Raw genomic sequence first — 71,673 nt, forward strand, 5'->3', positions numbered from 1 at the left:
AAAATACTAGCAGGTCCCCCGCCTACACAATGCCAGTGACAGACGTGGTACAACAAAGCACACAGCACCTCCTGAGAAGCCGACTTGCCAAAAAGAAAAAGGTAAGGAACCTGAATCTAGCCAGGCCTCTAGATGTAACCATCCCTTACAGGGCATAAGGAGGTGCCTTAGTTCGGGACCCACCAGGAAAAGGGCCTGAGACAAGGATTTGGCTGGAGGTGGCTTGTTTGGCAGATGGTCTCAGGAAGAAGTGAAGGAATGAAGAACGTAAAACCTGGGAGAAAAGACAATGAAGTCTGTGTGTTAATAATAGAGGGTGGAGGACTTCCCTGATGGCGCAGTGGTTGAGAGTCCGCCTGACGATGCAGGGGACATGGGTTCGTGCCCCGGTCCGGGAAGATCCCACATGCCGTGGAGCGGTTGAGCCCGTGAGCCATGGCCGCTGAGCCTGCGCGTCCGGAGCCTGTGCTCTGCAACGGGAGAGGCCACAGCAGTGAGAGGCCCGTGTACCGCAAAACAAAAAAACAAAAACAGAAACAAAACAAAACAAAAAATAAAAAGGGTGGTTACCTTCTATTAATTAATAACAAAGAACCAATGAAAGATGGATAAATGGGGACCCTCTGAGGAATTATCTAGAACATGCCTCAAAATAATCCTACCAGAGGGTGGGGAATTTATCTGTCACTGGTTAAGGGTTCCCAGAAATGTTAATTCTCCCCCTTGACCTCCCCTCCTCCACACGATGTTTGGGAGAAACCCAAGAGGCAGATAAGCAGAGTAATGGCTGCAGTGTTTCGTGTGGGACAACAATTATCATCATTTAAGCTTCACTGAAACCAGGTGGGTCCAAGCCACGTGGCCCAGTGCATCACAAGCATCTGCTACCCCGGGATAGGGGAAAGTGCCCAGTGTCACGAGGTGCGTGCAATCAGCCACACCCAAAACGTGGGTGACGTCTGCAGGACCCACGACCTGGCTTCTACAAATAAACAGTCTTTTAAAAATAAATAAATAAAAAGAGAGCAACTTAGAGATTAAAACAGACATGGGGACGTACCAATCCAATGCCACACATACTCTTTTAAGAATCCTCGAATTCCCTGGCGGTCCAGAGGTTAGGTCTCGGCGCTTTCACTGCCGACAGCGTGGGTTCAATCCCTAGTCGGGGAACTAAAATCTCCCAGCCATGCGGCACAGTCAAAAAAAAAAAAAAAAAAATAGAATCCTCATTTGAACAAAGCAACTGCAAAAAACCTCTTTTGATACAAGGAAAATTGAGTCGGTTCTCAGTGTTAAGATGATATTAAGAGATTATTGTTAATTTTGTTAGTGGCAAAAATGGCACGTAGTTGAGTTTTTTTTTTTCGTATAAAGTCCTTTCCTTTTCAAAATCTATACTAAAGTCTCTATGGTTGAAATTACATGATGACTGAGGTTTGCTGTAAAATACTCTAGCAAAAAGTGTTGGTGGGAGTGTGGATGAAACAAGAATAGCAACATGATAATTGTTGAAGCTGGGTGATCAGTACATAGTGGTTAATATGCAATTCTCCCGAGTTTTGTGTAAAGAAAATGTCTATAAACTAGTGTTAAATTTGGAAAGAAAGAAAGAAAGAAAGCGGTAATAGGCTCAGGGAAGCATTGATCTATCCACTGCTCATTTACGGAGTAGCTTTTCTGCATGTCCAAAGTAACTGGAACGATCTCTACCCTGTATGAGTTTAAGAAAGCAAAGTACTCAAACAATGCATGCACATTCAGTAGTTCAGTGACAGCACTGGACAACTACAGGTGGTCACTTCACAGCAGTGATTAATTCACTTCTACACAAGTAATTGTGAAATAATAATAAATAGATATATTAGTCTCTGTTCCCAGTTCCTGGCATAGAGCTCCTAAGTCCCTTAGAATTTCCTGGAGCATCTTTTGTTCTAATGAGATGGCTCCGGGATAGCTTCAGGAAGGGGGTGCTCACCAGAAAGACCCAGCTATGGTTAGAAACTTTCAGCCCTACCCCCTATCCTCCATGGAGGAGACAGGGACAAGGACTGAGCTAATAAATGATCATTCCTACATGGGGAGCGTCCATAAAAATCCCTAAACTATGGGATTCAGAGAGCTTCCAGGTTGGTGAACGCATCTATGTGTTGAGGGGGTGATGCGTCCCAGCTCCACAGGGATAGAAGCTCCTGCACTTGGGACCCTTCCAGACCTTCTCGTATGTACCGCTTCTTCTATCTGTTCATCTGTGTCCTTTATTATATAATAAATCACGTAAGTGTCTCTCTGAGTTCTGTGAGCTGTTACAGCACATTATTGAACCTAAAGGGGGCTTGCGGGGACCCCCAGCTTGTAGCAAAGTCACACGGAAGTGGGGCTACCTTGCCGTTGACCTCTGAAGTGGGAGCAGTCTTGTGATATTGAGCCCTTAACTTCTGGGATCAGCGCTACCTGCAGGAAGTTAGTGTCAGAATTGAACTGCAGGACCCCGACTTGGTGTCCAGAGAGGTGGAGAATTTGTTGGTGACACATTTGGGGTCAGAAGTGTGGATGTGACTGTGGGTAGAGGGAAGAAGGGTTTCTTCTTTTAGTAATATTAACAGGAAGTCCTTCAGCAACTCTGGATTGAGTTGCTTTTCCCGCCACCGGGAAAAGACAGACAAGTTATGGGACGCCACCCCTTCCCCCAGCTGGAATCCCATAACTGCCTGCACTAAAACTTTCCTTCTAAAGCCCTGTTTGAAAAAAGTCCTATCTGATTTCTGATTTTTAAGGTATCTGTACGTTCAATTAGCTAATAAACTCAAACAGTATTATTTAGTGTTTTGAGAACTCCTAGAAAAAGCAGAACTGGGTGGTTAGGGGTTGAACAGAGAAAGAGCAGGTGGTGTTTTGGAAAAGCTTCACCAAGGAGGGGCTGTCAGAAGCACGCTTAGTGGCACCTCAGCAAAAAAGCTTTTAAAAAGGGAAGTCACTGAGCACCCACTGTGGCTCTGACGGCCTTGTTAGCCTCTCTGCGTTCTGTCTAGGAACAGAAGGAGAAGGGGAAGTGAGGAAGAGGGTGAGTTCAGGGGAAGGGGCTGGGGTGTGTGTGAGGGGTGCCTGCCCCTTTTCATAATCTGTATGAAAAGTCTGTTCTGTTCTGTTCTTGGGTGAACTCCTTAGTCTATAGAACTCTGAAAAACAAAGTGTTTCACAGACACCCAATACAAGCAAGGAAAACATCTCCCATTGTCTTTTCAGTGATGTGCTCTTAAAAGGAAAACTGATATCCAACAAAGATGGGCCCCAAGCGCTGAATCTATATGAAAGAACAAATGCTTAAAAAAAAAAAAAGGCTTTGTAAGCAGAATACAAAATTGTATGTTCACTGTGATTATCAATGAGTATAAAATATGCAGCAACATAGACAAAGGCTGGAAGGCAAATGTGAAAATTAAATCAGTCCTGTGGCCAAGGGGTGGTTTATTTTTCTTTCTTAAAAATGTATTTAATATTTTTATCATATGTGCAATAACAAAAGACTTTGCTATCGTGTAAAGAAGTTCATGATGTGAGATACAAAAGCTGTTCACACAATAGTATAACCCAAGATGCAGCTGCTGGAGTCCCTGGGAGTATTGCTGCTTGGTTGACCATGTTTGACCTTGACCGGTCCTAGTAATGGTCACCATAGAGATAGACAGGAAGAGAGAGGGGAGGGAGAAGCCTCTTCACTGGGCAGTTTTGCCGACCGCTTGTTATTGTAACATTTTGAATGCAGACTGTTCCCTACGTCTCCATTTTTGCAGGGACTCCTCTTCAGAGCAGAATCAATTAAACTCTACAGAGTTCACTGAGCACCAACTAAGTGCTGGGCCCCAGAGGCACAAAGAATAGTAGGACAGGGTCTCTGCCCTGTGAGACCTCACACCCAGTTCAATCCTTGGCAGTTTTTGGAGGCTGTGGAGTGCAAAGTCACATGGTCTTCACACACCCCGCTCCTCCCACAGCCTTCCCCTTTGGGCCCCCCTAAAGGGAAGACTTCCAGAATTAGAGGCCCCCTCTCTGCATCTTGTCCACTGCACCTAGCAACCAGGCAATGCCAGGCACATGGTAGGCGCTCATTATATATTGGGTTGGCCAAAAAGTTCGTTTGGGTTTTCCCATAAGATCTTACTTTCCCGAACAAACCCAAACTTTTCGGCCAACCCAATATTTATTGAACAAATTTCAGCCCTGCCTCAAAGCTGACACCCGCTGACTGGCTGCATGACCTTGGGGAAGTCTCCTGGACCCCGCCGTGCATCACCCTCATTACAGCTCGATGATGAGGTTGTGGGATCTGGGGTCTTATCCTTGTATTGCCAAGCCTGGAAGGATGAGTTGCTGTTCCAGGGACTCAGCTGAGGCCTGCTGAATTGACTCATCCTTGGAGGAGGCTCAGCTCCTTGGTGGGCTTCTGTGACACTGTCTCACCTACTCAGCGCCTTACAGGTTACACGGGGACTGTTCAAAGAAGCCACTGCAGGAGCTTCGCCATGAATCCAAACTGCTCTGGCTGCCTCCCTTCCCTTGTTCCTGTGTTTGTTCTCAGAACGTGCCTCCCTCCTGGGTGGACCACAGAATGATAAGAAGGCTGTCTCAGGGTCCCGAGGGAGAGCTGTCTTCCCAGGACATGGCCAGAGGGCAGCTGGCCATCAGGAAGCCTCTTTCAGAGAGAGATATTGATGATCAACTCTAGTCTCTCTGTCTCTTAGAAGACAAACAGAAAATTTCAGACCTAAGCTACTCCAAAATTTAAAAAACACAGAGCCCAGAATGTACCTCCTAAGTTGTCTCCAAGTCTTGCTGAGTAATTCTCCAGGCATTTTTCCCCCCACTAGATGCAGAGAACTATTAGGAAATAAGGCTTGTATATTTTATTCTTATCCCTGGACTGTATCATCAGCTTCTGGAGAACAGGCACTGTGTTTTACTTACAACATTCCTGGCACTGGCCATAGCACTAATGCTCAGTGTTTGCTGAATGTATTGAGCGCCCACAGTGAACTGTGTACTGTGCAGAAAGGAAGAGTGGGTGGCTGGACAGGAGGATGGGAGGATGGGTGAGTGGGTGAATGGATGGATGTTTGGGTGGATGGATGGTTGGATGGTTGGATGGATGGATGGATAGGTGGATGGGTGGATGGGTGGATGGGTGGATGGATGGATGGGTGGATGGGTGGATGGAAGGTGGATGGCTAGTAAGGCACCGTGTCAGGAAACAGATGCACAAATTGGGAAATCAAAGGAAAGTTTAATTAAGAACTATTTACAAAGTGGTGGGTAAGGGTTTAGGGCAATCAACAAAAGATGGATGCAGTTCCAGGGCAAAGGGAAAAAATGATTACCAGAACCTAGAGAGAGTAGCTGACAGGAGAGGAAGATGTGAGAGAGCTGACAGTAGAGGGAAATAGCCAAAAAAGGGAGCAGGCAAGAGACCTTGATCTCAGCTCCTCCTGATATGTTCTGGGTTGAATTATGTCCTCCTAAAAGATGTGTTGAAATCCTATCCCCCAGCACCTCAGAATGTGAACTTATTTGGAAATAAGGTCGTTGCAGATGTAATTAATTAAGATGATGTCATACTGGATTAGGATGAGCCCTTAATCCAGTATGACTGGTGTCTTTATAAGAAGGGAGAATGCCACATGAAGACAAAGACACACAGGGAGAAGATGGCCATGTGACAACAGAGGCAGAGATTGGAATGATGCATGTAGAAGCCAAGGAACATGTAGTGGAAAGAAAGAGAGAGAGAGAGAGAGAGAGAGAGGAAGGAAGAAAGAAAGAAAAAGAAAGAAAGGAAAGAGAGAGAGAGAGAAAGAAAGAAAGGAAGGAAGGAAAGAGAGAGAGAAAGGAAGGAAGGAAGGAAAAAGAAAGAAGGAAGGAAGGAAGGAAGGAAGGAAAGAAAGAAAAGAAAGAAAAGGAAAGAAAGGAAGGAAGAAAGAAAGAAAGAAAGGAAGGAAGGAAGAAAGAAAGAAAGAAAGGAAGGAAGGAAAGAAGGAAAGAAAAAAGGGCTGGAGAATTACTCAGCAGCAGGCCTAGTCAGTTTTAGAGATGAGGAAGTTTAGGTTTGTAAGGAGTACCTATGCAAGGTCCCCCAGGCAGTAGGTGGCAGAGCCAGAGCCAGAAACTCCTGTGGGCACAATCTACACCCCATCGTTCCCCAGCGTGGCACCCTGGGCCCAGGCTGAGTATGGAAGATAGAATGTTCTCTCCCACGCATGCCACTGGCATGCTGGGTACAAGTGAGGCCAGCACCAAGAGGCTGCCATCCACAGATGTCTGGTGTCCCCGTAAGTGTGATGGGTGGAGAGGAGGGCCTCCCATAAAGCCCTCTCCAGAGCTATGCAGGCCTCCAGCCCAGGCCTCCTTGGGGCGAGGAAAGTAGCCCTCCAAGCAGCGTCTCCAGTCACTGCTGGACCCGGCAGGGAAGGAAAGCCAGGGTGCATTTCACACTCTCAACACAGCTCAATCCGAGCCACATCTCAAGTGTTCACGTGGTTAGCGGCTACCATACTGGACATTGCCCCTCCATACCCATTTCAAAAGTAAGGCTCAGAAGAGCAGGGAGCTTTCTCAAAGTCACACAGCTAGGAACTGGTAGAGTTGAGATTTGCATTTTGTCTGTCTGACACCAAACCTGGGCATTGCCTGCTGCCCCGCACAACTAGGATGCCTAAAAGTCAACATCTGAGACCAGTGCCAAGCATCCCACATAGGCTGGGCAGAGGTGCCCACTGACTTCTAGTTAAAAAGGTGGCTCCTGGACTTGCCTGGTGACGCAGTGGTTAAGAATCCGCCTGCCAATGCAGGGGACACGGGTTCAAGCGCTGGTCTGGGAAGGTCCCACATGCCGCTGAGCAACTAAGCCTGTGCACCACAGCTACTGAGCCTGCGCTCTAGAGCCCGTGAGCCACAACTACTGAGCCCACGTGCCACAACTACTGAAGCATGCGAGCCTAGAGCCCAGGCTCTGCAACAAGAGAAGCCACTGCAATGAGAAGCCCACGCACCGCAACGAAGAGTAGCCCCTGCTCGCCGCAACTAGAGAAAGCCTGTGTGCAGCAACAAAGACCGAACGCAGCAAAAATAAATAAATAAAATAAAATTATAGGAAAAAAAGAATTTCTGAGTTTAATTGTCTGCAATGAATACTTTTTGCTCTAAAAGATTCCTGACATTAATATTTATTGAATACCTACTATGTGCTGGGAGAGAGACAAACACTGTCCCTGCCCTTAAGTTAGGGAAATATCAAAGCATGTAGTGAACAGCAAACCTCTTTTTCAAGACACTAAAAGATGTAAGGACCTGAAAAGTAAACTGTATAGGGTGATATAGAACCTCAAGCCTCAGCCAAAGTACCTTCAGATCTGTGATGTTTAATCTCAAAGAGCAATTTTTTTTAAAGCACCTTAAAGGATTTTCCATCAACAAATATTTGATTCTGTAATCAATTGGTCAATTAGGTACATGTCCAGCCCTGTGGATCTTGCCAACAAAGCAAGTGATCTAAAACTAGACACCATGAAAAGGAAAGCACGTGTCTCCCTCAGGCAGAGAGAGCCTAGCCCGGTGGGAACAGACAAGGCTAAAGCCATTTCCTACTGGTGTGAGTTTCAAAGCTGCCTCCGACTCACGTCTTATCCATTGTCTCACCTGCCAGTCTCTTCTCAATCAGCAGAGTTCACACTGGCCCCTGCTTTGTCCTGGATGCAGCCCTGCACCTACTCACGCACCGGCTATGCAGCCGGCACAGAGCTCAGGGTGTCCCGCTGGTCCCTGGGGCCTGGCCACCCAGGGGAAAGCCTCATCACCCAAGGCTCTAGATAAGATTCTGTGGCCAGAACACACCTTTCAAAGGGGCACCAGGGGCTTCCCTGGTGGCGCAGTGGTCGAGAGTCCGCCTGCCGATGCAGGGGACGCGGGTTCGTGCCCTGGTCCGGGAAGATCCCCCATGCCGCGGAGCGGCTGGGCCTGTGAGCCATGGCCGCTGAGCCTGTGCTTCCAGAGCCTGTGCTCCGCAACGGGAGAGGCCACAACAGTGAGAGGCCCGCGTACAGCAAAAAAAAAAAAAAAAAAGAATGGGAGATAGACGGCTGTGGTCCAAAAGAGGGTAGAGCGAAGAGGGCATGACTCCTGCACCTCCTGCGCTCCCACACCCGGCAGGAGATGAAACATCTCAGCTGCTAAGGAAGACTTGGGCAGGGTGACTGGAACCAGAGCAAGTTGGGAGAAGAAATGAGAAGCAGGGAGGATGAGGCTGGCAGAAACATCACGTGCCATGTTTTTCCTGCAGAAAAGCTGAGGCTGAGTCTTCAGGGAGGGAGAGAGACCATGCAGGGAGGAGGCCAGTGCTTCCTTTTAGAACCACGAGGAATGAACAATTCCATCTCCCTCCAAGAACTCCTGCAAAGCGCAGGGTTTCAGCCCTGAAAGAGACCTCCGAGGTGGTAATGCTGACCATCGTCATCACCATCAAGACCACAGCAATAGCCGCAGAAACCGAGCACTTACTGTAGGGCAGACACTGCTGTGCTTTGTACAGATCAGCTCAGTTAATCACCAACCACTTTACTAAAGAGGACACAGAGATGCAAAGAGGTTAAGTAAATTGCCCAGGGCCACGCTGCTGGTGAATGGCAGAACCGGGCTGGGATCCAGGTTTTCTGAGATCCACTCCAGACCCTATGAGTAGTCAGCTGTCCTTTGAAGGCAAGCGTCAGATCATTTTTCCTAGCACAGCAACTGTTCTGAATTGCCACCGCACATTTAATGATCACAAACTCCTCTTGTAAATTATTTCTCTTTAAGAAAATCGATCATAGCGTGCAATGATCAAATCCATCCCAAAGTCACCTCACACATCCTACAGTAATGATGTGGGGCTGTGCTTTGCCATCTACATAGGCTGTAATTTTGAAATATTTGTGAGCCAGTAGGGTCAGAGGGATATTTAAAAATCAGTTTTGTAGGATTGTAAATCCTCTCTCTCTTCCTCACACAGGAAGGGGCGTGGAGGTCAACATAGAGAAAATAAAATAGAATAAGATGCCTAGGAGTAATCGACTCCAACAGCTAATCAATATCTCTGACATGTCTTCCCTGTCTGTGTGCCACTATCGCCATTGCCCCGATTCAGCCTTCTCAGTTCTTCTGGAGTTTTCTGCCACCGCTTCCTACCTTAAGTCTTCTAAGCCATCCTTCATACTGTAGGCAGAGGGATCCTTCTAATTCCATTAGGTCATTGTCTTGCTTAAATGTATCTGATGATACAGACAGAAAGCAGATGGTGGTTGCCAGAGTGGGGGTAGGGGGAGGGGGAATGTGTAGTTGTAGTTTAACAGGCACAGAGTTTCAGTCTGGGAAGATCAGAAAGTTCTGGAGGGCTTCCCTGGTGGTGCAGTGGTTGAGAATCCGCCTGCCAATACAGGGGACACGAGTTTGATCCCTGGTCCGGGAAGACCCACATGCCTCGGAGCAACTAAGCCCGTGAGCCACAACTACTGAGCCTGCGTGCTGCAACTACTGAAGCCCGTGCACCTAGAGCCCATACTCCTCAACAAGAGAAGCCACCGCAATGAGAAGCCCGTGCACCACAACAAAGAGTAGCCCCCGCTCGCCACAACTAGAGAAAGCCCACGCGCAACAACGAAGACCCAATGCAGTCAAAAATAAATAAATAAAATAAATTTATATAAAAAAAAACAGTCCACAAGTTCTGGAGATGGATAGTGGCAACTGGTGCACAATGATGTGAATGTGCCTGATGCCATTGAAACTTATGTTGCAAAATGGTTTAAATGGTCAATTTTATGTTACATATATAAATTACCAGAAAAATAAATAAATAAAAATAAAGATGATTCCTGGTGTCTCAGGATACAATACCCCTTCCTCAGAAAGATATTCAAGGATCCTCAGAATGTGGTTCCACTCTTCATTAGAAACCATATCGCCCTGCTTTCCGTGCCTGGGCCACACACATGCCACATCCCACCCATTCTGTTTCCCAAACACATCACAGCTTTTCACGATTCCTTGCCCCTGTCTATGCCTCTCTCTGGAGGGCACTACTTCCTCCCACCCCACAACGGCTGAGAACATCTTAATCTTTAAGACCCATTTAAACCAGGTCAGAAGCCTTCACACCCCCGCACCTGCACCAGCAATGACCTTCTTCTCTAAAGCACAGGCCCTGTCTTTGTCCCCTCGGTCTCCGCAGGGCCTCACAGACACTCAATAAATGTTTGTTAACTATTAGATGAATGAGATTTTTGTCTCCATCCTGGGGGAGATTTACAAGACATATATAAATGAAGCAATTCATTTCTAAAAAGTATGATGCAATCTAGAGGTGAAATAACATCTTGGACCAGAGAGAGATCTTTGTGGATCTGGGAGGAGGTCCAGTTTGAATGGAGACAGGCCTTCCAGGTAGGGGTGTCAATGACAGCAAAGCACCCTCCCTCTTTTTTCCAGAGAGAGTAAGATGAGACCCACGTTAAGGATTTCCTCAGGCTCCAACTTTCACATGCCCCTTTCCCCCCACCACAATGGCTTTTGCTTTTTTCCACCATGCAGACCCGAAGTTCAAGTATAATTGCAAGGGACGTGGGCTATTTTGGGGCTGCCCAGCATCTGAAGCCCCTCCCTTTGAGGAATTCCTCACTTTATGAATCCTATTTGGGGGGGGATGGAGGCTTATACACCTTTTTGGAAGGTGTATATTCCAGATACCCACCTCCTAGCTTGTCTTGCCACAAGATATGGCACTGAACTCAGGCCTGGCCAGACACCCCCGACTCGGATTTTGAATCTAGAGCAAGTGACCCAAAGAAGCAGGGGTTGTGGAGAATTCTTTCTGGGGGCAGTGGCAAAGCTTCTTTGGATTTCCATGAGGGTGGAGCCAATGCAGGGTCCAGGGTCCAGTGCCCATGGAGTCAGAGCAGTAGGGACTCGTGTCTGGGCTCCAGTGGAGGAAGCAACAGGAATCCCTCTGGTCGAGGTCTGCAGTGGGATTTTGGCCATGTTTCGGACTGCACACTCTCTCCAGTGCCCACCCATCTTGGAGGCCTGGTTCGCCAGCCTTCCTCACAATTGGTAAGAAGTAATGGTCTTATATTTAAGTCAACTAGAGTCAGTGTGTGTTACTTACAAATAAGGACTCATGTAGAAAGTAACCTTGACCAAGCTGGTCTTCAGGAAGGGGAAGGAAACACACGTTTTCTGAGCACCTACTAGCACCTACTAGCTAACGTGGCTAAACGTGCTTTTATGTGTGGATCCTCTGAGGACCCTGAGGACCTCTGAGAGTGCAATGGGGCTGCCACATCCCCGCCCCCTCATCATCATGTCCAGGCTGAGTTTCAGCATCAGCGCCCTAATCCCTAACCCTTCAGGGGCTGCCTGTGTGGCTAAAACTTTCTTCCGAAGACTCCAGACTGCCTACTTTGGTCCGGAGAGCTAAGTTCTTGTTTCACCGACTTCCTGTATGTTTTTTCATGTCTCTTGTTCTAAATCCATTGGCTCAGGAGCGACAGGCTGCTGCCTTTTCCCCTTTATTTCAGGAAGCTTGCCCGACAGCTGTAGCAGCTGCTGCTACCGCATTCTGTTTGAACACATTTTGGCAATTCGGCTGCTGTACGATCCTTCAAAGGGGTCCCGGGCTCATCAGTCTGACTGGCATGTCTCTGAGTTTCAGAACCGGGAGCAGGGAGAGTGGCTGGGGATCATTTGCTCATTAACATTGATTAGAGCCCTGGCAAACCGTCCAGGCACCTCACGGTGTATTAAAAGCCGAGCAGGGCAGCATCCGCTCCTTCCTTCCAGGGGCGGCTTTTGATGGAACAAGGTTTTATGTATTTTGTTTAGACGTACGATGCCCCCAAATTTCTTACCTGGGCTTATCCTGGTTTAAGGAAATCCGGAAGAGAAACTGTCCAAATGAATCAAGGGGTTATTCATATTCAAAAGGGTCTTTCCTCTGCAAAGTTTCCTTCACTGGTTTCTCTTAATCAGCAGGCCTTCTGGTGCCATGGGGAGTTTGTTTACAGAGCTGGACAGGACTGAAGGGAAGGAGGACCATCAGGGACTGCCTGGGGCTTCCAGCCCCTCCCAGCTGGAGCGATGCGTGCCTCCAGCTGGCGGCCAGACTCCAGCCAGAGCCTGAAGCCACCCTGTGCCGCAGCCCCCGTTCACCCTGTCCGGTGGCCAACGTGCACTCGCCCGCGACTCCTCCTTCCCTCCCTTGTTAATTTGTCCATTCAGTTGTCCACTTCTTGGTACCCAGTGTATGCACCCAGCACTCTGCCAGGCACTGGGGCTACCTGGGCAAGTCACAGAGACATAGCCCCGCCTTCCTGGTGCTTCAGCCCAGTGGGAAGGTAAGGTGCCATGCTTCCTGCTTGCGGAGTGCAGGGCGGGGGGAGCTCACCTAGCTGGGAGGAGAGAGGAGCCCAAGGACAGCCCCGAGAAGCTGTCATTCCTGCAGGCTCAGGACATGAGAAGTTAGCCAGCTGAAGATGTGAGGAAAGAGGGGATGGCAGGGGCAAAGCTCCGAAGAGGCTGGAGCGCAGGAGGAGGAGAGGGCCAACAGATCAGACAGGGGAGGCGCTGGGGTGAGATCACGGGGGGCTTATGGGTCACCTGAAGGATTCTGAGTTGATTCTGTTTATCTAACAAACACATATATAGCGCTGTTCAAAGCACCTTCCCAATATTAACTCACTGAATCCTCATAACAACCCATGAGGTAGGTACCATTATTGTCATCATCCCCATTTTACTAGTGGAGAAAGTCAGGCACCGCGCACTCAGCTAACCTGCCAGGGTCACCTACCTAGTGAGTACTGGGGCCAGGCCATCTGGCTTCCGAGTCCAACCACTGTGTTGAGCTGCAGTTAAATGAAGCTGAAGGGTTTTAAGCAGGAAAGTAAAGCAAAGGTGAGACTTGCGTTTTTTACAGGATCAGCCCTGCCGAAGGGGCCAGGAGGTTCATATATCCAGTCTCCCCAGTGCGGCCTGCACTTGCTAAGCTGCCCGTGTGGCTGCGCTGGTTCTGATGGGATGGGGTAAAGAGGCACACAAGGGTCCACCTCCGAGCTACAGATGCTGAGCCCCCCTCGGGTGGTCTGCATTCTGGCATTCTGTCCAGAGCCCCCTTCTCGGGGTTCAGCCCTGTCCAAAGCTGACTTCCGCACAAAGGGGAGCTGCTATGGCCTTCCTGCGCTTCCAGAGGCCTCCACTGGGGCGGCAGAAAAGTGGGTGTGCAGACCATCGTCATCTCGGTGGCTCTCCCCTTCTACCATGATCCCTTTCTCCCTGTAGCCTTCTGATGCCTGACGTCTTCTGCAGCAGTCCTGGCCAACACTCACATCTCCCTGCTCTCCACTCCCATAGCACTTATTGTGAGAGCCACACAATCAGTCCTGTGTGCATTGTTCTGCGACTGTTTTGTGTTCATTCATCCATTCAACTGTCCTGAATTGTCTGCAGATGAGTCATAATTTGAGAGATGGCTGAAGATTTGTTGCTTTCTGTACCAAAACTTCTTTAAAAAATCCAAACACTCTGGATATATGTGCATATATATGTATACACACATACACATGTAGTATATAACAGACTTCAGTGACAGCAATAAAAAAATGAGAACATAATGAACATTTTTTGTGATAATTGAGGCACCTTTCTATGTACCTAGCCCTGCCTGAGACGTACGGGTCGTGTGCCCTTCCACTAAGAGGGGCCAGCCTCTTGGGCTTTCTCATTCACTTCTTGTAGGTTTGTTGACTCCACCTGTCAACTGATTGCCTGGCACAGACCTTCCACGTAGACTAGATCCCAGGTCAGGCCATGGGGACAGGCCCGGGCTGGCCCCAGAGCCCCCTGCACTTCCTCTCCTCTGAGTCATCTGGTGAGAAGGTGGAGTGGATTTCAGAGGAACTCCCAGGAGAAATTCTACTCCTGTTTTCTGAATAGTTACTTCTAAACCGCTGTGGCTTGGAAGTCAGGTTGCTGAGCATCTGAGAACTGAAAAGCCAGGGAGACGTTCCCGCCTCTCCCCTGAGCTTCAGGTTAGGTGCCCCACCTCCATGCTCTCCATCAGGCTCCTGGTAGGCACTGTGTCTTAATTGTTTTTGGAATCCCCTAGGGCAGTGTCTGGAACATGGCAGACCCTTCAATATTTTGTTGAATGAACTAATAGGAAATTGAGCTGAGGCAGGGGTTGGGAGCTCCTTAGAGGGCCTCACACACTCCTCCACATGTGAGCATCAGTGCTGGACTTCAGGACGTTTTTCTGATGCTCAGAGACCTTCAGGGCCAGCTTCGAGGTTCTTAGCGTGCTCGTCACAGCAGATGCAATTCCGTGCTAAGGGAGCACCTGTGAAATGTACAGCTCTGCTTTCTACAATTTCCTCTGTGAATTTACTGCGATTCTAGTGATTTTATATATGGTTGGATACAAAGGAAGCACCCAGTGCACATAATTGCTGGTATTGGAAATGTCCCCCTTGATGGCCCAGATCCACTCTCAAAACGAACCCTCACTGAATGTCTTCTATGAGTCAGAGTCACTAGGGATATGGAAAGCAGATGAAACTCTGCCCCCTGGAAGGTCACAGTCTAATGGGGGAGCTGGGAGAGGAGAGGAGAGACAGACATGTAATTAATAAAAGGGAACAGATAAAAGATGAGGAGGTACCCTCTCCCTGCACAGGCGCTGAGAGTAAAACAGAGACTTCCATATGAAAATAAAATCAGCAGCTGATTCACCAGCAGATATATACTTAGCCACCCACGAGCCTCAGATAACTAAACATTGTTCCCAGACCAGCAAACGCTGGAGTTTTCATCTTCCATCGCAGGTAGTGTAGAGTCTTGTTTATTGTTGTAGAAGAAGATTGAAATTAGACAGACTTGTTTTTGAATCTTAACTCCGTAGCTTACCAATTTAGACTGGTAATTTAACCTCCCTGGGCATCAGTTTACTCATCTGTACACCTTTGTTGAGAGGACACTAAGGATACAGATCAAAGAAGAAAACCCTAACCCTCAAGAAGCTCACAGTCTGGCAAGGGAGAGAGGTGAAACATATGTCACCGACACACACTTAAAGCTAGTAAAAGATACCAGATTTTTTGTTGAATGACAGTATTAGTCAAGATTCTCCAGAGAAACAGAATAAGATATGTACATATAGGTATATATTATAAGATAATAATAAGATAGATATATAGAGAGATTTATTATAAGGAATTAGCAAGTCCAAAATTGGCAGGGTGGGCTTGCAGGGTGGGGATCTAGGAGAAACTATATTTCTGTTTGAGTCTGAAGGCTTGCTGTTATAGACCCAGGGAGCGTTGATGTTGCAGATGAAGTCCAAGGCCGTCTGCTGGAGAATTGTCTCTTGCTCCAGGGAGACAATTCTTCTTGTCCTATTCAGGCCTTCAACTGATTGGAGGTGGCCCACCCACATTATAGAGGGCAATCTGCTTACTCAAAGTCCACCAAATTAACTGTTAATCTCTCCCCAGAACACCCTCACAGAAACATCTGGAATAACGTTTGATCACCAAGTTGACACATAAAATTAACCATTGTACTGAACAAAGTGAAGAATGTAATCTCATGCATGTAAAAACACATGCATATGTCCAAATGAAAAAAGCTATATCTAGAAGGAGGTCACCAAAATGCCAGCAGTGGTCCCCTTGCAGAGGCAGCCTCTCAGGTTCTTTTTTACTCTCCTTTTGTATATTTATGTATTGTTTCATTTTTTAATATAATGTGTGCTATTACATTTTTACTCAACATTATCATCATCACTATTATCATTACAAAAGCAATCAAGCTTTTAAAAAAATACCCTACTGGGCTTCCCTGGTGGCACAGTGGTTGAGAATCCAGTTCGATCCCTGATCCGGGACGATCCTACATGCCACGGAGCAACTAAGCCCGTGCACCACAACTACTGAGCCCTCGTGCTGCAACTACTGAAGCCCGCGCTCCTAGAGCCCATGCTCTGCAACAAGAGAAGCCACCACAATGAGAAGCCCATGCACCACAATGAAGACCCAATGCAGCAAAATAAATAAATAAAATAAATAAATTTATATATATATAAAAATACCCTACTAGCATAGAGGAAATGCTGGAGAAATGTCAGAATGCTTAAGCCTTTCCCCAGAAGCCTGGTGGACCAAAAGCTGGTTCACAATGCCTGAAATTCTACCAGTGAACTTTTTGTTGTTGTTGTTTTTGGCCGGGCCTCATGGCTTGTGGGATCTTAGTTCCCCCACCAGGGATTGAATCCGGGCCCATAGCAGTGAAAGCGCTGAGTCCTAACCACTGGACTGCCAGGGAATTCCCCTACCAGTGAACTTTTATTCTTCCACTGTAAGAGCTTTCTTTCTCTTAAAATGCAAATCGTGGCAGAAGGAATATTGCTGGAAGACTTATCTGTTTTTTAATGATGGAATGATTTGATTAGATTTTTTTCCTGAGAACACACAGTGAGAGTTGGAAGACATTGTGTAGCCGACAGGTGTCCAGGAGGTGCCAGAAATGGGACACCCACGAGCACAGAGGGATGCCTCCAGATGGCAAGAATAAACCTCGCCAGCTGCAGGTCTGATGGGAGACTGAGTTCTACAGGCCTGACCCCGGCCCTAAGCCAGGAAATGTGTAGGAAGACCTTGCCTGACCAGACTCCTTTGATTTCCCCACCTGTCCTGGCTCTACATGAGGCTCATTTAGCCCCTCCAGGTGGAGTGGAGAATGGGGGCAACTCTTCAACTACCCCTTCGACAGAAGTATTGATAATGATTATATGGAAATTTGCAGTGAAAACTCCCACTCAAATGTTTGTTTGTCAATGAAATATCTGCCATATGGCAAGAGAGGAAGAAGTTCCTCTCCAATGACCCACCGCTCTTGGCAAATAAACCACTGAAACAATTTATCAGAGTAAACTCAACCAGAAGGACTCATTCATTCTGAAATGTACACTGAATGTAGCCATTCTGCAGACCATTAACTCTGCTAATTACAACAGTGATTCAAGAGATAAACCTTCACTAACTTTTTTTTTTTTTTTTTTTTTTTTTTTTGCTGTACGTGGGCCTCTCGCTCTGTGGCCTCTCCCATTGCGGAGCACAGGCTCCGGATGCGCAGGCCCAGCGGCCATGGCTCACGGGCCCAGCCGCTCCGCGGCATGTGGGATTTTCCCGGACCGGGGCACAAACCCATGTTCCTTGCATCGGCAGGCGGACTCTCAACCACTGCGCCACCAGGGAAGTCCCCTTCACTAACTTTTTATGAGGCTCTGAGGCTCCTTGCAGCGTGACAGGCATCTCCCTCCCTCCCCCTGATTCTACCACCAAGCAGAGGGAAAAAGGGGAAAAAAAAACCCTAATATTTACTGAACACTTGCTATACGCCCAGCATTTTCCTATGGGATAGCTCCATGATCCCTTTGGGGTAGGGATTATTTTTACAGGTTAGCAAACTGAGGTTCAGAGAAGATCACGGTGTTCAAGGTCAAACTGCAAATAAAGAGCAGAGCTGGGACTGAGGATCTCCTGGCTTCAAGCTCAGCATGCTCCCTCCTGCTCTTCTCCGGAAGCTTCCTCTCACCAAGTAATTTAGAAAAAATAACAAGAACATCAAACAGATAAAGAACTCAGTGCTTTCTTTCTTAGCTGTCTGGTCCCTAGAGTTCTTCCCAGCACATTGAATGTGGATTCTTAACACATTTCATATTTACCGGGATGAAACTCCTAGAGAACAGAGACTGGTGTGATCTTTCCTGGAGTCCCTACAGCATCAAGCAAAGGTCTGGCAGAGCCGTTACATGGATGGGCTTTGGCACCCAGACTGCGTGTATCGGTGTACATCGAGGCTCTGCCACTCACTAGCTGTTTGACTCTGTGCACAATCGAAGGACTGTGCCTCAATTTCCTTATCTGTGAAATGGAGAAGGTGATCAGAATAGTACCTACTTCATAGTGGCATTAAGCAGAATAAATGAGTTAATACTTGCAAGAGACTTAAAATGGTGTTTGACACGCGTAATCACTTAGTAAGTGTTAGCTCTTTGTGTGTCCAGGGGCTTCAAGTCCCCAGAGCTTTTTTAAAAAGTTTTAAAAATAAATTCATTTATTTATTATTTATTTTTGGCTGTGTTGGGTCTTCGTTGCTACACGCCGGCTTTCTCTAGTTGTGGCGAGCGGGGGCTACTCTTCGTTGCAGTGTGCAGCTTCTCATTGCTGTGGCTTCTCTTGCTGCGGAGCACGGGCTCTAGGCACTCAGGCTTCAGTAGTTGTGGCACTCGGGCTCAGTAGTTGTGGCTCAAGGGCTCTAGAGCTCAGGCTCAGTAGTTGTGGCACACGGGCCTAGTTGCTCCGTGGCATGTGGGATCTTCCCAGACCAGGGCTCAAACCCATGTCCCCTGCATTGGCAGGCGGATTCTTAACCACTGCACCACCAGGGAAGTCCCAGTCCCCAGAGCTTTAATTTTCTCCAACTGAGTTCTTTCAGGCGCCGATGACTTTAGATTTAACTAATCCCTCTGGTCCCTCATAAAATATAATTTCATAGTGTGCCATCGCTTCCGAGCAGTTTTTACCCATGATTCCAGATGTAACTATATGAGTTGGTGCTCCATAAATATCTGATGATTGGATGAAAGCAGAAGTTATAGAGACCGAGTTACAGGCAGCAGCAAAATCTTGCCCAAGGTCACCTGGGGAGATGGCAGTACAGCCCAGACTTTCTGACAAAGAATTAGTGTTCTTGCCCCTACCCTCCCTCCCTACCACAAAGGTTCTGTCCCCTGACCGTTCTGCTCAGGGGTCTCCATCCCCCACCCACCTGCGCTGGTTTCTCCTCTTGCCTGAGCTGTCTCTAATTTCAGTAAGCTTGAAATTCACTGGTCATACAGAAAGCATTTTATCTGCCCTTGCACATGCAAATTCTTTCCATTGGGATTTCTTAGTGTCTGGCTCCACCCCAGCCCACACGGCCATAAACACTCATGTGTCTACAGCCCGGCCCCAGGGATTCCAGAAATAACAGCAGGGACCTCCATTAGAACGCTGGAACATAGTAAGGCATTTCTGCATTAAGACACAAGCCCTTTCCAGCCCAGGCCTCTCCTGTCCGTCAAAGCACAAAGCAACCTTTACAAGTCAGGATAGGGAGGGGCAGCTGGGAGGGAGTGTAGATTTCTGGAAAGTCCGCACCTTCTCCTGCCGTCTCTCTGCTCTCAGATCTTCCATTCTAGAGAGTCTCCAGATCTGCTCCAGGCTCCACTTAGAATCTGAAATTGTTTCTTGGCTGTGGCGTTCTTTGCCTTCAACGATCTATTCTCCCTTGAACTTGCCGGAACTGGAATCACGGCAGAGTGAGCCCATATGGCACAAAGGCCACTTTCCAGACACCCAAGACAGCCACCTGATTTGGAGTCAGGCACTGGGGAAGTGCCAGGAAAGAAGGGAGTGGCTGGAGGGGAGTGCCCAGTTTAAGGAGAGAGGAAAAGTCTAGCCATGACCCTCAATAAAAGGCATCTAGGGCGATCATTCCCGTTTCAGAAGGATGTTCATGAGTAGAAAGTCAGAAGTCAACATCTAGGGAGAGAAGTTTAGCTTTTCAAGTGTCCTCTCAAAAATAATGCCAGAAGAGACTTCCCCGGTGGTGCAGTGGTTAAGAATCCGCCTGTCAATGCAGGGGACACGGTTTGGAGCCCTGGTCCGGGAAGATCCCACATGCCACGGAGCAACTAGGCCCGTGCGCCACAACTACTGAGCCTGCGCTCTAGAGTCTGTGAGCCACAACTACTGAGTCCGTGTGCCACAACTACTGAAGTCCACGAGCCTAGAGCCCGTGCTCTGCCACAAGAGAAGCCACCGCAATGAGAAGCCCGCACACTGCAATGAAGAATAGCCCCCGCTCGCCGTAACTAGAGGAAGCCTGTGCGCAGCAACGAAGACCCAACGCAGACAAAAATAAATAAATTTATTAAAAAATAATAATACCAGAAGATAAAAATAGCGTGTACGCATAAGACGACAATGATGTAAAAAATACGTATTTAGATGCATGACCTAGAAAGGCTGGAAAGAAATATAAAAACAGTTGCTTTTTCGGGGGGCGGGGGGAGGATTAAATGGGTGTTTTTCTCGAAATTATCCTTAAGGTCATTTCCCATTTTAAAGAAAATCATAATATCTGGCATTGCCAGAGACACCTGCCTGGACTTTTTTGGGTATTTTCCAAGGGAATTTCAGGTTTTAGGTGCCCGTCTGAAACCGAATTTATCTTGTAAAATGCATGCTTATGCCACTTTCTCCAGCAACTAATTCCTCTTTAATGGGGATGGGATTATTTCTAATTCGCGGTCCCCATCGCAACGTCATTAAAGGCTGAGTTCAGTGTATTGAGCTCCAAACCTTTGTCACTTATAGGAAGGTGGAGGAAAGGCAGGCGCTTGTGCAACAAAACAGCCGATGGTGTCACCCTCCCAGGCCGGACCTTACCAGAGCCGAGAGCCGCAGCTGCATTAGCCCACAAGATGTTATGCACCATCTGCAACGGTGCTGCAGCAGGAGACCCGGCCACCGCAGGGGAGGTCATGCGAGCCTCCTGCTCCCGTGCCGCGCCCACGAGTGCCGGGGGTGGCGGGGAGGTTGAGGGGAGTCGGTAACAGCATCGCCATGGCAACAGTGACGTCCTTGTACCCTGGATCTAATTGGAGGAAACCCCGTGGCCGAAGCCGCAGCCTGCCGGCCAACCGAACTTGCCCAAGCCGACCCACCCTCCTAGCCTCCGCTTCCTCTCCCGCCCCGCCTTCTTCGCCCCCTTCCGCGCGCTCAGTCCTCATTGGCTAGGGGCGGGGAGGAAGGCGGGACTCTAGGGGACAGCTCAGCGCGCCATTGGGCGGGGGGAGCGAGGGCCGCCGCGCTGCGGCCCGCCTCCCGGCTCGGAGGTAGGCTGAGACGGGAGGGTCCTCGGCTAAAGCCAAAGGCGGATCAAAGTGGTGGGAGTCGCGCCGCGGCCGCGGAGACGTGAAGGTGAGCGCCAGGGTCGCCCCCGGCCCTCCTCGGGTCGGGCCGGGCCCGAGAGTCCGGCGGGAGGCCAGCCCCGGGGAGCGGCTGGCCTCGACGCCGCTCTCCTCAGGGACGGCTCCGGCGGGAAGGAAGGTGCGGGCCAACGGCCGCTTCCATCTTGGGCCGGGCGGGCGCGGGAGCGGCCCTTCCTCCTCCTCCCCTTACTCCTCCTCCTCCTCCCCCCGCCGCGGGCCGCCTCGGCTGGCGCCCCCGGGCCTCCCGGGCACCCCGCGGGGAGCGTGGGCGGGGGAGGGAAATTCAACGGGGCCGCGCGTGCGGACACAGACAAAGGGGGCGGCGGGCGGGCGGGCTGCCGGGGCGGCGGGTGCATTGTCTGACGGCGCCGCCCCCGCCTTCTGCCCGCGACCCCGCCCCGCCCGCCCGCCCGCAGGCCCTCCGCACTCCTCCTCGGCATCCGGGTCGGTGCTCGCCCTCGCTGTCCTGTCCCCGGCCCCATGGAGAAGACGGAGCTGATCCAGAAGGCCAAGCTGGCCGAGCAGGCCGAGCGCTACGACGACATGGCCACCTGCATGAAGGCCGTGACGGAGCAGGGCGCCGAGCTGTCCAACGAGGAGCGCAACCTGCTCTCGGTGGCCTACAAGAACGTGGTCGGAGGCCGCAGGTCCGCCTGGAGGGTCATCTCGAGCATCGAGCAGAAGACCGACACCTCCGACAAGAAGCTGCAGCTGATTAAGGACTATCGGGAGAAAGTGGAGTCTGAACTGCGGTCCATCTGCACCACGGTCCTGGTGAGTCCGCGACCGTCCGGGCGGCGGGCGCCGAGGCGCCTTTGTGTGAGGCTTTCCGTGGGGAGTTTCCCGGGAACGGGAACGGGAACGAAGTGGGGGCCGGGGCCTGCCTGACGCCCTGCCGACGCGTAGAGGGCTTGAGGAGGTTAGCCTTGCCCTCCTTAACGCGTTATTTCAGTTCTTGAGATGAAGAAGCTGCTTTTTCTTTTTTTTTTTCTCCTTTCTTTTTTTTTTTTCCTGTGGTAAGTATATCTTTCCTAGGTGCTGCGTTGCTCCTCCACCAGATAAGTTTAAACATGAGAGTAGGTTTGTAGAAGGCTGAAAATCGTTTTCCAGCGTCCTGAGGCGATCTGGGAACCCTTTAAACGTATTGAATCAGTTCGTAGGCTTCAGGCTTCCGTTGAAAGAAGGGGCGGGCGCCTTTTCCATAAAGATCACGTATGTAAGTCGGTTTTCCTCCCAAATCCAGCAATGGAAATCTACTTCGAAAATCTGAATAGGTATCTCGTTTTTCAAGTAAGAGTATCTGTTGATTTTTTTCCTTGTTAAAAGCGGGGAAGGGGGAGAGTTTGGTAAATGTGAAAAAGGCACAGCTAAATCAAAGGAATAAAATGTCCTGGGAAATTTCGGTGCTTGATACCATTTCTTCGCTGTTACATAGCTACACGTGAACCCCGAGGTGTTGAAATGAATTCGTATCTGGTGTGGAGTAAGCGAGGAAAGCTTTCCAGGTTTTGAACTGTCCAGTCTTAGCTAGGGTGGCTTTGGGTGGAGTAGGGTGACTGCTGTATCCACGCTTATTGGTGAGAGAGAGCATTTTTAGCTTTGTCATCGTATGGATTTTTTGATCAGTAAGATAAGTTTTTAAAATGTCGATACCAGCATTATATCCTGAGGTGTTTTGAAGTGTTTTAATACTGCAAAGAGTCATTTCTACTAATAAAATATGAAATAGCCGATGCGGTTGCCTCTTTTAAGTGCCACTTTTCCAAGGGGCCTACTGATTTTTGATGTGTTTGTTCCACGTTGTGTTTTAGGTGGGCTTTGAAAGACAAACATGCTAGGTTGGTGATTTTTCAAGAGGGAATAGAGGAGGAAATGCCTCTTGCTCTCCCAGCCTTTTCTTCCTTGCCCCTGAGATTCGTGGGGCAGGAAAGTTTTTTCCTTTCACCTATTTTTCCAGTACAAATAACAAGTGATCTGAACGAAATCATGGCTGATGGAGATAACTGGTAAAGGGGCGAAGGAAGCAGTGCAGAGCAGGTGTACGAGGTGGAGAAAACTTTGAGATTATTTGCTTTATGTAGGCGAGATTTTATGTTCATCCATGTCTTAGGTTCCACTCCCTGCCTAGCATAGAGGAGACACTTAGGCTTTTTGAACTGAATTGCTTGTATTCAAAAAATTTGCCAACTTGAAAGTGATGGTAGACTTCAGTGGCATATGGTAATGGTTATTGACAACATCCACTCTGTCATCGAGGAAGACTATAAGAACTCCATATGTTAAGGAGAAGCTCTTCTATACATGTTTTACTTTGGGACACTCTCACAGCATATTTCAATCTCTTTGTTCTATTATTGTTTTGCAATTTGTTACTTACCCTGCAGCAATTCAGAATTACCACAGAATTTTTCCTGTTCTCTAGCAAGTTAGCTGGGAATATTTGTTTTATTTTGTGGCTCTTATAAATTTTAGTTTCTCTAATGGCATAAGTAGAGGAGACTTTGCTTAGTTGATAAGTGACTTGAAATAGAGACCAAATAGATCATTTCAGTAGGAGAGAACCCCTGAAATTGGGACAGGTTTTGTTTGTTTGTTCGTTCTGTTTTCTTCATATATACTAAGTGAAATAGAAGAGTTGATTCATCAGACACCAAGGAATAAATAAAATATTTTTATTAATGAAATGGCTTAAAAGACTAATGGTGACTTAACGGCCAACCTCCGAAAAAAGTCCTGAGGAAAGCCCATTGTCAAGTTGGCCGCTGTATTTGAGAGCATGTGCAAGGCACTGTGCTAAAGCAGCATGGGGAAGAGCAATGCTGAAAATGGTAGATTTTGTCCTCCAGTAATTTATAATAAGGAGTGCATATGAGAAATACCTAAATGTAAATAATATATAATTCCCGTAAGATGGTTATGAATAAAATGCTATGTAGTTTAAAGGAAACAGAAACCTCAGGAAAAGCTTTACAAGGAGTGGCTTTTGGAACGAGCATTGAGGGAGGGGGATCAAGGGGAAGGGAGTGTCAATATATTCCAAGCAGAAGAAGTATACAGGATGGGCCTTATTCATGGAAGAAGGTTTCTGTATGAAGAAGAGCAGAATATGTGCAGAGCTGGTGCAGGAGAAAAGCCTGTAAAAGAAGATAGGAACTATATAAGAGAATGTCAGAGGGAATTAGGAACTATATAAGAGAATGTCAGAGGGAATTTTTCTCATTTGATTGACAGTGGGAAGACTGAAGATTTTTGAATGAGGTGCAGGTGGCAGTGTCTAGAATTCATGGTTTGGGTGCTGATTTCCGGTTTGTAGTCTGAACTGATAGATAAGGAAGTGCTAGACAAGTGAACAAGAATTTGAGAATCGGTAACTTAGCGATTTCATCAGGAGTCTATCAGGTGATGGGGAAAGAAGAATGAACTCTCAAGTTGCTGAACATGAGTGCCAAAATTAGGTCTTCTCTCTTTTTCCCCCCCTTTGGTGAACAGGAAGGAGAATTTAGTGTGGAGGAAGTGGATGACACTGACTTGTTATAGAAGGCTAATAAAAGAGGAACGTGGAGGGCTAGGCAAAATTTTGGTTTTAAATAGCAGAGATTCTCAGCCTCATCTTTCTATTTCATAGAGTAGGTTCAGGGTGGAATTATTTGGACTATTTACTCGAAACGAACATGGCAGACAACTCTCAACCCTGTTGACAATCACTGTACTGAGAGAGGTTATTGAATTGTGGAGGCAGTAAAAAATGTTAAAATCCAAATATGTAATCTAAAGAGCAAAAGGAATTAACAAGACCCAAATGGCCAAGACCAAACTCTTCGTAGAATCTAAGAGGAGTTAAAGAGGAAGATATTACCAAGTTATCTCTGTCTCTCAGTGTCATTTGTGAAACCAGAGGTTGGGCTAAAATTTCTAAGTCTGTTCCAATTCTGATACTTTGGGACTATAGAGTTATATGGTCCCAGTCATTCCACCTGTGCTCTGACTTGCAACTCTAAAATGAGTAGTTTTTATAGTCCAGGTTGAAGAAGAACATGTCCTCAATCATTTAAGAAATGTGGAAAAACTAACGACTTCAGTGAAATGTCTTTAGGAAGAGGGGATGGGGAAGTCATTGGTGATCCTAGTAAGCAGTGTTGGAAATAGCAAAGTTTAAGTGAGAAAGGTTAATACTGTAAGTTGTATGACAACCGGGCAGTGGTTAAAAACTTGAACAAGGTGTTTAAGAGTCATTAAGAACTGGGGTGTGAGGTAAGGGTAATTGAAGAAATCAGAGGGGTCCACAAAGCCCTTCTGGGACCTGGGAACGAATATCATGTACAAAGTTCATGACCTTGGAGTAAGAGCAGGACACTTAGAGAATGTACAAGATAACCTCCGTCTCAGGCAACCCCATGTTATCCTTCTGTGTTAATGGTCTTTTTATTAGACTATTTTCAGTAGGTTGCTTTAGTATAATGTATAAACGGTTTTAGGAGTTAAGGTCTATGTTGTGATTTTTTTTTTTAAGTAAGAATCATTTAAAATATATAGAAACTGAGATTTGTCTCTGGTGTGTAAAAGCCCTGTAATATTAATTCCATAATGTGCTTGAATTTAGTTGTGTTCTAAATTAATCTCTTAATGAAAATATGTCTAGTGCTAGTTGTTATTTTGAAGTAAGACCAATATGTTGCTTTTGATAGTTAATGAGTCTTAATGTAATCTTTTTGACATGATGGAAAAATTATGGGCTCTGGAATCAAGACTGACTGTTTTGGGGTCATTGCTCCATAATCTTATAATTTTGTGACTGCAGGCAAGTTTCTCTCAGCCTCTGTTTCTTTATCTATAAACTGGTGATGATGGTTCTTGCCTTGATAGGCTTGTAGTTAAAATAATAGGTAATAACTGACATTTAATGGGCATTTACTATTATATACTAAGTACTGTTTTAAGCACTTGATACACTCACTGTGTTCCCATTAGTTAGGTTGATAGTATTATTTATGTTTTAAAGTTGAGAAAACGGGGGCATAAGCAAGTTAAGTAACTTGGTCAGTATCACAGAACTAGTGAGTGGTAGAGCAAGGATTTGAACCCAGGTGGTGTGACTCCAGATGAAAGTATATGAAACACATTTGGCCCTAAATAACATAGTAGCTGACTAAAGATCACAGTGTTTTGAGGAATTTATACAGTCTAATAAATGTTTGTAAGTTAGGAGGGAGGGAGGATAGATCTGTGGTGGACCAAACTCAGTCTGTAATTTTGAAGCCCTCCTTATATGCAGGATATTGAAGTAAAATTTTAAAACTTGACTTTTGGATTTTTGGCATTAAGAGTGTAAGCTCCTTGAAGCTAACAGTTGTTTCTGAAGAGTGAAATGGAATGGACATACATATTGTACATACAGGCATAGAAGTATAAGGTTTGATCAGTGGTTCTCAGCCAGGGTGAATTTACCCGCCAGGGGACATTTGGCAAGTTCTGGAGATAGTTTTTGGTTGTCAAGGCTGGGGTGAGAGTGGGGAGATGCTATTGATATACTGTGAGTAGAAACCTAAATGCTGCTAAGCATCACATAAGGCATAGGAAAATCCCCCACCACAAAGAATTACCCAGCCCAAATGTCAGTAATGACTGAGGTTGAGAAACTCTGGGTTAGGTTATAAATAAAACAAGCAGTATTAAGTTGTATTGAATTGTATCACACCTGTCCTTTAGATTCTTATTAATATATTGGCATCTTGTCAGAACCCTTTGTCTAGACTTCAGCTATTTTTTTTTCTTTGTCACTCTTGTGTGTATGCTATTTAACTCTGCAGTTCACCTTTCTGGCACTTACTCAGTGGGTCCTGCATTTTCAAAGTTCCACCTTGGGGTTTACCTCCAAGGCCCTGCGCTTTTTCTTTTAAAAAAAACTTGGCACAGAGAAAAACGATCCAACTGAAATTATAGTGAAATCTATTTAGGAAGAGGCAGTTAAAATTGATAACAGCAAATATTCTCCTCTCCTTCATAACTGCCATTAATAGTTTGGCATATGTGGTTCCAGACTTTCCAGCCTGTACTGTGTGTTTATTTGGATGTTGCATAATTATACTAATGGCCCACTGAACATTTAGGTTGTAAACAAATTTTTCTCTTTTATAAACAACACTGGGAAGGACATCCTTGTTGCGTGCTTTATGCTAGGATTTACTTAGGTTACGTTTTGGGAAATGAAATTTCCAATCAGAAGATACGCATTTTTTTTTTTCCCCAGATAGCCCTCTGAAAAGATTTTATGTGTTTATACTGTCATCAGCTGTTGTTGAGAAAGGCCATTTCCCCTTACCCTCTCCAGCACAGACAGTTGTTCGAGGTTAACAAAAATCTAGTGACTAGAATGGTTGAAATTTTACCTCCTTGTTCAGTTTTGGATGTAATGAGGACTACCTTTGTTCTCATAAAGGGCTGGTTACCAGACTTTTTTTTTTTTTTTTTTGAGTCTCATATACAGTTTCACTTATAAAATGATAGCATAGCATGGGATTAGTTAATTCAAGGTGCTTGACAGTTGGGAAATCTGCTTGATCATATTGATGTTTGTTTATTCCTTTTTGATATTTATCAATACCATTTTTGTATTTAGCACTAGTTCTTTCAGAGTAACAACGGAAAATATCTTTGTACCATTGACTTTCTAGGTATCAAGGAGGGATGGTAGAGAGGCATCATTTGAAAAGATGAGAAAAGAAAAACAACTATAGTTCATCCATTTCTACTTTAATTAAACTCTTAATCCATGGATAAATCAACAATGAAGGTTCCTGAAATATCTCATGATAAATAATTTGACCAGATTCGAAAACATTGTTTGCATATTGAAGTGTTTAAAGACAAAATGATGATGATACCTAGAACTTCAAAATAATGGGTGAGGGTTATAGATGAAACAAGTGTGTCTGTGAATTAATATAGTTGCAACTGGCTTTAATGGGAATTCATTATACTATTCTCTCTTCTCTTGTATATGTTTGCAGTTTTCCATAATTAAAGGGTTTTTACCCCTAGAAATTTTCCACTCTTACGTACTTACACAAGAGGAAAGACCTGTACAAGAATGACCATAGCAGCTTTGTTCTAAGAGCAGAAAACTGAAAACAATCCATTAGTAGGAAAAAGGATAAACAGGTATATTCATACAGTGGGATACTATTCATCCGTAAAAAGGAAGGGACTACTGACGCATACTATAATGTAAATGAATTTCAAATACACACTAAGTGAAAGAAGCTTTGCACAAAATAGGACATAATGTCATTCTATTTATATGAAATTCTAGAACAAGCAGAAAGTAGTCTGTGGGTGAAAAATCAGAAGAGTGGTGACCTCTGGGGATGGAGGCAGGGACTGACTGAAAGGGACAGGAGAGAACTTTCTGTGGTGATTGTAATATTCTTTGTGTTGATATGGATTTGCGTTACACATGTATATGCATTTGTGGAAACTCAGCAAATATGCGCTTAACATTTGTTCATTTCATTGTATGTAAATTTTTGCTTCAAAAGAAAATAAACTCTAGTTAGTGATATTCCTGTACTGATGTCTCAGTTTACACAAAAACTAGTAGAAGTGGATGGATATTTGATAAAGCAGTTTGGTAAAAGGTTAATGGTAGGATCTGGGTGGTGGGTATATGGGTGCTCACTGTAATTGTTGGTTGCTGTATATTAGGGGTATAATATTCTACACGCTATGGTTGAATGCCTTTAATACCTGTAGCAAAAAAAAAAAAAAATAGTGAAACCCATGTCTTGTTGACCTCAAGATATGAGAACATGTCTCCTATCCACCTAGGAGATGGCCCTGATGGACTTGGCACCATAGCTTTTGTTTGCATTTGGTGGTGGATGCTAACTAGATTAATGGGGGTAAAGAATGCTGTGGAAGACTTACAGAACTGACTGTACTCTGGGGCAGTGGTTCTCAAGCTTCTTGGGCTTAGGATCCCTTTGCACACACTTGAAAATACCGTGGAACCTAAAAGGTTTTGGTTGTGCAGATTATATCTGTAGATATTTACATTATTAGAAATTTAAACTGCGGGTTTTATAATCCATTTTAGAATAATAAGTCCATTAGAAATTAACATTACCTGTGTTTTTTTTCAATTGTAGTAAAATATACATGATGTAAAATTTACCATTTTAAGCATGCAGTTCTATGGCATTAAGTACATTCACACTGTTGTGCAATCGTCACCACCTTTCCAGATATTTTTCATCTTCCCCAACTGAAACTCTGTACCCATCAAACACTAACTCCCCATTCTCCCATCTCAGAAACCACCGTTTTGCTTTCTGTCTCTGAAATTGACAACTCTGGATACCTCGTGTAAGTATAATAACTTTTTTTTTTTTTTTTTTTTTTTTTGCGGTACACGGGCCTCTCACTGTTGTGGCCTCTCCCGTTGCGGAGCACAGGCTCCGGATGCGCAGGCTCAGCGGCCATGGCTCACGGGCCCAGCCGCTCCGCGGCTTGTGGGATCTTCCCTGACCGGGGCATGAACCCGTATCCCCTGCATCGGCAGGCGGACCCTCAACCGCTGTGCCACCAGGGAAGCCCTAACATTTTTTTAAATAAAAAAATTGAATGAGAAAAGTGGCATTGCTTCATAATCTGTTGTAGTATCATGTCTCTTAGCTTTTGGAAAACTCCACTCATGAGAGAATGGCAGTGAAAAAGCAAATAGTACCTTAATACGTATTATGAAAATGGTTTGAGTTTGTGCCCTTCCCCATCCAAAAAGTTGGGGGGAGGGTTAGAAGTTCTCTGAACACATTTCGAAAATTGCTGTTCTAGGGGCATTCTGTGTGATAGAGCAGTTTCTGAGTAGTGGTCATCGTGTGGTGATAATGAAATTTGTAAAACCTTCCCCTCCCTTCCCATTGCCCAGTCACTCCCTTTACCCCCCCAAATTATTCGAGGAATATAGTTTTGGAGACCAGAAAAAATCACAGACTTGATAATAAAGAAAAGTTTATTTTAGATATTGGGTAAGAAAGAGTCCCTGTTCATTCCTGAACAACTAACTTGAGAACTAGTATGTTGGAATGGCTTCTGCTTCCTTATGTTGAGAATGGTAAAGTAAGGTTTAATATGATGTCTCACTTCCCAGTACCCAACCCAAAAGCAGAGGTGGCATGAATGAAATATGCAGATAATGGGCTTTTGGATCTGGTTGCATTTAGGTTCGAAAGTTAGCTCTTGAAGACAGGAAGTCAGGTTAGTTGTTAGCCAGCATTGGTTGAAGCGTTTCAGTGAAACTCGTCTTTCACGAAGATCTTGACTATCCATTTACATTTTTTCTATCCAGCTGAACAGTATTCCATGATTTCTTTGTCAGCTGGGCCTTTTGCTTCGAATGGATATGGCGTGGTGTGGTGCGGAAAACATGTTGTAAAGTATTCTCAGTTTACTGCCTGCCTTTGACCATTCTTGTGTATGTTTGCTGCAGGCTTTACTTAGAGAAATGGAGAAACAGTGGTGCACGTGGTGAGACCATGACTATAAGGACTTCTGTAAATTTAATCTAAATGCTTTATTCTTTTTTTTATATTTTATTATCATTCTTTCTTTATTTTTGACTGTGCTGGGTCTTCGTTGCTGCACGCGGGCTTTCTCTAGTTGCGGTGAGCAGGGGCTACTCTTTGTTGCAGTGTGCGGGCTTCTCATTGCGGTGGCTTCTCTTGTTGGCGGAGCACGGGCTCCAGAGCGCAGGCTCAGTAGTTGTGGCGCAAGGGCTTAGCTGCTCCGCGGCATGTGGGATCTTCCGGACCAGGGCTCGAACCCATGTCCCCTGCATTGGCAGGCGGATTCTTAACCACTGCGCCACCAGGGAAGCCCTAAATGCTTTATTCTTAAAGGACAGTCTTAGATTGCTCTTTGTAAGTGCCAGGGTGACTGTGGGAAATAAGTGGGAAAGTACATAAAACTGCTTTAAAACCATAATGATACTGATTTTTGGATCAGACTTTCTACTGTTACTCGTCTAGAATATTTAGTACTCCCATTTTCCTTATTTTGCTCATTCCACCAGACATGACTTGAGCACAGCTCAGAAAGGTTTTGCTCTTTTAAAAACTATAGTATTAGATACCTGCAACTAAACATATATCAATACATATTAGGTGTTCTAATCTTTCAGCCTGGTACTATTTCCAAGTATTTGGCAATATACTTTTAGATCTTCAGTGATTGTGTTGCTCTCTCAGGATTCTGATGGACTAGTAAAGAGGTTAGAAAGGTTATAGTAAGGGTTTACGCATCCTTTAATCAGGAAATACTCTAGATTATTTGGGGACTGATTGCAGAGACCAGGTATTTGATTCTTAAGGATGTCAGAAACTTAAAAAAGAGTTTGGAAGGATTGACTATCCCTTTAATATAGTTATGCTATATGTAAGTTAATTTTTATGTAATTTAGCTTTTAATATATTTGAAAAAATGCAATATTTAAAAATCGAGGGACTGACATTTGAAATGAGGAATGGTATATATTGAGGTGATTTTATGTTCCTGAACAAATTGAGATGGGAGTCTTTATCAAACTACCAATGGTCCTCTGGAAATTTTTATTTCCTCCTGACCTTTCCCACATCTACCAAGATACTTGGAGTAGAAAAAAACTTGAGAACCATATAATTAGAGAAAGGATCAAGAGAGTAGCAACTTCAAAAGATTAGGGGGCTTCCCCGGTGGTGCAGTGGTTGAGAGTCTGCCTGCCGATGCAGGGGACACGGGTTCGTGCCCCGGTCCGGGAAGATCCCACAAGCCGCGGAGCGGCTGGGCCCATGAACCATGGCCGCTGAGCCTGCGCGTCCGGAGCCTGTGCTCTGCAATGGGAGAGGCCACAACGGTGAGAGGCCCGCATACCGCAAAAAAAAAAGATTAGGGAAGGAGGTAGGGGACAGTGCATTGGCCCGGCTCAATGACAAAATTTGTTAATTTTGATGAAATATGACTTATTTTTTTTTCTTAGGCTGCTTGTGCTTTTGTTGTAATATTTAGGAAACCATTACCTAATCCAAGGTCGTAAAGATTTATACCTGTGCTCTTATCTAAGAGTTTTACCATTTTAGGGCTTACATTCAGACTTTCGGTCCATTTGGAGTTAATTTTTGCATGTGGTGTGAAGTGGGTCCCAACCGTCCTTCTTTTCGTGTGGCTACTCAAGTTGTCCCAGCACCATTTGTTGAAATATTCGCGTATGCTTGATCTGAAATTCTCAACTTATGGGGAAAATAACAAGTGGTTTAGCATAAAAGCTCACTTAAGGGAAACTTGTGATTGCTCCATTCTTCATGCTCTAGCCAAATTGTTCACCCAAAGCCCTCCATATTTTGTTTCTGTCCCTCTACTCACTGCTTTTCTTGGTTGGAAGCCCTTCCTTCTCCCATTTCTATATGTTGAAATCACACCTATCCTACCAGATAGAATTTAGGTGCCACTACACTTGTTATTATAGTCAGTTACAAATTACAGCCTATTAATACTTTCAGATCTGTTTCCTTCTGCTCTCCTATGTGCAGTTATGGGTGGATGAGACATGTGTTTACCTGCAAGGAAACTGAGCCATATTGATTTACTTAGTTACATAGCCAGTTAGCTGTGACCTCAAATTCAGTTCTTCTAGAAGAGTGTTCTTTCTGTTCCCTCTGCCTTTCATAGTAAAGCCTTCCTTTATAGACTCTGTTCTTCTGAGATCATCTCATCTTTCTCTGGGTTCTCTCGTGTGTAAGTTGGGGAGAGTCAAGGCTTTATAAGTCTATGCTCTTCAACTAGAGCAGCTCCCTTTTATCTCTTTTACTGTTTACTGGTATTGCTTAAAAAAGACTTAGGGCAGGGGGGAGAGAAAATAAACACTTCAAAAAAATTTGAAACCATTACCCTGTTAGATGGAGTCCAGGCTCCTTAACAGGGCTTAGGAGACCTTCAAGCCTTTCCCTTTAGCTTCCTTTCTCACTACTCATCCCTCTGTGTTCCAGCCACGTGGAATTATATGGTTCTCTCCTGTATTCTGTACTTTCTTAGCTTTGCTCTTATTCTTTCCCCTGTGTAAGCATGGGTGGTTGTATTAATATAATGTTTTGTTTTCCACCGTCTAGTAATGAGACCCAATTCTGTATTGTCTGGAGTGTACCAGTGTCCTGAGTTCCTCTTGTGGCTGCATCTAAGTCAGATCAATATTGGTAAGCTGTAAGGGTATGTAGGAATAAGGACTTCGTCTATATTTTTTCTTCTGTATACTATTAAGCACTGCTTTATTTTTCAAGGTTATTTTTTGTGCTGTACCCAGTAGTTCAGTTGAATATAATCAATAACCCATGTAAGTTTAGGTGCAAATGTGATGAATTTTTTTTTCTTCTTTTTAAATTTTCTTCTCTTTATGCTCTGTAATAGGACTGGTAGACGAAAGGCTTAACTACAGGGTTGTATATAATTCAGCTGCAGAAGTAAACATATGTGGCATGGGTTAGCCACAGATGGAAAAATTAGTCTGCAAATAATTGTGTCATTTCTATAATGTAGAAATGGCTTAATTCAATTTGTCATAGACTTACAAAAGACAAAGCTCATGTGAAAGTACACTGGTATCTTTGCTATTATCTATTTTTGGTAGTTTTCCTAGGATATAGCAAAACTTGACCCATATACTAAGCTAGCAAGGCAATTTTGACCTATTTTTAATTACTTGAACATATTCTCTTTTAGGTATCAGGATGTCTGTCCAGTTGGATTACTTATGACCAGACTAAGATTTGACTTCCTGTTCTGTTTGTTTTGTTTTCTTTTCCTTTTAAGGAACACTCTTGTTTTCTTACTATCATTTGTCATGTTTTACTTTGCAAATTGCAGTGGCTAACATAGTTTCTGGAGACTAGTAAATTGCAAGTTCTCTAAGGGGAAGGAAGTATGGACATTGATGCTTGCCTTGGTTCTTTTGGTAGCACTGATTTGTAAATGTTGGTAAATTGTGGTTGTTTATGTGTAATTGGTTTTAATGCAGATTGACAAATTTGGAAATCAGTATTAGTGTTTCCAGTGTATGTGTTAAACTGTCCTTCCGAACCTTTATATCTTGGCCAGAGGGTTGGGAACTTTGAGCAGAAGGGATAACATTCGTATCTTGCTGTTGTGGCCACTCAGTATCTAGCTGCTAAAATGTGGAGATACAGCAGGTCAGACACAAAGGACTGGACATTACATTTGTTTCTAAGAATATCTGGAATTGGCTCGGCTGCCTTGGGTGAAGTAAGGGGACAAAGACCATGATTTTCTTTAATACTGCCACATTGCAATTTGCACAAACCGTATTATTTGTCAGAGGCTAAACTCTTTCTGTTATGTGTCTTCACCACTGCAGTCATAACAGCTCTGTAGCTGCGTTGGAAGATGGGACGAACATTCTTATACAAGAGAGCATTTTTATTGTTTTTAAGTGCTGATTGTTTAGGAGAGGAGAGAGGGGTGTACTATGCCCACAAAAGGGCCACTAAAAGGCACCACGGTGCCACAATAGATGTTGATAGCAATAGTACTGTCATTGGTGATCATTTTGCCTGGGTCATGGGTGGTGGTGGCTAGACATCTTATAGACCAGGAGAAAGAGTTTGGAAATAATTGGGACAGGGACATAGATCAGAGCTTTTTCTCTTTTTGTTGAGAACTTTGAATTCTTTTTATCTGTTTCCTCCCCTTCCCCTTTGCCTGTTTATCTTCTGGGTTTTAGCTCCTTATTTCTTTTTGCCCACAAAATGATTAACCACTTGATTGCATGGACTATTCTGGCTTATTTTACTTTCACTGACACTACAGTAGCACATATATCCCTTTGGATCTGAGGAATCCAAATTAATTTCTCTGACCACGGTGACAGTTCATCGTGTCACATTAGTTCCTACTAATTTTATTTTATTAATTTGACATGTATTTCAGGCAATGTTGGATTTTAGGTCTTTTGTTACTTGTAGAATCATATCTCCAAAGTTTGAACACTTTTTATACAAGGTGGTTCTTAGTCTACACCCTTTCTCCCAGGAAGGCATGTTCACATTCATGAATACTCCAGAGCTGTTTAAATTTTAGTACATAGAAATTGGAGATATGAAGAACTTGGTGACTTTTTCACAGATTTCCGTCCCTCAAATCAGGGTAAGGCAGAATTGTCTGTCTGTCTGTCTGTCAGGGTGCCAGATGAGTAACACATAGTGTACACTTACGGTCCAGGGTTTGTCTCCTTGGATTTAGGGCCTCCAAATCCACTTCACTGGCACACTGAGAGGGGGAACTACAGGAGTTACAAATCAGGCAGTCATTGTCTAGCCGTGTTTATTGCTTGAAGGCCGATTTACTGGAGGAACCAAATTAGCATTAGAAGGTTGTTTGGTGAGCATAGAAACCAACAAGAAGAGGCAGTAGTTGGATGATCTTAATGACTAGTTACTATCAACACTGCTGCATCCAGCCTCGCTGTTGGAAGCCTCGCTGTTCATAGACCCAAGTACCATCTTCTCTGAATAGTGCTGTAGATACTAGCAGTGGTTGCTTTTTCATTAACCGCCCCCCGTACCTGCTGTATTCTCATCACCTAGTAATGAGTGTTTTGCTTCTTAGCTCACCACTTTAAGTATTGATGTTTGGGAGGCATCTCGTTGCTCCATGCTCTTCCTGCTGGTGCAGGAATGGTAACAGTAGAAATAAGTGTGGATGTCAGTCAGTTGAGACAGTGCTTCTCAGCTCCTTTTGTCTTGTGGCACACACAGAATAACCTTTTTTTTTTTTTTTTTTTTTTTTTTGGCGGTACGCGGGCCTCTCCCATCGCGGAGCACAGGCTCGGGACGCGCAGGCTCAGCGGCCGTGGCTCACGGGCCCAGCCGCTCCGCGGCATGTGGAATCTTCCCAGACCGGGGCACGAACCCGTGTCCCCTGCATCGGCAGGCGGTCTCTCAACCACTGCGCCACCAGGGAAGCCCCAGAATAACCATATTTGTGTGACACACTGGGGCAAATGAATTTCTTCTCCACCTTCATTCACCCTGCTGCTCTGATGGCTGAGGGGATCAGTACTTCTTTATCACTTATATTAGTTGAAAGCTCTAGGTTTAGAGTCTAATCCTGAAGGACCATGAGTGCTAGGCTTTAAGTTTATTCTTTAACAGCCATGGGGATTTTTTGAGCATGGGATTAACATGTCCAGAATTTATGGTTAATCTTGTAGCAGGATATAAAATGGATTAGAGAAAGAAGAAAGCCTAAAACCTGGTGGATCAGTTAGGTCATTGGATTAGTTGAAGTGAAATGATATGGTTAATTCTGGGTAATAGAAATAGGAATGAGACTGAAAGGACAGATCAGAATACTAGTACAGAGGTACAGTCAGTAGGGCTTAACAGCTGGTGGTAGGATGGGAAATGGGGAGTGAAAAGTCAAAGGTTGTGGTGATGAGGCTGGGTGGCTAGGAGGTAGGAAGATGGTGGGATAATTAGTAGAAATAAGCAATATAAATATAGAAACAGGTTTGGAAATAAATTTCCTGTTTAAGGCATATTGAGGTCTAGTGGCTATTCATATTTCAAAATATATACGAATACTTAGCCGTGTCACACTACGGAGAAGTTGGGATTGTGGATGGGGTAGTGGCAGGGGATGCATTACCTCCGTGAGTTTATTGCAATTTGTAGTATGACCTTTAGCCTTTTTGACTCAAAAACACCAGAATTGAGCTATTTTTCGGGGATAGATCCACAGTAATCAAGCTCGTGTGACTGATATATAAAACCAAGAATATTAGTTTATTCATTTACAGTGAGGAATAACTAGCACAGAGATTGAAGTACTTGTGTTGGCGTGACCAGTAAGATCTCATTCAGGAGGCAAGTAGACTCACATAGGAATCAAGTCATAATGAGGGAGTTGCTTAGTAATGTGGCATTATAACAAGAGAAGTGGATGGCTTTTCAGGTGTTTAATGGCCATCAGCTCCAGGGTAGGGCATGGATGAATTGGTGGTTGATTGACTGTGATTCACACTCCCCTAGACTATGCAGTTAGCCCTTTGTATCCAAGGGGGAATGATTCCAGAAGCCCCCAAGGGTACCAAAATCTGCAGATGCTCAAGTCCCTTCCATAAAATGATGTAGTACAATGGATAGGGTTGGCCCTCCATATAAGCAACTTCCTGATTATGACTGTATATTGGATCCTTTTCCTTCAATGTCTGTAACCCTTTTCTGTTTCCATGCCTCTTAGCACTGTTCTTTCTGATTGACTCATCCTTATTTGTAAAGTAGATTTACTTTACATACTGTAGGATTAGAGTCAAGTCTTGCATTCCTATTAATTTGCTATACAAATACATATATGTATGTATTAGAGACAAAATAAAGTCTTTTCCTTCAGTGGTTTATAGTTAAGAGCAGGGAGATGTGTGTTCCCAAAGTATACTCTGTTTCTTCGAGAAGGTTTCCAAAGCCTTGACTTGGAAAAAATTACATCCACAGGCTTGGGTGACTATAAATATGGGGGACCAGGGGAGTGAGGCCAAAGAAGCATTAGGATAACACCCAGGTTTCTAACTAGGGCAACTGAGGGCTTTTCTTTCCTAAGACAGAAAATTGAGTAGGGGAGGAGAATCAACAGCAGATTGTATTAGGAAGGCAAATTTAATATATTTTAGATGAGTAAAGTTTAAAGGGCCAGTGGCCCATCCACGTGTCAATAAATACAAATAGGAGCACCTTGCCTGGTGTTTAAGAGAAAGACTTGTGTTGTGGTGCGTGGTGATGGAGGTTTGTGTACCAAGCAGTGTTCTAAGTAATTTGTATTGAGTCATTCAGTCTTCACATCAGGCTGCTGAGAAGTAGAGATTGTCATTAACTCTTTTTAACAGTAAACTGAGGTATGAGCTGCAAAAGTAAATTGCCCAGCCAGGTAAAGGGCAGATTTGTGAGTAATCAGCATGTAGATAATTGGCTGAAGTCCTGCCAAGAAATATCTAAAATGAACCCACATCTTGTCAGTTACCTTAAAAATGGATAGTGAGCTGTAGAAGTAGTTGAGATCCATGATTATTCTAATGAAACATTTCCTCCTAGTAGCAGATTGCATTTTCATAGTTAATTGTCAGATTTTTAGAAAGTGTAGTCTCTTAAAGACAGACACTTGTTGGATTAAAGAAGGGAGGAAGGGAGCACGTTAACTATCCTTAAAAATTTAGTTAATCCTTTAAAAGAGGGGAGGAAAACACTTGTTCTTCACTAGCCAACTCAATCCTTTGCACATACTTAATACGAAAGAACTTTTGTCCTTTTAAATAATCTGAAATACTATGCTCTGCAAACATGAAGTATCACACATGTATTGTTATTCAGCATCTTGTAATACTTCTGTGTTGTTACAGTTTTGGAAGAGTTGTTTTCATAGATTATGACCAGGAATTTTCCATTTACTCAGTATTGTAGTTGCTGTAATTATTCTACTTGGTGACTTCTCTTTTATTCCATTACTCCTTCCTTTGCAACTCTAAAAAGGTTCTTCCAGTAAAGGTCTGAGTGGGAACTTCTGTCTTTGTCTGGAAATGTCTTTGTTTTGCTCCTGCTTTTATGTGGTACTTTAATTGGTTTTGGAATTCTAGCTGACAGTTGTTTTTCTCCTCACTTTGAAGATACTTGATTGTTTTCTGATGAAAAATCAACTGTCAGTCATACCGTTGTTTCTTCCTTTATAGGTAACGTGTCATTTCTCTGGTTGCTTTTAAGAATTTTCTTGTCTTTGACATTCTGCAATTTTGCCATGATGGTCTAGGTATGAATTTATTTTTATTTTATTTTGCTTGGGATTTAGTGTGCTTTTCCACTTTGAAGATTATTTATATTCGTAACTGGGAGAATCTCAGCCATTAGCTCTACATAACGTCTCTTCCTCATTCTTTCTGTTTTCTCCTGGAATTCCTGTTGCATATTACCTTAGACATATCTTAGACATCTCTTTCTACTTGCATCTTTTGACTTATCCACACTTGTTTCATCTTGTTAGTTCTGTGTTCTGTGGCGTTTCCTCAAATATGCCTTCTGTTTTACTTTTTTTTTTTTTTCTTCTTTTAATTCTAAAAGCTCTCTCCCCCACCTCCAAGCTACTTTTTCTTAATTCACTGTATCCTGTTCTTTGTCTGGACTTCTGTTTTGGGTTGTTTTAATCAAGAAAATTTTCAAACTTAACAAAAATAAAGAGAATGCTATAATAACCCCCCATGTACCCATTACCCTGCTCTAGCAATTGTAAATTTTGTTTTGTTTATATCCCCAACACACACACACCCATTATTTTGAAGCCAGTCCTGGGCGTCATCCATTTAATCCATAAATATTAAAATACATATCTTTAAAGGATTCTTTAAAAGAGTCTTTAGACATTTTTAATATACTTATGTTTTATTACACGGTGTTTCACTTTTTAAGCTCTTGGGTACTAACCATCTGTTTGTCTGCTGATCCCTCATGGTGGATCTGTCCCTTGATTAGTTTTGTTATTTTTAAAAATTCAGATGTAGTTTTTCCTGTGCAACTTGTGTGTGTGCCTTGGATTATGGAAGTGGTTTTGATGATTTGTTTCTGCTGGGCACACTAAGCCTCGGCCCACTTTTACAGATTTTCAGCTCGTGGACTCACACATCATGTATGAAATAAAAATTTGAAGAGTACCTGCACAGAACATGCGTTTGGGTTTCAGTGTTTCATGGGGGACGACACCCACATCCACCCACACCCCCAAAAGCCCAGGAAATAGCTTTCTTGGTACTTCTCAGCAGTGATAGACACAGTTTTTCTAGGGTCCTTACCCCTTACACATCACTGTCATTGTGTTGTAAGTTTTTACTTTTTTGCTCTAACTTCATTTCCTCTTCCTATCTAGCACTTGAATATCTCCCCTTCCTTCCTTTGGAGCTTTGCTGTAATTTTTTCTTCTATTCTGTTTAGCATTTTTGATTATTTTTAGAAGGGAAAGTCTGCTTGGTCTTACTGTATTGCCACAACCAGAAATCATGTTTCTACCCATCTATTTTAAGGTGAAGAGTCATAAATTTCTTAAATACTCCATACAAGAGTGAGTTAGAGGGGTGTGTGTGTGTGTGTGTGTGTTAATCTGATACACTGCTATTCAGGTAACATTTAATATGTGTTACTATTTCATCTGGTGAGGTAGACAATACCTAAAAACACATTCAGACTTGTATTTCAATTAAAAGTCTTCTGTTCGTGTATTTGTGCTAAAATCGAATAGTTACATTAACTTGTGCTTCTCACATTTGTCAGAAACGTTGGTAATATTAGATCTGATTTAATGTAACAGAAAAATATTAATAAATGCAGTTTTACTGCTAGGCAGAGTCTTTATTGTTTAATATTTATTTATTTAATTTACTTATTTACTTGGCTGCTCCGGGTCTTACTTGCGGCACGCGGGATCTTTAGTTGCGGCATGCACATGGGATCTAGTTCCCTGACCAGGGATCGAACCCGGGCCCCCTGCATTGGGAGCTTGGAGTCTTAACCACTGTGCCACCAGGGAAGTCCCAGACAGAATCTTTAAGTACATGAAGTTATATGAGATACATCTGGAAAATGGACTAATATCATTAACATATATCCCTACATATCAGTAAGGGAAAAAACTCACTGGGAAAATGGCAAAGGATATAAACATACTGTTTAAGGAAAACTGCAAATAAAACCGTAGTAAGATGTTTTTCCTTATTAAATTGGAAAAGATAAAAAATGATAATACCTTGGGTTCAGAAGGATGTTGAGAAATTGGAACACTTACACATTGCTAATGGGGATGTAAATTGAAATTGCCCCGAGGAAGGACAGTTAAACATCTGTCTTCCAAGGATCAAATGTACATTTGGCACATTGTTGGAAATATCAACAGATTTGAAGCAACTTAAATGTTCATCAGAGGAAACTAAATAATCATGGTATGCCCATACAGTGGACATACATAATACTGTTCAGTGTTCTATAACATGAGGCAGTTATAAACGTATGAATATGGAATGATCTCCGAGGGATTATTACATGGAAAAGGCAAGGTGTAGAACAATGTATGTAGTATGCTAACATGAGGGAGGGGGAATGTACGTGGATTTTAAATGTTTAAAATATCTGGAAGAACATACAAGAAACTGGTGATGATGGTTACCTTGGGAGGGGAAGAACTGGCTGGCTCAGGATCCAAGGAAGGGAGAGAAACTTTGTTTTTCACTTTTGAGTTTTAGGTGATGGACAGTATTATGTATTATTTTAATGGAAACCAGAGTCTTATTGTGTGTGAAAAGAAGATACAAGTAAGGGAAGAAGAATCCTGTGAGGTTGAATTTGAATTCTGGATATATCAGTATGAGATCATGATTTTTCAAAAAAAAAAAATTGCTGAAGGAGTGAAACAGTGAGAACAGAATGGGGGAGATTTCTTTTTTCCTTTTTCAGAAATTTGAGAGTGGTAGTTAATTAACTGTTGTACATTATTACTTTGATAAAAATAAAGAATTACAAAAACAAATAATTCAAGAAAAGCCCTGTGCCATCTTAAGCCCTATAATACATGTGAAATTCTCTTGCTGTTGCATCCATTTCAGTATGTTGCCATGTCATGGTTAATGTTCATTTGACAAATAACGAGTCTTACTCTGTGGTAGGCACTGTGCTAAATACTTAACATACGATATACAGAATTTTGTGAATGAAAAATATTAAGGAAACATTTTCATCTAGAAGTTGCTCTGCTTAACAGGTTGCTCCTTTGATTTAATACCTTAGAATTAGCATAGATTATTAAAACTAGAAAATATTTTGATTATTTTATAGAAGAAATTAAACTAAGGAACTTGCTCTAGATGGAGACTCTAGAACCAGATGTTTGGTCCAGCATTCATTCCACTGAGGTTCAATTGTGAAATTTGGTTCCTTTTTAAAATGTACTTTTGCTGGTTTGGAAAGTTTTTTTTTCCTACTTATTTCTTTTTGTTTTAAAAAGATTTTACTGTCTTCAGTGACGTTCTACCTGTTTGTGCAATTGTGCCTTTTCCTATGCCATGGGCTCTGTGCCTTGGACTGTTTTCTTCCTCCATGCTTTCTGCCTGTTTGTAAAATGCAATAGAATTTTCTGGATGAAATATGACTTCCTTCTTGAGTATTGAATTTTTCTTTGATTTTGGTCTCTTGGAGTTAAAACCTAATTAAGAGTTAGTTATTGTCTAGAGACTTTATTCTTCCTACATGTCAGTGGTTCTTTGTACTATATATAATACTTGAAGTTGGGATGTTAGAAAAATTTAGCTCTTACCATTAGATAAATGTTCCATTTGTTGAATAGTTATGTTACCCTATGTACTATATTAATTCTTTTTTAATATAAATTTATGTATGTATGTATGTATGTATGTATGCATAGGGTCCTCGTTGCTGCGCGCAGGCTTTCTCTAGTTGTGGTGAGCGGGAGCCGTTCTTTGTTGAGGTGCGCAGGCTTCTCAACGCGGTGGCTTCTCTTGTTGCGGAGCACGGGCTCTAGGTGCCTGGGCTTCAGTAGTTGTGGCACACGGGCTCAGTAGTTGTGGCTCACGGGCTCTAGAGCACAGGCTCAGTAGTTGTGGCGCACGGGCTTAGTTGCTCCACGGCATGTGGGATCTTCCAGGACCAGGGCTTGAATCTGTGTCCCCTGCATTGGCAGGCGGATTGTCAACCACTGCGCCACCAGGGAAGTCCCTATATTAATTCTTTTGTTTGCTTTACTAATTAAATAACTTAAGGCCAAAGCCTCATCTCTCATAGATATGCTCCATTATTTTATAGGGTAGTGCTCAGAATGCTATCTTTATTTTCAGATTCTAGCCCCATTTAATTAATAATATGACTTTTTGTAAGTTTCTTGATTCCTAGGTGATTTTATTCACTTGTAAAATTATCATAATGGTTCTTATATGTAAATAATACATGGAAGAGTGGTTAGAATAGGGCGTGGCACATACTGAACACATATATTTGTTGAATGAATAATGTAATCTTTTATGGTAATGTGTGCTGCTTAAACAGATAAAAATATACAGATAGTGACTAGTATATGTGCCATAAAGTTAGAGATTGAACATGTTAATAGTGTTTTATTTAATGAATTTCAGTAAGCTGATAGGAAATTGAAAATCCTTAGAACATTTTTTGTTTCCTGTTGATTATTTTGTTTGTATTTCAAGGCTCTTCATCGGTTACCTGCTCTCTTAAAAAAAATCAGTTTGGAAAAAAAAATCAGTTTGGTATATAAAGAATAAGCTATATAATGAGGAAGAAGAGCAGCTTATTTTGTCTATAAAACAAATCACTTATAAATGAATTTAAGATAAAAGTATTCGTTTGTTGAATGCCACACATGGACTCTTACCACTGAAGGTAAATTAATTGTCTTGGAAAAGCTGTGGAAGTGATGGTAGGATTATTGTATGTAAACATAATTCACTCCTAGAGATAGAGTTAGTACTGGAGTTTTGTTATTCTTCCTAACCTTTTCTCTAAGGTTTTGGGTTGAAGAGGAATAATTACTATACTAAATTTACATCACTGTTATTTCTCACAATTTCATTTCTTGCATAGTTCTTTACTGCTTTTATGATGTAATCCTTTTTATTGTTACTCCCATCCTATTTTTCTGAGATTAAGCTTATTCTGAGGTCCTTTAGCATCTCCAAAAACGACCTGTATAATAATACCTTATATTTTTTCCTCTGACTTTGCTTGTATTTGAGTTTCTTTCGTCTAGAATGTTTTGTTACTAGTGCATCTTGTAATTTTGGGTAGTAAGTGCCCTGACTTCTTCACAGATCTCTCAGATTCTCAAAAAGGAATGTACTTCTTGCATTCTGCCTCTCAATCGGGTAACACTCAACACTGAAGGGAGCCCCAATCTTAGTTCTCCAAGCCTCCCAGGATCATAAAATTTGCTGGTTGAAGCGTTACAAAGGGGATCTCCTGCTTAATTGACGAGAATAATGTAAAGGGGGAATTAGTGGAGGAACTTTTAACTACATTAATGTTAAAAATTGATTCCCTTCCTCTCTCCTGACTTCTTATCAATGACCTTATCTGGGAAGATTTTCTTATTCCAGGGAGCCACTTGTCATTTTGGTTTTTACTCTCTGACCTGTATTGAGTCTTTTTTTTTTTTTTTTTTTTTTGCTGTACGCGGGCCTCTCACTGTTGTGGCCTCTCCCGTTGCGGAGCACAGGCTCAGCGGCCATGGCTCACGGGCCCAGCCGTTCCGCGGCGTGTGGGATCTTCCCGGACTGGGGCACGAACCCGCGTCCCTTGCATTGGCAGGTGGACTCTCAACCACTGCCCCACCAGGGAAACCCAGAGTCTTTTTTATAATTTAATTTTTTTAACAAAAAATTGTGCACCTAGGCTCTATATACCTTAAGTATTTATAGCCTTTATTCTATGTGGTATTAATAATTAATAACTGGTATTGATGTAATACCTGATACAGCCGTAAATCGTTTTGGTAAGACATGAAGCAGAATCCATTGTCTTTTAATTGGGCTAAAATCTACATCGCTACTACTGATAGCACATGGAAAGACAGAATTATTCTGTACCTGTTGTTTCCTTCACAGAGAGCTAGTGGCATCTGACAAAGAACCATGATACCTGGCTGAAACTCCAGGATGGAAGTAATGCACAAGTCACTTTATAAAAGCCAACACTGTAAATCGTACGTAATGGCTATATGCAAACTAGTGATCAAAGTTAATAATTTTAGAAGGGAAAAGTTTACAGTTAGCTTATAAGTGGCTGTGTAAACCGGTGCAGTAGCTGTTTAGCAGCTTTCCAAATCCTTGGAAGGCCATTGTGCCAATAAGAGAGTCCTCATGAGCATTCCCACATCTGGCTCAAGTGACTTAGCGGGGATGAGAGCTAGAATCACATTCCTCTCCTCTCCCCAAGTCCTCATTCTAGTCAGTCAGACTTTTCTCAGCCGCTGCTACCACATTTCTGCCACATTTAATCATAAAGTACTAGGTCTTAAATGTTCCAAGTAGCTTTTTTTTTTTTAATTGTAAATACTGTCTTTACCAGAGCTGGTGCTGGCACTGTTTTGGAGATCCTCTGTGGGATCTCATATTAACTGCCTGACTTACTTGCGAGTAAAAGAAAAGTGAGAGGCTCTTCCATTTTACATTGTAGTTCGTTAGTTTGGATTTAAGCCAGGGGTGTTGGTTCCCGCAGTATAATACTGTGTTTGCATTATTTGATACTGCTTCTCAGAATCTACTCTTGTTTAAATTATTATTTTTTTTAAGATAGAGATGACTGAGTCAGTTTGACGTTTAGAAGCTTAGTGAACGTTTTTGTGGCTGTCTCACCATTGCCCCCCACTTCCTCCCCAGAAACCCCCTAAATTCAGGTGTTCCATAGAAATAGTTTTAAAATTGGAAGTCATCCATGATATGTAAAAATGGTATTAGAGGAAAAATTTAAAGTAGTATGATTTTGTAAGATTCTGGGAAAGAGTTTTCCTCAAGTTTATTTTAATAAATAACCATTATAATTGTATTGGTGATGGTGAGCAGGAGAAACTCTTACAACATGATCCTTCAGTTCTTTTCCCACTTAAGAGTATGACGGTGCAGAAGCAGCATTTATTTTCATTTGGCTTTAGTGTTTGGGTGTAGCCCATCTATTTCTTCCCTTCTTGGCTCAGCAGCTTTGCAGATGTAAGCCACACTTTTGATACTTGCCACTTTTATAACGTATAAATTTCTGGGGCTTCATTAGGTAATTTTAGTGTAATACTAAGTTTAACTTCCCCTGAGCTTCAGACCCTTTTAAAATATATTTTTTTAACCTAAACATATTTTTCATTAAATTTAAGGATTTAAAATGTTTCTCTGTTTATTTTCTTTAAAATAATATGCATATAATCATTGCATTTTGTTTAGGTTCTTTTTATTCAGATAAACAGCAAGAAAGCTCTTGAGTTAAAACTACATTTTCTAAACCATATTCTACTTCTTTAGTATCTATTTGTTGATTTTACTCCCCCCAAATTTTATTCACCATAAAGTTTCTTATTACAAAAAGATTTTTAAATTACTTAGCATCAAGTAAAATTGATAATCCAAGGTGGTGTCTATCATATTCATTTTTTGTGACCTTTTAATACTCCTGGGCACACCTTGTACAAATATCTCAGTTTGAGAGGCACTAGCTCATTGGATCAAGTGGACATTTCTTGGTATGAAGTGAGGGATAAAAGACATACTTAAATACTAACCTAATTTTTAAAAATAGTTGTATTTGATAGACATGACTGTCACATTGCTAGGTAAGTTTTTAGGCCACTTGCTCTCAACCCCTAGACTCACCCTGTTTTTGGATGAGCGCTGGTCGCAGAGGACACTGAGTAGCCCTACTCTGGGCCGTGATGACTTACTCTGTGATTACACTCTTCTTCATATTTGATGTCTTAAACATTTCATTTCCCCTCCCTAAAAGTGCACATCCTTGTTTTCTAACTGCTGCATTCCTTCTGTTACTTCTTGACAAGGCAAATATCCCTTCCCCAGGGAAGCCTGTCTTTACAGTGATCATCATCAACAAAGCTAGACATTCCCTCTCTGTGCTTCCATAGCCCCTTATTCACATATCCGTACTGTTAACGGTATACTTACCTCTTATTAGACTGTGAACTCTTTGAGGGCAAGGACCTTATTTCCCCTCTGGTCAAATACAGTGCCTAGCACCTAGCAGGTATCAGGAAATGCTTGCTTCAGTGAGTGGATGAGTGGACAGACAGGCTCTTTCTAATTAGTGTTTGATGTGATATAGCTCTACCATTAGAAATTATGACTTGCTATGACCCCAGAGCATTCAACTAATGGCAACCACCTGACCCCTGCTCTCTAGCCATGTTTCCAATCCAGGGTGGTATGGTGTGGAGTTACTATGGCAGTTATTTTTGCTAGTACCTAATGTTTTAACTTATTTCTTTCAGGAATTGTTGGATAAGTATTTAATAGCCAATGCAACTAATCCAGAGAGTAAGGTCTTCTATCTGAAGATGAAGGGAGATTACTTCCGGTACCTTGCTGAAGTTGCTTGTGGTGATGATCGGAAACGTAAGTGTATTTGGTTTATGGGTAAAGCTAAAGTATAAAAGAGAGGGAGGATAAATTTATAATGTTACCTTAGGTTCTCAAACATGAAAACAGTTATGACTTTACATTATGTGCTCTTTATAAAAAATTAAACTCATAAACTCTCTGATTATAACCTGATAAGATATTATTAAAAACAGGCTTAATCTTTTAGGCTTTAGAATTTGGTTCACCATATTTTTAGCCCCAGAGTTCTTTGCATATGCTTTGGGTGATTCTGTTGTGTCACATGGTCTTCAGCATCTTGTATCTTGAAACTTAAGGTAACTGGAAATTACATGTAGAGTAGAAACAGGACATTGTACTTTTTCTACTTGACATATTAATTTATTAATTACTACCTATTTTGAGGGATCATAACATTGACTACTAATTACACATAACCAGATTTCTGAGGAGGAGAGGTCAGATGAGAGTTTTATTGCTGGTATATAATTTATCACAGAAAACACAGCTATGGGGAAAAGAGTAACCTGATTTCCTAACTTGATTGTAAAACAGTCAAAGTAAATTTATTAGCAGTGAACTCAGTCTCCTGGAGTATTGGTAGCTGAGTGTACGGTAGTATATTGTGCATGTGCCTGCTAGTCTAGGTAGAAGCAAGTCTGGGTAGAAGTATCACTTAAGTCCTTATTTTTTTTCCAATAAGTTTATTATTTTGTTCGTCATTTTACCCTATCCAAAAAGGGCATGCCCCACAAATGGTTATTACAGCCTCCTCTTCCTCTCTTTCAGAGAGTTACTAAAAGTGAGACAGTTTTAGCATCCCCAAAATTAGTGTAATTGAAAATATAAAGAGAAAACTTTTGTACCTTGCTGTAATAGAATCTGTATACTAAACTGTTGTGTTATCAATATATAATTTCTCTTGCCATAATGATAAGCAAAATTGAATGTGACAGATATTTGCACAGGACTGAACATTTAAACGTCAACTAGTCAAAGGGATATCTTTGGGAGATTGGGCCATAGCCCCAGCATTAATCTGATCTGACCCTTTCTGGCTCATTGGGATTTTCTTGTCCTATACGTAGAACACTCCAGTAGTCTGGGATTTGTAAATAGTCTGTATTTACAAAGTCTAGATGCTGAGACGCTTTAGAACTCTCATTGTAATGCCTCCTTATGTGCTGGACACCAAGAGCTCCTTAGTTAAATGTGAGGGCCATACCAGCTATGTTTAGATCAGTGAATGTGCCATTGAAGAAGGAGGAGGAAAGGCACATATTTGGGCTTTAAAGGGATAACTTGATTTCTGTTAGGTCAGTCCTTCTAGAGCTGTAATGGGCCCAATGGCCTCATTCAGAAAACCTAACCTTTTCAAAACATGATATAATCAGATTAGTGCTGGTAGTTCTTCCTGAACATTTTGTTCAGGAAGGTGACATTTTTATTAAGCCAGTAATCAAACTCTGGTCAGCAGATTTTGATCTATATACTGGTGCTTTTATATTGCCTTTCACATAATACATGTTGATACCGAGGGTCAGTGTTATTTCTACAGATAAGTCACAAAAATAGAGATTTTGGTGGTGGTGATCTTTGTAAAATGCTTCCATTATTGTGGGAAGGGATATTGCCGCTGATTTTTTTCAAGTTTTATTGAGATATTATTGAGATATATCAAATTGTTTATAATTGCTGCATTTTCAGGTAATAAAATTAAAAGACATGAAAGAAGAAAAGTGTTTTAGCCCCAGAGATGAAAAACCTGATATACTGTCTCATGTTTTTTTTATTAAGCTGATTATAAACAAGCAACATTATAAACTAGTTTTTTAATAGCCCAGTACAGGATAATGTTTTTGGTTTGCTACTGTGGTTTTAAACGAAGGCTACAGAGAGAAGTCTGGCTCTACCGAGTTAGTAGCATAGGTTAAAGGTATTACTGTATACTGGGTGGATATTTCCAGTATCATGCTTTTTTATTTCGTTTTTTTCCCTTCACAGAAACGATAGATAATTCCCAAGGAGCTTACCAAGAGGCTTTTGATATAAGCAAGAAAGAGATGCAACCCACACACCCAATCCGCCTGGGGCTGGCTCTTAACTTTTCTGTATTTTACTATGAGATCCTTAATAACCCAGAACTTGCCTGCACACTGGCTAAAACGGTAAGATGTGTTTCCAGAAATACCCTCTTTAGGTTATTTGAGATAGCAAGCATGTTAATTTCTAGGTATTTTACTTGGATATCCAGGGATGATTTCTACATTTATTTGGATATCTCCTTTTTCTTACCATCGTGACCACCTACCACCATCCTTCTCAAGATCTTACTCTCCCAGCTATGGTTGTAAGCAGTAAGATCTGTCTAAAGAGCATATTGGTCAGAGTAATCAAAAAAGTATGAGAGAAATGTAAAGGATTGGAAAGTAATGCCTGCCAGGTTTGATCAGTAGAATCTCTGCATTCCTCAAAGTGTTTCAAAATGGAAGTGTTCCAAGGGGTTTTTGCAAATAAATACTAGTTCTTATTTGTAAAAAATATATTGGGCATAGCTACTGTGCTGTCTGTCCTGTGAAAGAACTAAGAAATGCTTGTTTACTGATTAAGTATGTATAACTTGATAAGTTTTAGTCATCCTCAGAAATTCTTAAGCTGAGAATCCGAGGCAGTGATTTCATTGAGTTTTGTTTTAAGTGATAATAGAACATAAAGTGGATGTTCATCTATTTTATAAAAATGGTTTGTGACTATAGAGTACCAGTGTGTGTCGATGTGAATATTGTTTACCGTGGATATTAATACTTGTCAGGCTTTTGATGAGGCCATTGCAGAGCTTGACACACTGAATGAAGACTCATACAAAGACAGCACCCTCATCATGCAGTTGCTTAGAGACAACCTAACAGTGAGTTTTTCATACTTTTAATTTTATTTCCTTTTCAGGAACAAAAGTATTAATACTTTATTCAGGCTCCCTGTGTTTTGGGGCACCTATATTAGAGCTACACTTGCTCTTAGAAAATGATTATATAAAAATTACATAAAAATATTAAATATGTATTAGTATTTTGTATAGGACAACTGTTCTTCGTAGGCAGATTTTCAAGTTGAATAGGCATTTTATCAGACCTTCCTGAGAAAGTACTAAGATTTTAGGAACTCATAATATTAACATTATTGACTCTTTATTTGACTGGTATGAAGATGTTGATAAATTATGTTAATATAGAAAGTTTGTCTTTTTTAATTGTTTTTTCTTTTGTTTTTCTCCCTACCTCTTGTATAGACAGGGGATGGAGGAAAAAGTAATGGTGAAAAAAATACAGGTTGAGCTTTACTTAGCTTCTTTTGTAGGTTCAAGTAAATTGGATAGGTCAGAATCTTAGACAAAATGTGGAAGAAATACACCTTTTAATATAAATGTAGTTCTCCCGCCCCCCCCCAGATTTGATGCTTTATCTTCTACTAGATAAAAAAAAATTTTAACATTAGCACCCTATCTGTTCAACTTTGCTGAAGAGAGAAATTATGAAGACAGTTCATTCCCAGCCATTAGAAATCCCTCTGGTTGTGAGGTGACAATAGAAAAATGATCAGCATAAATAGCTTCTATAGAAGAAAAACAAACTGAGCAATTAACCTCTTTCCAGATACACCGTGGGGCTATCTTTTTTTTGGAGGGGGGGCTCTCACTGTTGTGGCCTCTCCCGTTGCGGAGCACAGGCTCCGGACGCGCAGGCTCAGCGGCCATGGCTCACGGGCCCAGCCGCTCCGCGGCATGTGGGATCTTCCCGGACCGGGGCATGAACCCGTGTCCCCTGCATCGGCAGGCGGACTCTCAACCACTGCGCCACCAGGGAAGCCCACGTGGAGCTATCTTTTAACTAGTTCTGTTTTCTCTCTCCCAGAGACAGTTCTTTGGGGATATTTGTTTTGTCTTTATTTTAGTATCTTAATAATGACTTAAAGGTTAAGACTTCAGCTTTGCTAAAATTGCCACTAGTGTCTTGGTGCTGGTCTAATAGAAATCCATTTTGTGAACTATTATTATGCATAGTCGACAAGTATTGACTATTCCCTTTTTCACTTCATTGTTCCATCCTAAAATTAGAGAGACTAACATCCTACCTAATTCAAGAACCGTATCTACATATCTTCACGCACACATGCTGCTTCCCTATAACTTAACATCGTTCACTCCTGTTTAACTCTTTGCAGCATACAAAGTAAGCCTGCTTCTTTTTCTATATGATAGCCCTTCAAGTACTTGGCAATGGTGACTTTGACCATGGTCCCTGCCCACCCCCCAAAAAATTTGTTTTGGCCTTATTAATCTCATAAATTATATTTTAGTAGTGCTTTTAAAAAGAGCATTGGGCTGCCAGAAATTGAGAGAGCATTAAATTCTAAGGATGTTAGTTACCTTGTTTTTATCTGAGATTATAGTAAGCTTTGAAAACGTACTCAAATAGTGTATATGTGTTTGTCATTTTGCAAATGCACAGTGAAAGGAATACAGGGGTACACTTTGGGAGGAGTTGGTGAAATATAACTTCCAGTCTTAGTCATAATCTCTATTGTTTAATTTACTGCTCTAAGAATTACATTGTGGTATAATAATAAGACTTGAAATAATTGATCTAGAAATAGTAACTTAATATGATTTTTTTTTCTAGTTATGGACATCAGACAGTGCAGGAGAAGAATGTGATGCGGCAGAAGGGGCAGAGAACTAAGTGCATACAGGGTGTCATCCTTCTTCCCCTCAAGAAACCTTTTTACTCATCTCCATTCCTTATTCCATTTGGATTTCCTATAGCAAAGAAACCCATTCATGTGTATGGAATCAACTGTTTATAGTCTTTTCACGCCGCAGCTTTGGGAAAACTCCATTCCTTGATTTGTGTTTGTCTTGGCCTTTCTGGTGTGCAGTTACTGCTGTAGAAAAGTATTAATAGCTTCATTTCATATAAACATAAGTAACTTCCAAACACTTATGTAGAGGACTAAAAATGTATCTGGTATTTAAGTAATCTGAACCAGTTCTGCAAGTGACTGTGTTTTGTATTACTGTGAAGATATGAAAATGTAGTTAATTACAGTTTAAAGAGTGTTCTGCATAACTTCCTGATTTCTACATTCCCTCCCTTACTCTTCTTCGGGGGTTTTCTTTCAGTAAAGCAACTTTTCCATCCTCTTAATATATTCCTTTTTGGTAGGAATCCAGAAGTATTAGATTGAATGGAAAAGCAGTTGACATTTTGAGGCTGGAGGTCACAAATTAAAATGCCTCCTGTATCATATATGATGGAGGTCTTGCGTATCTGTGACAACAGGGAGTTTCCTCATTCATTCTTCATTTGCTGCTGTTTAAGTTGACAACTTCCCTTCCCAATAAAAATTCACTTACACCTCCTGCCTTTGTAGTTCTGGTATTCACTTTACGATGTAATAGAAGTAGCATGTTGCTGCCAGAATACAAGCATTGCTTTTGGCAAATGAAAGTGCATGTCATTTCTTAATACACTAGAAAGGGGAAATAAAGTACACAAGTCCAAGTCTAAAACTTTAGTACTTTTCCATGCAGATTTGTGCACATGTGAGAGGGTGTCCAGTTTGTCTAGTGATTGTTAGAGAGTTGGACCACTATTGTATGTTGCTAATAATCATCGACTGTAGTCCCAAAAAGGCCTTGTGAAAATGTTATGCCCTATGTAACAACAGAGTAACATAAAATAAAATTACATTTTATAAACCATTTACTATGGCTTTGTAACAATTACATACTCATATTTTAAGGGACAGGTGACTTTACTACTTTCTGAAGTTATTGATACTTCCCTTTTATCTCATGTAAAATGGAGTAGTGGTACCCATTTTTCTGCATTGTGATACACTTGTCTAGGGATGCCTGGACCTGTATAAAATTGGACTCCATTTCTTAAGAGTTAGTGTTTTACCTTAGATCAGTTTTGTGGACCCTCTCTTCCTTAGATGTAAATGATATTAGCTAACTGTTAAATGAAATAAAGTGGACATTTTAAAACTAGAAAAGTTAAAATTACGTGATTGTGAATGCTTTGGCTGGTGTTAGAATTACGTTTCAGTGGATATTCAAACAGAATGTCAGAGTTTAAGAGTACCTTGTTTTGTTTTCAGATAATTCTCTTTGTAAACACTCAGTTGTACCATTGGTGAGTTCAGAATAATTTGGGTTTTATAATATTGCCATGGCTATTATACTAGCCTGTCTTAGTATTGGCCTGAGAATTTATTTTAAAGTCAGAAAATAATCTGAAAAATTAAGCTGTGTAGGATTATCCTTTTTCTCCTAAAAGTGTAACTATGAAACAAGGTTTTGTTTGCACTTGATTTGTTTTCTGAGGGGAAATGAAAAGACAGAATTGAAGGGGACTTGCAGAAATTATCCATTTAAATAAGATTAATAGAACTCTGGCCGCCAAAATCTAAATCAGTAAGACTGCTTTTTAAATAAAAATTTCAATAAACATTGAAAGAACATTGTGAATTAGGAGAAAAAAATATCAGTCCTAACAAAGTTGTAAGTACTGAATAAAGTAATGACTACACTACTTTGGTGAGTTATGAAAGTAGCCTTCTTTCTTAAAGAGCAGATTAGTCCCAGGTTATCTCCTTGCTTTAGGAGAGGTGAGCATCTTTAAAAGGGGGCCCAGCCTGTGGTATTATCTCTTTTTGACTCTCATTTTGGGGCCTCCTTGTACTAGATGTAGAGGATATTAATAGAATACTGCTAAGAACTCAGTCGGGGTAGAGGGAGGGTTTAAACCCAGGTTTGAGCTTTCTAACTTTTATAATTACTTTCTGAGATAGTTTAGAAATTTTAAATGTTAAACCTATTTTGTAGTTAGAACTTTTTAATTGGCAGTTTTCCCTTTAAAATGTCATTTAGGTTTTAATAACTGAAAATAACAGGAGGGGGTGGATTGCATCCTAACACTGATTATCCAAAATAGAAACATTAGGGATTTCTCTTCCAACATACAGTACATTCAGCCATGATTATTTGACCCGAGATTGGGAAAGAACAGTACGTTTTTTTGGACGGGATTGGTAGACTACAGTCATGTGTATAACTTCAAATATTTATCAGTAGAGACTGTTAGTTTTTTTAAAAGTCATGAAAAACACTAGGAAGCCCATTTAAAGTGTGTAAAAATTCTAATAGAGTAAAATATTTTGAGATCAGAATTCTAGTCACTTATATTTAACTGGACTGAGTTTTTTGTTTTGTTTTTGTGGAGTTGAGTCAAGCATTCAGAAATATTTGAGGGCCTATTTTAGGCACAAACATGTGACAATTTTTGTTAAATTATGAGCCTGAGTTTCTTTGGACTGGTTATAGATAGGTGTCATCTGATATGTTTAGGAAGACTCACTTTAAACTGATTAAGACAGTTATGTTGTATGTTTTATTCTGCCATATATCATCTTACCTTGTATAATTTGTGTTTCATCAGCTTTGCAAGAGGAGAGTTACCATTGTATATCATATATATTACCGTTGAATTTTGAGGCCATCACAATTAAGTACCAGTATAAACCACCTGCCACAATAACGTTTTTTTTAACAGAAACCACTGATTTTTTTTTAATTAATTAATTTATTTTTGGCTGTGTTGGATCTTTGTTGCTGTGCGTGGGCTTTCTCTAGTTGTGGCAAGCGGGGGCTACTCTTTGTTGCGGTGTGTGGGCTTCTCATTGCGGTTGTGGAGCATGGGCTGTAGGTGTGTGGGCTTCAGTAGTTGTGGCTCATGGCTTTAGAGCGCAGGCTCAGTAGTTGCAGCGCACGGGCTTAGTTGCTCCAGGGCATGTGGGATCTTCCCGGACCAGGGATCGAAGCCATGACCCCTGCACTGACAGGCGGATTCTTAACCACTGCGCCACCAGGGAAGTCCCCCACGATAACGTTTTTGATGCATTCAGCAGGTGCTTAAGAAACCTGTGGTGTCAATACCAGAAGATGAGTCCCAGACCATCATGAAATTCAGTTCACAGCAGACTTGCCATTTACTGGTTAGCCACAATTCACTTACAAAAGCCTTTAGACTTGATGCTTTAAAGGGAGTAATAATAAATAGTAAGTAATAATAAATACCCAGGGGGAGAAGCTGGAGACTGAACTATCTTCAGTTTAAAATTAGAACACCTTGAGCATGTCCATAAATGGTCTGGCCCTTCTGTTTTAGTTACAGGGACCCAGCATTGATTGAATTCATTTTGGTGCCTGGTCATGTATTAGGCACACACATTCACATTTAGTCCTATTTAATCCTCTCAACTGCCCTGCCAAGTTAATTTCCCCTTGACTGATAGGACATCTGATCAGAAAAATAATGAAGTTATTTGTCCAAAATTAATGTGTATTAAGCGGCAGACTTATAGTTTGAAATCAGGTGCCAAAAGCAGATTCATTTCTGTGTCGCTGTTGCCAGCTGTGGGTGCTTCAGCTTGTTTACTATGGCCAGTAAATAGAATTATTTATCTTTTATTTTCTGTCATATTGGGAGGGTTGGTTTGTTTTTTTAACTCTTCCTCCGCTTACCCTCAATCTGTCATTTTTGCCCTTGAGGAAAACCTTAAAAGCAGCTCAGGGAACATTAGGACATGCTGGACCTAACCCATGGTTACGGAAGCAAGTCCAAAAAAAATCAACTGAATTTCCCAAGGTCCCAGCTAATGTTTGACCTGAAGCTAGACAAAATTAGACCAAAAAAACAGATGAAAATAGTTCCAGATTCTCAGTAATTCTCTACTGCCTAAGTTGAAAAGAATTTTCAATGAAAATTATTTGTTCTTGCCACTCAGACTTAGAAAATGAAGGCTTTAATTTACATTTCTCTAGGAGGTTTTTTTAAAAGATGTTAATTAGCCCTCTAATGATTTTCAGAAAGTAAGGAAATAATGTTCATTACCAAGCATTTGTCAAATTTATGGTTCAGATACGTTCTTCATTTTGTATGTTTCACACTGAGGGCCCTTGTGTTGTCAATGTTCATCGTATACTCAATACTTCAGTATAGTGATAAGGCCATCGGCCAGTGTTCTAGCCCAAGCGCCCCACTGGTAGCTGCATGTGATCTTGGGCCACCATCTCGGGGGCCTGACTTACCCATCTTCGCAGGTCCTGTTTTTAAGCATCTTCACAAATAAAACTCAGCTTCATAAAATTTTTGAGGTAGATTTTCCTCCTGATTTATGAATGAGAAAACTGAGGCACAGAAGCTAATGATGTGTCCTAGGACTTGGGTCCTCATAGCTAAGTGAGTGGCGGTATCAGGATTCAAACCTGGGTAATCTACTTGAAAGTTGGTACTCTGCTGCTGTGCTATGTTGCCTTTTTTTGGAGATTAAAGCAGTGACAGATCAGTGCTTTTTTAAAATTTCATTATGACCGATTAGTGGATAGTGGAAACCTAATGGGTCACAGCCAGCTCTTTTATAACAGAAGTATATGGCATGGGAATTCCCTGGCGGTCCAGTGGTTAGGACTCGGTGCTTTCACTGCTGGGGCCCGGGTTCAGTTCCTGGTCGGGGAACTAAGATCCCGCAAGCCGCATGGCGTGGCCAAAAAATATATATATATGGCATGTTAATAGGGATAATAGTTTGTGAAATCATTTTCACTTTATGTGAACAGTGGGTTGTGATGTAAAATTGATTTCAAATGAGTTTAAGAGCCATTTGTTCTAGATGGTCTTAGAGGTTTCTTTGCAATTCATGTCCTAGGACTGTTAAGTTCATAATTTCACTGTTGTGAATAGTATCAGAGTTTTTAATGGTGACATTGTTGGGTCCCTTCCACTTAAAGCATTGTGTTAATGGCAACACTTTCTACTTTAGAATATGCTGAGCAGTGAGTCCGTTAATGCCCTTTAGAAAAAAAGGAGACTCCCTCTTTTGAGGGCAATACTTTTTTTTTTTTTTTTTTTGGCGGTACGCGGGCCTCTCACTGCTGTGGCCTCTCCAGGTGCGGAGCACAGGCTCCGGATGCACAGGCTCAGCGGCCACGGCTCACGGGCCCAGCCGCTCCACGGCACGTGGGATCTTCCCGGACCGGGGCACGAACCCGTGTCCCCTGCATCGGCAGGCGGACTCTCAACCACTGCGCCACCGGGGAATCCCAAGGGGGCAATACTTTTATTATACTTTTTATTATTATTTATTTTTTATTTATTTATTTATTATTATTTATATTTTATATTATTTATAATATATTTATATTATTTATTTATAATAATAATATATCTATTACATATATTATATATTATATATTATTTATAATATATTATTTATATTTTATATTATTTATATTTATTTTTAATTATTATTTTTATTATTATTATACTTATACTTTTTATATTTTATTATACTTTTAGTCCACATTGCTTGAAGGATTATGTGAAGATTAATTCTTGTATCTTTTCTTTGTCCTCAGACACTGTTTTCTGCAGCATATCACAGCCTTGGCCTAAGACCATCAAGGAAGTACTTAAACCCTAGAAGCATGGCAGAGTTAGGATTTACTCAGCTAGCAAAGAGGATTATTAAGAGCTTTCATGGGATATGAATTACTGAGTGGGTTTGAAACTGGGTTGAGTCCCAAGTAAAAATCAGTACAATAGGCCTTACTACTCTAGGCTCCTAAATTCTTTTATTTGAGCTGGAATACAGCTCTTTGAGGAGTATCTAAGGTTCTTACCAAATGCCTATGAAAAGAGTTGTATTACTGTAATTTGAACTAAAGATTTAGGAATTTCGTTGCTAATTTAGACAAATGAAATTATATACTGTAGACTTACTTGTTTGAGATGAGATTTATTTGCCTATATACAAAAATCACCATTTTTCTTTCTGTGACAGCAGATGACATTGTTGAAAACTAGAAAAGTTCTGCTTAAAAGTCAATTAAAATTTAACTTAGGGTGCAGCCTGGCTCTCTTTCCACTCTGGAAATGTAGGGGAGCTAAACCCACTTAATGAGGCTCAGGTCAACCTCATTTCTGAGGACGTGTGTATGTGTATACTAGAAGTCGGCATTTATTGAAAAAACTTCCTGCCCCTCATCTTATGAGCGCCACTCCACAGCATCTGACTTGAATAACTTGACCCTGAAGGGGACCAAACTACTTGTATTTTATTTTCTGCTGGCATCACCTTATGTTTTTTGCCCACTTGGAATTAGTGCTGAGCACTCTCTCCATCCTAGAGCCGTGGGTCTTCAGACACGGCCCTGCATTTCAGCCATTCTTCTTAACAGGTGGTGTTCTTTCAGCTCTTCTGGAACTTAGAACCTTGGTGCTTCAGTGGAAAGATTTCAGAAGACTATTGTGTCCTGAGACTGGGGCAACGCCACTACTTTGGAACTAGGAACATAAATGGGACAAGATTACTTGTCTGTTCCTACAGCTGCGTGATGTGAGAGACATGTGACCTAGCGGAAAAAGATCTAGCTTACACGAGCATTCGTTCATTCACTTATTCGTTAAATATATTGAGTGCCTGTTATGAGCCAAGGACTATACTGGGTACTAGTACTTGCAGCTTTGCCACTTTTTTAGTTGTAGGCCTAATCTCTCTCAGCTTCAGTTTTCTTACCTATGAAAGAGACACCTGCCCGGCCTGTGAGCCAATATGTGAAAGTATTTCCAAGTGTAAATGGGTTGTGAGATATACATATGTGGAATACTCGGTGAGCAGCAGGACAACCTAATTTCAGAATTGGAAAGTTCTAATCAAGTGAAACTAGTCTTGTGGAAGAGAAAACCGTGGGACCACACTTGGAGCAGACCTATTGCCCTAGATTTTCAAGGGCATAGTAGACACAAAAAGAAAATGACCGAAAAAAAAAAAACTTAAGCAGTGGTTTTGCTTCTAATTAGCATTCGCTGATGGAGCAGATGGGGAAAGGTTGTTGTGTTGACGTGAGAAAAAAATCAGGAACAAGTACCAAGAGGAAATGCCTTTGTTTCTCAACAGGTAACTTCAGTAAGTGATTGATAGTGCCACAAGGCCGTAATTGTCAAACTTCAGCATGCATCGTGATCACCTGGAGAGTTTGCTAAAACAGATTTTGATTCAGTAGGCTTGAGGTAGGGCCCATAGATAATGTGCATTTCCAGCAACTTCCCAGGCGATGCTGATGCTAATGATCAGGGCTTGGTAGGTACTTAGGAAACCACTGCCTTAAGGAAGCATGAACAATTAAGGCCAAAGAAAAGATCAGGTGATTTTCACAGCAGGGGAGTAAAAAGTCAGTTAAATGATTCTGAATCTAGCAGCACACGGTTGAGATTTGTGCCCACCTGAGGCTAATGAATGAGAGGGCCTTCCTGTCAGCAACTGAAGTTGATTGGGTTGATTATGCAGAAGAGCACAGGAGGCTCTGGTTCACTCTGCCTCGACTCTCAGTCATGCCCATGTTAATGGTTTTGTATTTAAAGTAAAAATAGGGGATTCCCTGGTGGTCCAGTGGTTACGACTCTGTGCTCTCAGTGGCAAGGGCCCAGGTTTGATCCCTGTTCAGGGAATTTAAATCCACAAGCCGTGCAGTGTGGCCAAAAAACAAAAAACAACAAAAAAAGTAAAAATAAAATACAGTTATACTCTAATACTGAACAAGCAGATTTCGTGATTTGACAAGATGCCGTGGAGGTGAGTTAGAACTGATCCTTAAGGTTTTAGGTAAGGAGGATCCATCTGGCTGGTGGATGTGAGGTTAGAGGTCTGCTTTCAGTATTAATGGGAGATCAGTGTTGGGAGATTGGCCTAAAGCTTGAGGCAGGAAGCCAGGGATGTATCAACAGTGGGCGGGAGGCCCAGAAACTTGTTAGGGCACCATGTGAGCTGACTAATGGCTCTATGGGTCACCAGGGTCAAAGTAGAGGCCCAATATTCCTGTTACAAGGTAGAGCACTTGAGTTCCTTCTGTTCTGATTCGTCAATCCTAAATTGTTGATTCAGGGCAAAATAAAATGCAAATGAGCTTTCTTTCTTAAAGATAAGCTAGAGTGGCTTCCCTGGTGGCGCAGTGGTTAAGAATCCACCTGCCAATGCAGGGAACATGGGTTCGAGCCCTGGTCTGGGAAGATCCCACATGCTGTGGAGCAGCTAAGCCCGTGCGCCACAACTACTGAGCCTGTGTGCCCTACAGCTGGTGCTCCACAACAAGAGAAGCCACTGCAGTGAGAAGCCCACACACCACAACAAAGAGTGGGTCCCGCTCGCAGCAACTACAGAAAGCCCGCGCTCAGCAACAAAGACCCAACACAGCCAAAAAAATAAGTGATGAAAATTCCTGATGGCTCTGGGGAGATAGTACTTCTTAGATAGAAACGAGTATACTAGTCTCTTTCTCTTTGGTTCTTTACAGGCTAAACTATTGGGTTGGCCAAAAAGTTCATTCGAGTTTTTCTGTATGTTGTTACAGAAGAACCCAGATAAATTTTTGGTCAACCCAATAGAATAAGAGGTTGCAAACCCAGATCAGGCTGCCCTCCCTGTCTTTCTCTTCTTAAGAAGACTCTCAAGGGCAAATATCCCTGTACCTCTCCAGGGGCTAAGAGCTCTTAACTGTAAAAAGAGCACTGTACCCTCTCATTCTCTCAAAATAGATGCCTCACTCTTGAATTTTGCATTCTGTGCTCAACTTGAGTACCCTGTTGTGGAGGCATTGGAGGTGACAACTGGTGAATGACGGGCCTTCCAGCTGTTCTCTTTGTGTATATTCTGCTGGGTGGATGGTCCTGTTACTACCAACTGTTGGATTGCACACTCATCTGTCAGATGACAGTCAGAAACTAGCCGGCCTCAGCCAGGGCCCATTTTCAGGAGTTGTCTAAAGAGTTACCACCGTTTAGGCAACAAAGCCATGGACTGGAGATCTGAGTCCTGGCCTATCATTCCTGCTATTAACTTGCTGTGGGACTTTGGGAAAATCAATGAACTTTCTGTAAACTTCAGGAAGGCCTAGGGATTCTATGAAGATGGTTCAGGAGTACTTCAAACCCAGTGCTCTCCTTTGATCTATTGTACACATTAAGTTTCTGCAAAAGATTTCTTTTGGAGCTAGAGCGCTACAGCTAAAAACAATAACAACCCAAAAAAAGACTTGAAAACATCGCCAAACTGGATGACACACACATTCCCTTGTTTATTTAAAATTCACATCCTTGACACTAACTGGAGTTTTTAATGGATGTCTACTTTGAAATTATTTCCAGAACAAGGCAGAATGTATAAATCTACAGTGCTTACTTCAGTAGCACATAGACTAAAATTGGAACGATGCAGAGAAGATTAGCATGGCCCCTGCGCAAGGATGACATGCAAATTTATGAAGCATTCCATATTTTTGAGAGGGGGAAGGGTAAGCTGGGATGAAGTGGGAGAGTGGCATGGACATATATACACTACCAAATGTGAAATAGATAGCTAGTGGGAAGCAGCTGCATAGCACAGGGGGATCAGCTCAGTGCTTTGTGACCACCTAGAGGGGCGGCATAGGGAGGGTGGGAGGGAGACGCAAGAGGGAGGAAATATGGGGATATATGTATATGTATAGCTGATTCGCTTTGTTATACAGCAGAAACTAACACACCATTGTAAAGCAATTATACTCCAATAAAGATGTTAAAAAAAATCATTACATAACCAGATAGTTGTAGTGATGAAATATTGAGGGCTGTACATGATACTAAAAATAAGCCAGCGTTGTAATTCTGCATCGACTTATTTGTCTGATCTGTACTGCTTCAGAGCAAGCCAGTAAATAAATGGTAATGTCCCCCCAGGCAACTCTGTTACATTCAGGCTCTTCAGTGTGACTGGTCCCTCAGAAGCAGAGCACAGGACTGCACGGTGGCCACGCAGATCAGAATTAGGGAACCTCTGCTCTGGAGAGAGGCACCACTGGACAGGGAGTTCTCCCTGATTTTCATGCATAATCTGAACAGTGTGGAATCAAGAGTGCTTCTTTCTGTTGTCTAGATTCTAAGGTGTTTTTATAAGTAGATCTCTCATTGATTGGGATCCTAGACCCTGACCTCTTAGCTCCCTGCAGGGATGTCATGGTCAACTTGGAGACCACCCACTGCCCAACTCTGAGGACACCATTCACATCAACTACAATGTAAGTGAGTGCTGTCCCCTTAAAGAGTCTGCAGACACCCCACACCTGATTGTACCTCCTTTTCCTAAGCCACAATGTGGGTAAACAATACGCTTTTATAGAAGAAGGACAAGCTCATTCCTAATCGGCTAGTACTCTCTAAGCCTAAATTTGCTTATTTGTGTAATAAATTTTTATTGAGCACCAACCCCCTCTGGCCCCAAGCCAACATCCCTCTGGAAAATTAACTGGCTATTTCAAAGGCATAAAAAGCACTCCACTAAGATCCTAACACTTTTCTTTCAGGGCCTGTCTACCCATGGCTTTGCTTCTTCTCTTTCAATCTCCTGCTGTCTGATCTCTTGAGCATCTTATAATTCACAAGAGGCTCTCTGCCAGTGGGCAGGACAGGGGGAGAGGAGAGGGGGAAAGGAAGCCAGGCACACAGCTACTTGATAGTAGCTTTGGCAAGTAAACAAGGAGGTTAAATTGCTGGGTTAGGTCAAAAATGTGGGAGTTAACGTGTGGATTTTATTGTTCACCCTCAAGCAAAGAGTGAATCATTCAAGAATATTAACCAGTTATTTTATTTGCTGGGGACAGATTCATGAAATAAGGTTCCTTGAACGGAGTCAGTCCCCATGCCCTATAGCAAGTTTTCTCCAAACAGTGCATCAGCCCAGGATGAGAAGAGCTTTCCCCCAACTAAGAACAGAAACAAAGAGCTTGGGGAGGGAGGGGCTTGGGTCCACACCTACCATGACCTGGCCTCAAGAATTCTTGGAGAAAATGGGAACAGCTGAAGAATAATGATTAAATCATGAGAGCTTTCATATTAAACATTAGAATTAGGCAGGGAGAAGTAAAATAAAATGTAAATTTATTCTCTTCCCTGCTGGCGACCCTCTGGCAGACCGGCTTTGAAAGACCAAATGTATGCATAATGTATAGCTTTTCTGTTTTTTTCTTTCATCATTCAGTTGCCCCAACAAACTGCTTTAAAATGCTACAGTTATTTCCCTACATCTCTACCAGATAAAGACCAGCCTCTCTCATTTAACCCTATGAGGTAGGTACTTTTCATTCCCTATTTTAAATGTAAGGCTAGGAGAGTTTCAGTGATGTGTCAAACAGATGGTAGATTGTTCACATCCAGGCTGTTTGGCTCCAAAGTCCATGCTGTTAGCATCTAAGACTTAATGAAATCCTCAAAGAACAAAGCAGGATTGAGTGGTTAAAGTATAAATTATGGAATAACAAAAGATGAGACCTGGGTCCTGAACCAGATAACATTAGTCCTTCTGTCCCCTCTCTGAGGAGGGCTGTCATGGCTGGAAATGACACAGTACTTGGCAGAACCTGGGGTAATATTGACTATGATGTTGAAACTTATCAAATCTACACGGAAGCTTCTCTGAGTTGGGCTTGCATTAGGGGGTTGCCTGATTCTCAGGGCTTAGGACATGCTTTGTGTCCAATAAAAAAAAAAGTCTCCTAAAAGTCTATTGGTTAACAGGTCTCTGTCTACTCTTTATCAGTTACCATGGGATCTTCAAAAGGCGACAACTACTAAAAAATTGTGAAGGAGACCTGGAACCCACAAAGTCTCTTAAGATGGCCACTGAAGGATAGGTAGGTTTTTTTTTTTGTTTTTTTGTTTTTTTGTTTTTTGCGGTACGCGGGCCTCTCACTGCTATGGCCTCTCCCGTTGCGGAGCACAGGCTCCGGACGCGCAGGCTCAGCGGCCATAGCTCACGGGCCCAGCCGCTCTGCGGCATGTGGGATCTTCGCGGATGGGGGCACGAACCCGTGTCCCCTGCATCGGCAGGCGGACTCTCAACCACTGCGCCACCAGGGAAGCCCCAGTAGGTAGGTTTTTGATAGCTAGTAATATGTTCTGGGCAAGAGGAATTTCAGAAGAAAAGGTAGAAGGGGAGGAAATCTCAGAGTGTGTTCCATGAGCATGTATTAGTTTCTTAAGGCTGCTATAACAAATGATCACAAACTAGGTGGCTTAAAACAAGAGAATTTTAATATGTTTATTTATTTATTTTTTGCTGCACCATGGGGCTTTTGAGGTTAGTTCCCCAACCAGGGAATCAAACCCTGGCCCCCTGCAGTGGAAATGTGAGTCCTAACCACTGGACCACCAGGGAATTCCCCAAACAAGAGAAATTTATTCTCTCACAGATCTGTAGGCTAGAAATCCAAGATCAAGGTGTCAGCAGAGCCTTTTTCCCTCTGAAGGCTCTCGGGAATAATCCTTCTTTGCTTCTTCTTGGCTTCTGGTGGTCTTGAGCAACCTTTGGCTTTCCTTGGCTTGTGGCTGCATCACTCCAACTTCTGCCCATGTCATCACATGGTGTTCTCCCTATGTGTGTATCTGTGTCACTTCTCCTCATAAGGACACTGGTCATTGGATTTAGGGCCCACCCTAATCCAGTAGGACCTCACCTTAGCTTGATTATATCTACAAAGATTTTATTTCCTAATATGATCACATTCATAAATACAGGGGGTTATGACTTGAACATATCTTTTTTATGGGACACAGTTCCACCCATTACAAGCATTAAATTGTCTAAGTTGTTTGGTTAATGAGAATAGCCTTCTGCACAGGACTGTGTTACTTGCTGTGGAAGGTAGCATAGTCCTTGCCTCAGGAACTTATGCTCTTGTGGAGAAAAACAAGATAGCATCAGTAGACAGCAATGCGGGACAAAACGGAGGATAGACGATAAAAGAAGCAAGAAACATGCCATGAGGAAGAGACATTTAGCCAGTGTTATCCAAGACAAGAAGAGATGTTGGTGGAGAGAAAACGAGAAGCAAGAAAGTCACTTCAGAGGCTGTTAGACTAGTACAGAGGAGAGAAGAGTGAGGGACTGAGCTGGATAGTTTCCTTCAACCCCAATTAAGCATATTAACTGGTACTTCTCTACAGAGTAAAATATTTAGGAAAAGTTTTATATGTCCTAAAGCGTACAAAGTCAACGTGACTAGATGCAATATGGTATCCTGGGTTGACTCCTGGAACAGAAACTGTGCAGTTCTATTAGTGGTTATCAAGGGCCAGGACAAGTGGGTAATGGAGAATGACTGCTTAATGTGTATGGGGTTTCCTTTTGGGGTGATTAAAACCTTCTGGAGCTAGATAGTGGTGATGATTGTACAACACCGTGAATGTGCTGAATGTCACTAACGATAAATTTTATGTTACGTGAATTTTATGTGACATAAAATTTACGTCACAATTTTTTAAAGACTACAAAAAGGCACATACTTTAAAAAATTGTGAAATCGGATGTTATTTTTTTAGTTTTGACAAACATACCTTGATTACGTAAGATATTAACATTAGGGGAAGCTGGGAGTATATGGGAACTCTGTACTATCTTGCAACTTTCCTGTACATCTAAAATTATTCCAAAATGAAAATTTTATTTTAAAAAATTAATAGGAGGGCTTCCCTCGTGGCACAGTGGTTGGGAGTCCGCCTGCCGATGCAGGGGACGCAGGTTCGTGCCCCGGTCCAGGAGGATCCTGCATGCCGTGGAGCGGCTGGGCCCGTGAGTCATGGCCACTGGGCCTGTGCGTCCGGAGCCTGTGCTCCGCAATGGGAGAGGCCACAGCAGTGAGAGGCCCGCGTACCGAAAAAAAAAAAAATTAATAGGAAAAAATGCATGATACCAGTTTTTTTTAGGCCAATACACATTGTATGTTTTTGTGTTTCTATGTATCTTTCATCTTTTAGGATATAAGTCCTTTGAGATCAAAGGTATGATGTGGGTCTCTTTGGTATTACTTTATTTCCAGCCTTATTGAGGTATAATTGACAAAAAAATGTGTGTATATATATATATATTTTTTTTAATTGTGTATATTTAAGGTATACAATGTGTTGATGTTATATACCTATTCACTGTGAGATGATTATCACAATCAAGCTAGTTAACACATCCATAGTTACCATTTTTGTGTGTGTGGTGAGAACACTTAAGAAATACTGTCAGGGACTTCCCTGGTGGCACAGTGGTTAGGAATCCGCCTGCCAGTGCAGGGGACACGGGTTCGAGCCCTGGTCTGGGAAGATCCCACATGCCACGGAGCGGCTAAGCCCGTGCGCCACAACTACTGAGCCTGCGCTCTAGAGCCCACGAGCCACAACTAATGAAGCCCACACGCCTAGAGCCCGTGCTCCACAAGAGAAGTCAGCTCAATGAGAAGCCCACGCACAGCAGTGAAGACCCAACACAACCAAAAATAAATAAATAAATCTAAGAGAAAACAAATACTGTCTGAGCAAAGTTCAAGTATACGAAACAGTGTTCTTAACTATAGTCACCATAGTGTACATTAGATCCACACATTTTATAACTGAAAGTTTGTACCTTTGACCGATATCTCCCCATTCCCACCCCTCCCACCCCCAGATTCTGTCAACCACTGTTCTACTCTCTGCTTCTTTGAGTTTAACCTTTATAAGATTCTACATGTAAGTGAGATCATACTGTATTTACCTTTTTGTGTCTGACTTATGTAGCATAATGTCCTTCAGGTTCATCCATGTTGTTGCAAATGGCAAGATGTCCTTCCTTTTTATGGCTGAGTAATCTCCCATTGTATGTACACACCACATCTTCTCTATCCATTTATCTGCCAGTGGACACTTCGGTTGTTTCCACATCTTGGCTATTGTGAATAACCCTGCAGTGAATATGGGAGTGCAGTTATCTCTTTGAGATTCTGATTTCATTCACTTTGGAGGTATTATTCTTAAAATGCTAGTAGAATTACCAGATTTTAAACATTCAACAACTGAGTTCTGTTTTTCTAAACAGGACGGAATAGAACAGGTTTTCAATTAAGGCCTATGTGGCCACTGCAGAACTGGAGAGTAATTGGCTGTTGCTTCCTCTCTGGGGCCTGTCAACCCAAGAGTAATGACTTTTGGCCATTTCAGACCTGAGGTAATTTCAAGCCGGCAGAAGTTTCCATTTTGTTCTCTTTATCCAATCTATTCTCCGTGTTCAGTTATTCCTGTGGTTCAATTACTCCGAGATCTCTAGGGAGAGAGAAAGGGATTTAAGAAGGAAAAGAACACAGCTCCACATTTTGTATGGCATACAATATATAGGAGATATGCTACCTCTGCTCACAACAGACAGATTAGCCGCTGCAAATATTGATAATTCTGTGATAAAGACAAAGATGCCTGATAAGAAAGAGACATAAAAAAGTGTGTGTGGGGCTTCCCTGGTGGCGCAGTGGTTGAGCGTCCGCCTGCCGATGCAGGGGACGCGGGTTCGTGCCCCGGTCTCGGAGGGTCCCGCATGCCGCGGAGCGGCTGGGCCCGTGGGCCGTGGCCGCTGAGCCTGCGCGTCCGGAGCCTGTGCTCTGCGGGGGGAGAGGAAAAAGAAGGGGAGGGCCCCAAAAACAAAAAAAAAAAAAAAAAAAAAAAAAGTGTGTGTGTACGTGAGAGAGAGAGAGAGAGAAATTGTTACTAAAATTTTAGAAATGAACCTTCTTGAAATAACATTTTGAATGAAATGGTTGGTTTCCTCTTTTTGAACTTGAGGGGAACTACTATTCCAGTTTCAAGGGGGCTGGTTATTTTTTTGCCTATTAAATATTTCCCGAAGAATAATCTGTTTATCAGTGAGGATCCTCAAATATTCTGCTTTGCTCCGTGCGTGATGTATTTTTCATTTTTCTTTCTAAAAGGATCTGAAATACATTAAAATTTCTGAACTAAAATCCTGGAAACTATAGTTCTTGGTACATGACTTTGTATATAGTCATATTCCAGTAAGAGCGATCTATCGTCTAATGGAGATTTGTGGATTGACTCATACTTTTTAAGTTTTTTATTGAATTTGTTACAATATTGCTTCTTCTGTTTTATGTTTTGGTTTTTTGGCCTCAAGGCATGTGGGATCTTAGCTCCCCAACCAGAGATTGAACCCGCACCCCCTGCATTGTAAGTCTTAACCACTGGACCAACAGGGAAGTTCCGACTCATACTTTTTGAAGTGCTAACTTCACATAGATTTGTTTACTGGCAAAAAAGGATACAGATGTAGGAATAATTAGCATTTTAGAAATAGAGTGATGAAGAATCTATACATCTATAAGGACTGGTGGGATTGGTATAGGACAAATAGTGGCTAATAAGAGAAATAGAGCTGGGATGACAGAAGAAAAAGCCCCCAAACTCAGCCAGAGCTAGACAGCCATGTCTCTGATCATTTAGATGAAAGGTCTTACCAATGCGTATGTGGATATGCTAGTTTACTCCAGAACCATAGGTGGCAACAGGTGTTTAATGATTGTAAATATTTTACTCTTACATTCACTTGCAGTAAGTAAACTGTAAGTAATTCATTCTATAGCTTGGGATCAGCAAATCTCAAGTAATCTTTTACTTATCTTTATTAAATCCTAAATTAAAAGAACCACTTCTGTTGTTAAGGAGAGAAACCCAGGATCCAGTTAACTTGTTCATGTGTTTTTCAAACAGACAATAGTGGCTGTGTAACAAATTACCCTTAATTTAGGAGGTTGAAATAACCAGTATTTATTATCTCCCAGTTTCTGATGGTCAAAAATCAGGGAATGGCTTGGGTGGGCAGTTCTGGCTCAGGGTCTCTCCTGAGGCTGCAGTCAAGCTGTTCGGTTGGGGGACTGCATGTGTCTTAAAGGTTGCCTAGGGCTGGAGGTTTCATTTCCAAGCTCAGGCATATAGTCTTTGGCAGGTCTCAGTTACTTGCTGGTTGTGGGCTGGTCACCTCTCTTCCTATGAACCACTCCATAGTCTTCCTGAATGTTCTCATGACACAGAAGCTGGCTTTGCCTAGTGAGTGATCCAAGAGAGACCAAGCAAGTAAGAGAACACCTGAGATGGAAGACACAGTCTCTTACAACCTAACCTTGGAAGTGAAATACCATCACTTCCTCTTTGCGCTATTGGCCACAGAGACCAACCTTGGACCAGTGTGGAAGGGGACGGACTCTACAAGGGAGTGAATATCAGGAAGCAGGGATCATTGGGGGCCATCGGGGAGGCTGACTACCACAGTGGCTATCAAATCTGTCAGGTATTTATATTCCATTGGGTAAATTTAAACCTAAGAGTTTTAATTTTGAATGTTAAGTGTTGGGACTTCCCTGGTGGTGCAGTGGTTAAGAATCCCCCTGCCGACGTAGGGGACACGGGTTCGAGCCCTGGTCCGGGAAGATCCCACATGCCACAGAGCAACTAAGCCCGTGTGCCACAACTACTGAGCCTGTGCTCTGGAGCCCGCAAGCCACAACTACTGAGCCTGCGTGCCACAACTACTGAAGCCTGCATGCCTAGAGCCTGTGCTCCACAACAAGAGAAGCCACCGCAATGAGAAGCCCGTGCACTGCAATTAAGAGTAGACCCCGCTCGCCACAACTAGAGACAGTCCGCACGCAGCAATGAAGACCCAACGCAGCCAAAAATAAATAAATAAAATTAAATAAATGTCAGTGTTTACATTATGCTGGAAATTTATGATGAAAAATGTTAAATGTATATAGGGAGTACATATTTTTTAAAAATTCTTTTGGGGATAAGAGTATAAAAGTTTGAAGACAGCTGGCTCAGACTACTAGTTCTATCCAATGTGTCCCTCTTATGTTCCTCTGGCTCTTTATCTCCCCCACGTGGTGCTCTTATATCTAAAAGGCATGGACAATTTATAAATGAAAGATAAACCTCAAACTGGAAATCATAATTTGGGTCCTGATTTGTGAATGGGAAAAATTACTTGAAACCTTGACTGTCTCTGAGAATCTAGGACTTCTGGATATGAATAAGCAAATGAATCAGGAACTTTACTTTTTTAAAATGGCATTTATTAAACAGATGGTGAAGGGCCGTCTACAAGCAAGGTACTGTAGAAGAGCTGTGGGTGAAACACAGAAAGAGTAAAATCTAGGATCTACTAAAGGTATAAGCTGGAGAGCATGGTGTCTGGGTGCTCAGAAAGTAAGATGATATTCTCACTGTACAAAAAAAAAATGTCTACAACTGTCACATGTTTTATGGGATACATCTTTTAAAAATTATGTACGATTTGCACAGGTGAACCTCTGCTTACTTTTTGATTAGGTATGCCATCAATGTATATGTTTAATGAAGGCACTTTATACCTCAGATGAACACAACAGGTCCAGTTAAGCCCAAAATGCACAAAACCAGTAACTCTGGATAATAACTGTTGGGAAAAGATGCTGAGATTTTACTGAGGCATGCCACAGTGAACCTAAATTCACAGGACAAAACCATAGTTTGAGTATTTTATTAGGAGTAGCCGTAAAACTTGACCAGACAGGACTAATATGCTATTCCTAAGAATTTTCGATTTCATAATGGAGACAAGGCTGTCCCACTCACTCTTAAGTGGAAAATGTGTTCTGTCGTACTTGCATAAACTTTAGTTGAACCAAAATAGCAATTCACGTCCAACGTTATTAGAATGTTTTATTCAGTACCATAAACACTCACTAGAGCTAAAATTATGCAAAGGATTGTAAAACAAAACACAAAGTGTCTTGGCAAATTTCCAGTCTAAGCTAAAGTGACCAAGCATGGAGTTAGGTTTCAAGAAGTTGGCTGGACCTCCCTAGAACCTGTACGGACAGACGAGGAGTTAGGTTTAGGATTTAGTTTCTGGAAATGCTTGCAGACCCTCTACATACAGCGGGGCCAACGAGAAAATGGGCATTGAGGAAGCGCCTATTTATTTCCCGCCACAAAGGCTCTTCCGTTACAACGGACGGAGGCTTGAGATGCCCGGGTGGTATGACGCTGGGCCCCGAAAGCCAAGCTGCACCCCATTTGCGACTAGGAGGCTGGTCTCGCAGAAGCTGGCGCATGGACGCGGGGCCTCTGCTCCCGGGAGCCCGTCCTTCGTCCCAGGCACTCCGCTGCTGGGTCATCACCCCGAGCCCACCCGGCCCGGCGCTCCTCCTCGCCCACTCTGGACCCCCACGGTGGTTTCCACAGCTAGGTAGTAAAAAAGGTAACAGGGATCCTATCCAGACGTGGGTCGGACCGAGGCGAGGGAGGTGGCCGGGCGCGCCTTTGAAGGCCTACTCGCGAGCTCCCGCCTCCCTCGCGGCGGTCACCCAGGGACAGAGGCGTGGCCCGAGTGGGTCGAGTCAGGACGTCGCGGGCCGCGTCAGAGGCGGCGCCGGCGG

General features: G+C 42.4%; 1 protein-coding gene and 1 non-coding gene across 3 annotated transcripts; both read left to right on the plus strand.

The window, feature by feature from the left end:
• Nucleotides 1–20,977: 20,977 nt before the first annotated feature.
• Nucleotides 20,978–53,055, plus strand: YWHAQ (tyrosine 3-monooxygenase/tryptophan 5-monooxygenase activation protein theta). Of its 2 annotated transcripts, XR_003434203.1 has the most exons (7): nt 20,978–21,104; nt 21,532–21,889; nt 47,186–47,309; nt 49,299–49,462; nt 50,107–50,202; nt 51,409–51,523; nt 51,974–53,055. XR_003434203.1 is itself a non-coding variant. In XM_027113840.1 (6 exons), the coding sequence occupies exons 2-6, from the start codon at nt 21,596–21,598 to the stop codon at nt 52,031–52,033; spliced, it is 738 nt and encodes a 245-aa protein (XP_026969641.1). In that variant the 5' UTR covers nt 20,979–21,104; nt 21,532–21,595; the 3' UTR covers nt 52,034–53,055. The 2 variants fall into 2 exon arrangements, 1 of the variants encoding a protein (XP_026969641.1); XM_027113840.1 differs by lacking the exon at nt 51,409–51,523 and having other exon boundaries at nt 20,979–21,104.
• An 8,529-nt stretch (nt 53,056–61,584) lies between these two features.
• On the plus strand, nt 61,585–61,691 carry LOC113624212 (U6 spliceosomal RNA). The gene has a single exon (XR_003434258.1). It is a non-coding gene; the product is annotated as a U6 spliceosomal RNA (small nuclear RNA).
• The last annotated feature ends 9,982 nt before the right edge of the window (nt 61,692–71,673 follow it).

Source organism: Aethalodelphis obliquidens, unplaced genomic scaffold, assembly GCF_003676395.1.
Source record: "Aethalodelphis obliquidens isolate GAN/ISIS:26980383/991018 unplaced genomic scaffold, ASM367639v1 scaffold12, whole genome shotgun sequence".
NCBI classification, from domain to species: domain Eukaryota; kingdom Metazoa; phylum Chordata; class Mammalia; order Artiodactyla; family Delphinidae; genus Aethalodelphis; species Aethalodelphis obliquidens.

Coding starts and splice junctions, on each gene's coding strand:
- YWHAQ (XM_027113840.1), top strand. CDS start 21,596: ATGGAGAAGACGGAGCTGATCCAGAAGGCCAAGCTGGCCGAGCAGGCC. Junction 47,310..49,298: donor TTGTGGTGATGATCGGAAAC/GTAAGTGTATTT, acceptor TTCCCTTCACAG/AAACGATAGATAATTCCCAA. Junction 50,203..51,973: donor TGCTTAGAGACAACCTAACA/GTGAGTTTTTCA, acceptor TTTTTTTTCTAG/TTATGGACATCAGACAGTGC.